This window comes from Saimiri boliviensis, chromosome 6 (assembly GCF_048565385.1).
Source record: "Saimiri boliviensis isolate mSaiBol1 chromosome 6, mSaiBol1.pri, whole genome shotgun sequence".
Lineage (NCBI taxonomy): Eukaryota > Metazoa > Chordata > Mammalia > Primates > Cebidae > Saimiri > Saimiri boliviensis.
The window spans coordinates 116,129,780-116,198,291 of NC_133454.1; the positions used below are offsets into that span (position 1 = coordinate 116,129,780).

The following is a 68,512-nucleotide window of genomic DNA, read 5'->3' on the forward strand; positions in this document are numbered from 1 at the left end:
AAGGGAATGTTTCCAATTTTTGCCCATTCAATACGATATTGGCTGTGAGTTTGTCATAAACAGCTTTGATTATTTTGAGATGTGTTCCTTCGATACCTAGTTTATTGAAAGTTTTTTAGCACTGTTGAAGTTTGGGGCTTTTGAATTTGTCAAAGGCCTTCTCTGCATCTATTGAGATGATCATGTGGTTTTTGTCTTTGGTTCTGTTTATGTGGTGGATTACATTCATAGCCTTCCGTATGTTGAACCAGCCTTGCATCCCCAGGATGAAGCCTACTTGATCGAGATGGATAAGCTTTTTGATGTGCTTTTGCAATTGGTTTGCCAGTATTTTATTGAACATTTTTGCATTGATGTTTATCAGGGATATTGGCCTGAAGTTTTCCTTTTTTGTTGAGTCTCTGCTGGGTTTTGCTATCAGGATAATGTTGGTTTCATAAAATGAGTTGGGAAGGATTCCCTCTTTTTGGATTGTTTGGAATAGTTTCAGAAGGGATGGTCCCACCTTCTCCTTGTATGTCTGGTAGAGTTCAGCTGTGGACCCATCTGGACCTGGGCTTTTTTTGGTTGGTAGGCTCTTAATTGCTGCCTACATTTCAGCCCTTTTAATTTGTGTATTCAAGGTTTCAACTTCTTCCTGGTTTAGGCTTGGGAGGGTGTAAGTGTCCAGGAATTTATCCATTTCTTCCAGGTTTACTGGTTTATGTGCATAGAGTTGTTTGTAGTAATCTCTGATGGTAGTTTGTATTTCTATGGAATCAGTGGTGATATCCCCTTTTTTGTTTTTTTTTTTTTATTGCATCTATTTGATTCTTCTCCCTTTTCTTTTTTAATAATCTGGCTAGAGGTTTATTTATTTTGTTGATCTTTTCAAAAACCCAGATCCTGGACTTACTGATTTTTTTGAAGGTTTTTTTTGGTGTCTCTATCACCTTCAGTTCTGCTCTGATCTTAGTTATTTCTTGTCTTCTGCTAGCTTTTGAGTTTTTTTTTTTTTTTTTATCTTGCTCTTCTAGCTCCTTCAATTTTGATGGTAGGCTGTTGACTGTAGATCTTTCCTGCTTCTCATGTGGTCATTTATTGCTATAGATTTCCCTCTAGGCACCACTTTAAATGTGTCCCAGAGATTCTGGCACATTCTGTCTTTGTTCTCATTGGTTTCAAAGAACATCTTTATTTCTGCCTTTATTTCATTGTTTATCCAGTGGACATTCAGGAGCAGATTGTTTAGTTTCCATGAAGTTGTGCGGTTCTGAGTTAGTTAATTCTGAGTTCTAATTTGATTGCCCTGTGGTCTGAGAGACTGTTTGTTATGATTGCCATTCTTTTGCATTGCTGTGGAGTGATTTACTTCCAATTATGTGGTCAATTTTAGAGTAGTGTGATGTGGTCCTGAGAAGAATGTATATTCTGTGGATTTGGGATGGAGAATTTTGTAGACATCTATTAGGTCTGATTGGTCCAGTTCTGAGTTCAAGTCCTGGACATCCTTGTTAATTTTCTGTCTCGTTGATCTGTCAAATATTGACAGTGGAGTGTTAAAGTTTCTGACTATTATTGTGTGGGAGTCTAAGTCTCTTTGTAGGTTGTTAAGAACTTGATTATGTACCTGGCTGCTCCTGTATTGGGTGCATATATATTTAGGATTGTTAGCTCTTCTTGATTCATTAATCCTTTTAGCATGATGTAATGCCCTTCTTTGTCTCTTTTGATATTTGTTGGTTTAAAGTCCTTTTTATCAGAGACTAGGATTGCAACTCCTGCTTTCTTTTGCTCTCTATTTGCTTGATAAATCTTCCTCTATTCCTTTATTTTTAGCCTATGTGTGTCCTTGCACATGAGATGGGTTTCCTGGATCCAGCACAGTGATAGGTCTTGACTTTTTGTCCAATTTGCCAGTCTGTATCTTTTGATTGGGGCCCTTAGCCCATTTACATTTAAGGTTAATATTGTAATATGTGAATTTGATCCTGCAATTTTGATGCTATCTGGTTGTTTCACCCGTTAGTTGACACATTTTCTTTATTATGTTGATGGTCTTAATCATTTGGTATGTTTTTGGGGTGGGTGATGATCAGCAGAGGCAGGCAGGACTTCAGACTTTCTGGGTCCAGGCTTGCACAGGGAGACCTGACAGTTTTGTCATAAATAGATCTTGTTATTTTGAGATACATTCCATCAATACTTAGTGTATTGACAGTTTTTATTATGAAGGATTGTTGAATTGTGTCAAAGGCCTTTTCTGCATCTATTGAGATAATCATGTGGTTTTTATTATTGGTTGTGTTTATGTGATGGATTCCATTTATTGATTTGTATATATTGAACCAGCTTGTATCCCAGGGATGAATCCAACTTGATTCTTATGGATAAGCTTTCTAATATGCTGCTGGATTTTGTATGCCAGTATTTTATTGAGGATTTTCACATTGATGTTCATCATGGATATTAGCCTAAAATTTTCTTTTTTTTGTTGGGTTTCTGCCTGTTTTAGTATCAGGACAATGCTGGCCTCATAAATGAGTTAGAGAGGATTCCCTCTTTTTCTGTTGTTTGGAATAATATCAGAAGGAATGGTACCAGCTCTCTTTGTGCTTCTGGTAGAATTTGACTGTGAATCTGTCTGGTCCTAGACTTTTTTTAGTTGGTAGGCTGTTAATTGCTGCCTCAATTTCAGAACTTGTTATTGGTCTATTCAGGGATTTGACTTCTTCCTGATTCAGTCTTGAGAGGGTGTATGTGTCCAGAAATTTATCCATTTCTTCTAGATTTTCTAGTTTATTTGCATGGTGGTGTTTATAGTATTCTCTGATGGTAGTTTGTATTTCTGTGGGATTGGTGGTGATATCCCCTTTATCATTTTTTTGTTGCATCTGTTTGATTATTCTCTCTTTTCTTATTTATTGGTCTGTTGGTCTAGATATTTTGTTGATCTTTTAAAAAAACAGCTCCTGGATTCATTGATTTTTTTTTTTTGAAGGGTTTTTTTGGTGTCTCTGTCTCTTTCTGTTCTGCTCTGATAGTTATTTCTCATCTTCTGCTAGCTTCTGAATTTGTTTTCTCTTGCTTCTCTAATTCTTTTAGTTGTGATGTTAGAGTGTTGATTTTAGATCTTTTCTGCTTTCCCTTGTGGGCATTTAGTGTATAAATTTCCCTCTACATACTGCTTTAAATATGTCCCAGAGATTCTGGTACATTGTGTTTTTGTTCTCATTGTATTCAAAGAACATCTTTATTTCTGCCTTCATTTCATTATTTACCCAGTAGTCATTCAGGAGCAAGTTGTGCAGTTTCCATGTAGTTGTTCAGTTTTGAGTGAGTTTCTTAATTCTGAGTTCTAATTTGATTTGACTGTGGTTGAAGAGATGGTTTGGTACAATTTCCATTATTTTGCATTTGCTAAGGAGTGTTTTACTTACAGTTATGTGGTCATTTTTAGAATAGGTGCAATGTGGTGCTTAGAAGGATGCGTATTTTGTTGATTTGGGGTGGAGAGTTCTGTAGATGTCTATTAGGTTTGCTTGGCCCAGAGCTGTGTTCACATCCTGAATATCCTTGTTAATTTTCTGTCTCTTTGATCTGTCTAATCTTGAAAGTAGGGTGTTCAAGTCTCCCACTAATATTGTGTGGGAGTCTAAGTCTCTTTGTAGATCTCTAAGAACTTGCTTTATGTATATGGGTGCTCCTGTATTGGATGCATATATATATATTTAGGATAGTTAGCTCTTTTTGTTGCATTGATCTTTTTACCATTATGTAATACCTTTCTTTGTCTCTTTGGATCTTTGTTGGTTTAAAGTCTATTTTATCAGAGACCAGGATTGCAAACCCTGCTTTTTTTTTTTTTTTTTGGCTTTTCATTTGCTTGGTAAATCTTCTTCCATCCCTTTATTTTGAGCCTATGTGTGTCTTTGCATGTGAGATGGGTCTCCTGAAGACAGCACACCAATGGGTCTTGACTCTTTATCCAATTTGTCAGTCTGTGCCTTGTAATTGGGTCATTTAACTCATTTGCTTTTAAGGTTAATATTGTTATATGTGAATTTGATCCTGTCATTATAATGCTAGCTGGTTATTTTGCCTGTTAGTTGATACAGTTTTTTCATAGTGTCGATGGTCTTTACAATTTGGTATGTTTTTGCAATGGCTGGTACTGGTTATTTCTGTCTATGTTTAGTGCCTTCTGCAGGAGTTCCTGGAAGGCAGGGCTGGTGGTGACAAAATCTCTCAGCATTTTCTTGTTTGTAAAGGATTTTATTTATCCTTTGCTTGTAAAACTTAGCTTGGCTGAATATTTAATTCTGGGTTGAAAATTCTCTTCGTTAAGAATGTTGAATATTGGCCCTCACTCTCTTCTGGCTTGTAGGGTTTCTGCTGAGAGATCCACTATTAGTCTGATGGGCTTCCTTTTGTGGGTTACCCGAACTTTATGGCTAATTTATATATTAGTTCTCCATCTTGGAGTCATAATTTAATCCACAGTATCATTGATCATATCTGATAGTTCATCAGAATTAAAAATATGTTTATGCATCTTTTACCACTTACCAGTAAGGGAGCACAGTGCTTATAGATACGCATTTCAAATTTTTGAAATGATACATATTACATTTGTGATAGATAAATTTTTTTTAAATTTATTTTTATTTTTTTATTATTTATTATTTATTTATTTATTTATTTATTTTTATTTTTTATTGCATTTTAGGTTTTGGGGTACATGTGATGAACATGCAAGATTGTTGATAGGTACACACATGGCAGTGTGCTTTGCTGCCTTCCGTCCCCTCACCTGTGTCTGTCATTTCTCCCCATGCTATCTCTTCCCACCTCCCCACACCCCGCCCCTCCCCCATTTCCCCCCAACGGACCCCAGTGTGTAGTGCTCCCCTCCCTGTGTCCATGTGTTCTCATTGTTCAACACCCACCTATGAGTGAGAATATACGGTGTTTGATTTTCTGCTCTTGTGTCAGTTTGCTGAGAATGATGGTTTCCAGGTTCATCCATGTCCCTACAAAGGACGTGAACTCATCGTTTTTGATGGCCGCGTAATATTCCATGGTGTATATGTACCACATTTTCCCTATCCAGTCTATCATCGTTGGGCATTTGGGTTGGTTCCAGGTCTTTGCTATTGTAAACAGTGCTGCAATGAACATTCGTGTGCACGTGTCCTTGTAGTAGAATGATTTATAATCCTTTGGATATATACCCAGTAATGGGACTGCTGGGTCAAATGGGATTTCTATTTTTAGGTCCTTGAGGAATCGCCACACTGTCTTCCACAATGGTTGAATTAATTTACATTCCCACCAACAGTGTAAAAGTGTTCCTATTTCTCCACATCCTCTCCAGCATCTGTTGTTTCCCGATTTTTTAATGATCGCCATTCTAACTGGTGTGAGATGGTATCTCAATGTGGTTTTGATTTGCATTTCTCTGATGACCAGTGATGATGAGCATTTTTTCATATGTTTGTTGGCCTCCTGTATGTCTTCTTTTGTAAAGTATCTGTTCATATCCTTCGCCCATTTTTGAATGGGCTTGTTTGTTTTTTTCTTGTAGATCTGCTTTAGTTCTTTGTAAATTCTGGATATCAGCCCCTTGTCAGATGGGTAGGCTGCAAAAATTTTTTCCCATTCTGTTGGTTGCCGATTCACTCTACTGACTGTTTCCTTTGCCGTGCAGAAGCTGTGGAGTTTGATTAGGTCCCATTTGTCTATTTTGGCTTTTGTTGCCATTGCTTTTGGCGTTTTGGTCATGAAGTCCTTGCCTACACCTATGTCCTGAATGGTTTTGCCTAGATTTTCTTCTAAGGTTTTTATGGTATTAGGTCTGATGTTTAAGTCTTTAATCCATCTGGAGTTAATTTTGGTGTAAGGTGTTAGGAAGGGGTCCTGTTTCTGCTTTCTGCACATGGCTAGCCAGTTTTCCCAACACCATTTATTAAACAGGGAGTCCTTTCCCCATTGCTTGTTTTTGTCAGGTTTGTCGAAGATCAGATGGTTGTGGGTGTGTTGTATTTCCTGTGAGGCCTCTGTTCTGTTCCATTGGTCTATATCTCTGTTTTGGTACCAGTACCATGCTGTTTTGATTACTGTAGCCTTGTAGTATAGTTTGAAGTTCGGTAGTGTGATGCCTCCCGCTTTGTTCTTTTTGCTTAGAATTGACTTGGCTATGCGGGCTCTCTTTTGGTTCCATATGAAGTTTAAGGTGTTTTTTTCCAGTTCTGTGAAGAAGGTCATTGGTAGCTTGATGGGAATAGCGTTGAATCTGTAAATTACTTTGGGCAGTATGGCCATTTTCACGATGTTGATTCTTCCTAACCATGAACATGGAATGTTTCTCCATCTGTTTGTATCCTCTCTTATTTCGTTGAGCAATGGCTTGTAGTTCTCCTTGAAGAGGTCCTTTACGTTCCTTGTTAGTTGTATTCCTAGGTACTTTATTCTCTTTGTAGCAATTGTGAATGGCAGTTCGTTCTTGATTTGGCTCTCTTGAAGTCTATTACTGGTGTATAGGAATGCTTGTGATTTTTGCACGTTGATTTTGTATCCTGAGACTTTGCTGAAGTTGTTTATCAGTTTCAGGAGATTTTGGGCTGAGATGATGGGGTCTTCCAGATATACAATCATGTCATCTGCAAATAGAGACAATTTGATTTCCTCCTTTCCAATTTGGATACCCTTTATTTCTTTTTCTTGCCTGATTGCTCTGGCTAGAACTTCCAGTACTATATTGAATAGGAGTGGTGAGAGAGGGCATCCTTGTCTAGTGCCAGATTTCAAAGGGAATGCTTCCAGTTTTTGCCCATTCAGTATGATATTGGCTGTTGGTTTGTCGAAAATAGCTTTTATTGTTTTGAGATACATTCCGTCAATACCTAGTTTATTGAGGGTTTTTAGCATAAAGGGTTGTTGAATTTTGTCAAAAGCCTTCTCTGCATCAATCGAGATAATCATGTGGTTTTTGACTTTGGTTCTGTTTATGTGGTGAATTACGTTTATGGACTTGCGTATGTTGAACCAGCCTTGCATCCCCGGGATGAATCCTACTTGATCATGGTGGATGAGCTTTTTGATATGTTGTTACAATCAGTTTGCCAGTATTTTATTGAAGATTTTTGCATCTATGTTCATCATGGATATTGGCCTGAAATTTTCTTTTCTTGTTGAGTCTCTGCCGGGTTTTGGTATCAGGATGATGTTTGCCTTGTAAAATGATTTGGGAAGAATTCCCTCTTTTTGGATTGTCTGGAATAGTTTCAGAAGGAATGGTATCAGCTCCTCTTTGTATGTCTGGTAGAATTCAGCTGTGAAACCGTCTGGACCTGGGCTTTTTTTTGGGTGGTAGGCTCTTTATTGCTGCCTATCTTTGTGGTGTTCTCTGTATTTCCTGGATTTGAATATTGGTCTGCCTTGCTAGGTTGGGGAAGTTTTCCTGGATAATATCCTGAAGAGTATTTTCCAGCTTGGATTCATTCTCTTCATCACATTCAGGTACACCTATCAGACGTAGATTAGGTCTTTTCACATAGTCCCACATTTCCTGAAGATTTTGTTCATTCCTTTTTGTGCTTTTTTCTCTGTTCTTGCCTTCTCTTTTTATTTCATTGAGTTGATCTTCGACCTCTGATATCCTTTCTTCTGCTTGGTCAATTCGGCTGTTGAAGCTTGTGCATGCTTCACGAAGTTCTCGTGTTGCGTTTTTCAGCTCCATCAATTCACTTATACTCCTCTCTATGCTGTCCATTCTCATCAGCAGTTCGTCCAATCTTTTTTCAAGGTTCCTGTTTTCTTTGCGTTGGGTTAGAACATGTTCTTTTAGCTCATTGTAGTTTCTTACTACCCACCTTCTGAAGTCTGATTCTGTCATTTCATCACCCTCCTTCTCCATCCGGTCTGGTTCCCTTGCTGGTGAGGAGTTGTGATCCCTTTTAGGAGGAGAGGTGTTCTGGTTTCGGGAGTTTTCATCCTTTTTACGCTGGTTTCTTCCCATTTTTGTGGGTTTATCCACCTGTTGCCTGTCTCTGTCCCAGGGAGTTGGAGCTTTATGAGTTTCCGTTGCACTACTGCCTTTTTTGATTTTTCTTCAGGTCTGACCCGCCCAGCTAGCAGCACGCCTAGCCACTGCCTGCCCGCAGGGGCTTTGCTGAGCTGCTGTGGGGTCTGCCCAGCTGCCCTGAGCTCTTCCCTGTAGTCCTTTTTATAAGGGCGTAGTTAGAACTGTCTGGGCAATGGTGGCCCCGCCTCTGTTATGGTGGACTCTCTCTGTTGTGGCAGGTTGCCTCAGCAACGGCGGGTTGCCTCGGCAACGGCAGCCTGCCTCCGTAGCCGTGGAGAGTCTCCGTAATGGTGGAAACCCCTCCCCCACGGAGCTGGACAGTCCGGGTTCAGCTGTGCTTGGTTTGAAGGGCTCAACCCAGAGGGTTTCCAATTACTGTTTTTGTTTTCGTTGTTGTTGGGGGTGGAGGGGTGGGACCAACCGAGCCTGATCACCTGGCTCCCTGACTCAAGAGTCTTTTCTTTTAAGTTGAATGACCCCGCGTTCGGGTCACCTGCTGAAAAGGCGCCGGGAACTCCCGTGCAGCGACTCAGGGAGTCGGCTCGAACTGTGGCGCTGGCTCCTGGCGGATTTTTTGCCTAGGAATCTCCTGGCCTGACTCGCTATTTCAGATGAATGGGCAACTCTGCCGTCTCAGGGCTCTGCTCGCCAGCTAAGAGGGCTCTCAGACCAGTGGCTTTTGTACGGAGAACCGCAGCAACAGGGCGTGGTCACAGCAGCCGCGCGGGCGGAATCAGCCCCACAGGGGCCAAAACAGCCGCACCGGCTGGGACTGCGACGCTGGCGACCCCTCTGCCTGGGTATCTCCTGGTCTGTGGGCAATAAGAGTTCATCTGGAAATGCGGCTTCCACTCACCCTCTGCACCTTCACTGGGAGCTGAAGTCCTGAGCTGTTCTTAGGCGGCCATCTTCCCAGCATCCCCGTGATAGATAAATTTAATCCGTTTATTAGGTAAGTTGAAAATAATTAACTTTTAGTGGAGCACATTAATTAATAAAGACCTTAGCTGGTTCCAATTGGTATTTATGGGACTCTATCTAAGGCTCTTATGACACAGTAGATCCAATATTTAACTAAACATGTGATGAGATGAAGGTTTTCAATGAAGCCACTGGTAATCAAAGCAATAAAAATAACAATGGGAATACCTTAAGCACTGCTCCCTTGTTGGCAAAATAAAAATTCTTTATTGCAGAAAAAGTTACTGAATTGATATTGAAATAAAATTAAAGGATTGAATTATAGACTACCAATCATTATGGTTATATTGGATATAGATTTGAGCCTTGATCGAAACCCTTTATTTTAACATAAGATTGCAGACCTTTGATTACCTATCATTCCAAGAATCAGAATTTAGCTTCTTTTCTTAGTCTCTGTGCCTGTGAGCCTCAGGGCTTCTTAGGTTGTTGGACTTTCTAACAGGAAGAATCAGGCCCTCCTCCTGGGAATATGCTTAGAGACGAGAACTTGGGGCTGGTTCCCCTTCATTCTGGCTTAAATATTACTTGCCTTACCTCAGTATTTCATAATGTGACACTCATAATTTATTGTTCGGTTTACTTTAGAATTTTTCTTTTCACATTATAGGCTTTCCACGTTACTTGGCATTTAGCTACTCTTCCTTGGTGAGACAAAAGTCTTTTTCCTCTAGGGATTTTAAGGTGAAAAAAAGTGTTCAGAGAGATTACCTCATTTGAATTTATTCCAAATATTCTAATTAACTAATCTATAATGACCCTACAGTGTCTTTCATTTAAAATACTGATGATTTAAAAGTCATAGATTGTGTCTACACATAAATGAGATAAGTACTGATAGAGTAACCCAAGAGATAGCTGAAGAATTAAATTTCTGCCCAAGGTAGAGTATGTGTTCAGTTGGTATCGACTCCTCTAGGTGTGATGTTTCATGTCATATCCTTCATTTCTTGTAAACAGTTATGAAAGTTCTCAATTTACTGGTATGGGGGATAGATATAGGGACATATTTTTAATAAGGAAAGAAGTGGACTTAGGTGTATGCTTTTTAATGATAGTTGAATAACTGAAAGATTGAAGTTTGGCTTCTGACTGTGAGTAAGCTCTGTCATTGATTTTTCCATGAAGTTAAATTTCAGCATTGTTTTTATTAAGTACAAAGTGTAATAGCTGGGCACATGAAAATTATCATAAATCCTCGATCACACTAAAGTACTTACTGTTGCTCTGCCGTAAGGAAACTTTCATGTAACAAATGTCATTGTTGGCACATTTTTGTTTACTTGTGTCACAAATAAGGGACTTGTCCCGGTTAATTTCCACTAATCAGGTCAATTTTTACACAGTCATGCAAAAGTAGTGTCTTTGTTTTTCTTTGAAGAAATCTTCCAGCAGGTAAGAACATTTAAGTACATTTCTACATCATGTTTAAGCATCTTTATAGTTTGGTCATCTGCTTAGGATAGTGCCATACTTCTCTAATGACTGAGATAATGAGCAGGCTGTGTGGAACTGAGGAAAGTGTGGCCTCTAGGAACAATTTCTATATCCATGGATTAGCTACCCATATCCATGTGTTTTGTGATCACACATACATGACTAAGATATCTACATGAACATTTAGTGAAAGAAACATTGCTTTTCTGGACCATGATGTGAGTATTTAAAACCACTGACGAGCAACATTCATTGAAAATTCCTGTGACATGTTGAAATGTAGCTAATGTCTTAAATACCATATGGTTTTGTTGAACGAATTCTAATTGGGAAAGTTGAGGTAGCAAACATGAAAATCTTTCAGTATACAAAACATATATTTGGTTTTAATATAAAGCCTATTTTTTTCCTTTTCTATTTGCCGAATAAGAAGAAAAAAACATTCCATATTACACATATAATAAACCAATTGATTTATAATCATTATATTTAAAGGATGTTATATTTTATATGATTTATTAATAAAGGTATACAATCACTTTGGGAATATTTGATTATAGAGTTTAAAATTGCAGATCATGTCAAGTGTGTTAGAATGTGAAGGAACCAATGCCTGTTATGTTCTGGAAGCATAATATGGGTTTTTGCTTATAAATCTAAAAACAATCCCAGCAAACCTACTAGAAATATATGTGCTTAGGAAAGTACCTAGTCTACTGTCATTTAAATAGATTTATAAAATTGTGACTGTGAAATATAATATTGTAGAGCTTTTTTTAATGGGATTTTATCTTTAGAAAATACCATGTTCTTAGAAAATTATGTTAAATTATTTTTGTCTAGAAATATGTTAACTTAGCATTTTACATTGAAAGCCTAGTAATGCTATCTTTCAGTTTTGAAAGTATTTTATATTTAATGACTTAAATTATAGAGGATAGTTTACATACCAAATTTTAAAAAAGTGAACATTTAAATTGCCAAAAAATTATTCTGTGGAAATCTGGTTTTGATGACGGAAGACGGAAAAGGCAGTAAATCTTGTAGCAAGTAAGGTGTGGAAAAATAACAGAATTGGCCTTGTGTTCTTTAGCAGGTGTGTCTCTATCAATCCATAGTTTCAACATTGGCAGAATTCTGGAATCGGCTAGAAGTGGTGATGTGAATGGGACATGTGGAAGGTTCATCACAGCTGGCTTTTAGAGACAGCTCAAACTCTCTCTGCACACGTCCTATTCCATTGCCAGAGTTATGTAAATGAAACCATCCTGTCTACATTTAAGGTTTAGCATTTCTGCAGTTTTCCTAAGCAGTGAGTAATCAGAAAGTTTGGGTTTGTATCTCTACTTGCCTCATTGTTGTCTGTAATTTAAATTTTTCCTTAACTGTCAGATCTAGAGACTTTAAGAAACAGTGTGTTTGTTTTTCTTTTATTATTATTTTTTATTAACAAGATACTGTCTGCGTTTGTTATGACCATCCCTAAAAGCCTCCTGAGTCACCCCAGGAACTCACAGGAGGTTGCACTTCCAGTATTTCTTTGCTAAAAGGAATCTCTCTGAAGAAGATTTTAAAAGAATACTGGCCTCACTTAATTATCTCATTAATCTCCTTATAGCTTGTGAATACTCAGTTATTAACTACAATTTGTCTGTTTTTGATTTTAGCCTTCTTTTCATTTCTTGAGCTATCCCTGATGGTAGGTCCAACTTTTTCACCATAATTCTGCTTGCTTCTCATCAAGATACATTTCCTGACAGGTAAAATTACTACCCATATAATTAGATCATTATTTTCTAAGGCATACAATTTTATTTTGTGCCCCCAAAAGGCTTTCCTGAATTATAAGTATTTTATCCTTTTTTTCCCTGGAGTATGTTTATAAATATTTTCAAATTGACAAAGCTCTGCATGATTTGTTCTGATTCTATGATCACAGTGACATTCAAGAATACTAATAATGGCTATCATTTATCAAGTCCTTCCCAGGTGCCAGCCAGTATTCTAAGTACTTAACTTAGTTTTAATAAAATAACAACTCTAAGGGGTAAGGACTATTGGGATAGCTATCCTGAAAATGATGATAGTAAGGGACAGAGAGGTTTAGTAAGTGGACAGAAATCTCATAAAAAGTACAGAAGCTGAAGTTGTAGCTGAAACAGTGTGGATCCAGTGTCCACATTATTCATCACATGCTACACTTTCTTTCTAAGGATGTCTTGGATCTTAAATAGGTACATACTAGGTGAGAACCTTATAGCTCACTATAATCATGAAACCCCCATGTCCCACTGACTACCATTTTTCATGTAAGAGTCATGAGCTTGGAAATGTTTATTTAATTCTAAATTTATAAAAAATGAAAAAAAATTGTCAGCAGAATACCATAAAGGAGAGGTACACTAACAGTTCTGTAGATAGTTGCTGAGAAAGGATTCTGAATTTCTCAAATTTAATCGTATTATTTTCCAGTGAATGAGCTGAGACAGATTTGTAAATACATTTAGAAAATGACTCAAATCCATGTATTATTCTTACACTAAACTTGGAATTTCCCTTAGAATTTAATTCTTTTTGGAATCTGGTAACTAAGATTCTATTTTTGAGTACTCTTAGTATCTAAATAGTGTTATAAACGAAACCATGTCCCACTGTTCTGTACCTCTTTCTACAGTGTCTATTTTCTCCTCTTTCACTCCCTAGCTTATCCCAAGAATTCAGAAAAAAATACTCATGGCACGTTTGGTAGTGGGTGATAGTCATGAGTTAGTTCACATTAATTGCTGAAAATTAGGATATTGTATGTAATTGTGGTAAAAATTGGAATATAGACAAGGATAAAATGGAGAGAATCACAGCTCTTAAGGTGGGCAGAGAATCAGACCAAGTAATTGCTACAGGGAACAGTGTAATAAATAATATCGTAGCTATTTATACAGTTCAGAGTGCTATATTTTGTCATTTAATGAAAGACTAATGAAGACCGAATATTCTTCCAGGCATGAAAGAATGAAGGTCTCACAGTAGAAGGCCAGAGTACTGAGTGAAATACTTCAGAAGATGTTATTCTTGGTGCTACACAGATCATATCATAAACGTACCACAAATACAAATACAAAAGACTAAATCTATGTCAATTTATTTATTTAGAGTTTATGTCCACCACCAGAGAGTAAGCTTCTTGAGACCAAGACCCCATTGCCTATTCATCATAGCTGACTTCTCTGCCATAAAAAGTTTTAAATAAGAAGTTATGAAATGTATAAATGGGTGTTGGGATTTTAACACATCTTCTGTATAGAATACTCACTAAACTTAGAGGTAGAAACCTTTACCTGTAGCTGAAACTAAAATCTATGAGGAGAAACACAATCATCAAGGGAAGATGGTCTCTTTGGATGAGAAACTCAATAGAGACTTACTTAATGTTTATTGTGTGTAAGTATCTATTCAGGATACAGTGAAGATGAGCTCTGTCACACAATGGATGTAATCATATTCCTGTTCACTGTTTCATTACAGGTCCTGTTCTCCTGAGCTCTCACCTCTGACACAAGCCTGAAAGAAGAGTAAATGAGACAGAACAATATTACAGAATTTGTCCTCCTGGGCTTTTCTCAGGATCCTAATGTGCAACATGCTTTATTTGCCATATTTTTACTCACATACACTGTGACAATGGTGGGGAACCTGCTCATTGTCGTGACTATTATTGCCAGCCCTTCCTTGGGCTCCCCAATGTACTTCTTCCTTGCCTGTCTCTCATTTGTAGATGCCGTATATTCCACCACAATTTCTCCCACATTGATTGTGGATTTACTCTGTGATAAAAAGACTATTTCCTTCCCAGCTTGCATGGGCCAGCTATTTATAGACCATTTTTTTGGTGGTACTGAGATCAGCCTCCTGGTGGGGATGGCTTGTGACCGCTATGTGGCCATCTGTAAGCCGCTGCACTATTTGACCATAATGAGTCGACAGGTTTGCATCCTTCTGCTGGTGCTGGCCATGATTGGAGGTTTTGTGCATTCTGTGTTTCAAGTTGGTGTTGTGTACAGTCTCCCTTTCTGTGGCCCCAATGTCATTGACCACTTTTACTGTGACATGTACCCATTGTTGGAACTGGCGTGCACTGACACCTACTTTATAGGCCTCACTGTGGTTTTCAATGGTGGAGCAATCTGTATGATCATCTTTACCCTTCTACTAATCTCCTATGGAGTCATCCTAAACTCCCTTAAAACTTACAGTCAGGAAGGGAGGCACAAAGCCCTGTCAACCTGCAGCTCCCACATTGCTGTAGTTGTCTTGTTTTTCGTTCCCTGTATTTTCATATATGTTAGACCTGTTTCAAACTTTCCTATTGATAAATTCATAACTGTGTTTTATACAGTTATCTCACCCATGATGAATCCTTTTATATACACACTGAGAAATTCAGAGATGAAAAATGCTATAGAAAAACTCTTGTGTAAAAGTTAACTACAGTTAGAATAAAGTGTTCCTCCTCATGTAGATGAGGAAGTGTGTAGATAAAGTCTTCCAAGGGAAATTTTCAGACTTCTCAGGGTAATTCAAGGACACCAAAATAGGAAGACAGGATTGGGATGCTTCCAGCTCAATTAAGAACTCATCCCATCATGGCATCTGTTTGAAGTTCAAGATCTCAACCTCTGTATTCACTGAGAATGAATGGGGCTGCCTGAGTGGAGCTTTCATTGTGCACATTTTAAATTATGTTTTTTCTCTATTACACATATATTGAGACAGCATATTTCTTCCATATTCCCAGCATGGAATGGGGAAAGGGAGGAATAGTAATTAAAATAGATGTTCATGTTCAGACGGGAAGGCTATTGCTGCTTTGTTCTGTGTAATTAAAAACTTTGTGCAATATGCAAGCACCATATTCACAAACATTTTTGAAACTGGCCCTCGTCAGAGTTGAGGTGAAACTCTATGTGCATTCAGATAATACTCTTAAGAATCTTAGAATTATGTTTGTCTAGTTTAAAGTACTTATGAGACACATCGTTACATTTTTCTTAAGTCTTTTAATAATGTCTTAACATCCACAAGTTTGAAATGACGTTTATTTTGATGACTTTTTACTTTTAGCATTCTTAGCTCTTTGCAGAGTCTGGAAAGGAAAACCATTTTTAACTTTGCAAAAGCAAGTTCTGGCTGTTTAATGTTTCTTGTAAATTCTTTCTGAAAATGTAACAATCTTTAAAGTATCTTTTTACATCTGTCTCATAAGATAACACCGCTATAAGCTGTGTATCTTATCAATGAATCCAGGAGCTGGTTTTTTGAAAAGATGAACAAAAATAGATAGACTACCAGACTAATAAAGAAGAAAAGAGAGAAGAGTAAAATAGATGCAATTAAAAAAAATGATAAAAGGGATATCACCACAGAGCCCACAGAAATACAAACTACTGTCAGAGAATTCTATAAAGAACTCTATGGAAATAAACTAGAAAATCTAGACAAAATGGATAGATTCCTGGACGCACACACCCTCCCAAGACTGAATGAGGAAGAAGTCAAATCTGTGAATTTACCAATAACAAGTTCTTACATTGAGGCAGTAATTGATAGCCCACAAACCAAAAAAAGTCCAGGACAAGACAGATCACAGCCAAATTCTACCAGAAGCACAAAGAGAGCTGATACGATTCCTTCTGAAACTATTCAAACAATAGAAAAAGAGGGAGTCCTCCCTAACTAGTTTTATGAGGACAGCATCAACCTGATACCAAAAACTGGAAGAACCATAACAAAAAAGAAAAATTTTAGGCCAATATCCCTGAGGAACATTGATGGGAAAATCCTCAATAAAATACTGGCAAACCAAATCCAGCAGTCTGTCCAAAAGCTTATCCACCACAATCAAGTTGGCTTCATCCCTGGATTCAAGCCTAGTTCAATATACGCAAATCAATAAATGTAATCCATCACATAAACAGAACCAATGATAAAAACCACGATTGTCTCAATAGATGCAGAGAAGACCTTTGACACAATTCAACAGCACTTCATGCTAAAACCTCTCAATAAATTAGGTATTGATGGAATGTATCTCATATGAAAATCTGCTGAAATTCTCCCTTGGAATAGTAGAACCTTGGTCCAAGAAGGTAAAACTAAGTTCTCTGAATGACCATACGTACAAGCAGCATGATCTTAAGTGCATAAGCATTTGGTTCTCAATCTCAGAGCAATGTCTGAATATTTCCTGACTCCTGTGCTGTAACTTCACCATTTGGTCAGACAGCCAGCCTCTGAAGAATGAATGACCAAGAAATCCAGCAACAGAGAATGCTATTATGGAAGCCTTATTAGGATATAAGGCAAGATTAAACTGGGTGCTATAGTTCCCCCGCCTACAAAACGTAGTTTTTTACTATTTTCAAAAAGGAACAGAAATCCTTTGTCTCAGGATTTTCAAGTGACAACTTGTATATATGGGATGAATGACGTATAATGATTAGAAAATAATAACATATCCAAGTCAACCAAAACCAGTAATGTGATAAAGAATAAGGTGCTAGAACAAGAACAGAAACACTGCTTTAAATAGTCTGAAAGAGTATTTGCCAGGGTCAAATAACCACAACAGAGCTTGTAGTGTTATTACAAAGAACCAATAGCCATAGCTCCTAGTGATGTCAAATGGGTTTTCCTTGATTCTACTTTTAATTACATTTTGAGATTAACTTAACCTGTGATCCAAACCACAAATGAAAACACCATCATGCTATGGAAACCATACACGGTCTACCAATTTGATTCCACATATCTCACTGAATCAAAGCACAAGTTTTCTCATGGCCAGTGGCATAAATGAGCTAAGAAGTACATCACATAGGCAGGGATGGTGGCTCACGCCTGTAATCCCAGCACTTTGGGAGTCGAGGGGGGGCAGATCACCTGAGGTAAGAAGTTCGAGACCAGCCTGAAGAACATGGCATAACCCCATCTCTACTAAAAATTCAAAAGTTAGCCAAGTGTGGTGGTGCATGATTCTTGGGAGGCTGAGGCAGGAGAATCGCTTGAACTCAGGAGGCAGAGGTTGCAGTGAGCTAAGATTGTGCCACTACACTCCAGCCTCAGCAAAAATCTGTCTTGGAAAAAAAAAGTATATTACATGGACATATTATACCCCTTACAACTCATGTAATACTGGCTTAATCAAAAGATGAATTTATATATGTAATAGCTAAATGGAAAAATCATGTTAGATAGGAAAGGGGCACAGAGATGTGTGGTAACACCTAGAATGCACACTATTATTCTTTACACATGACATTATCTTGTCTCCAGAGAATAAAACTGTTTCTCTCATAGGTGACATGAAGTCAGTTAATACTAGAAAAAGACAATGAACCCCTTCTCACTTGAATGGGAGAATTAAACTGAAGTTACTTAATGCGATGTCTAAGAATTGTATTATTTGTAGGAAAGGTACAATACAGTAAATGCTTCTCTTGATACAATTGCATGAGAACAAATTAGAACTATAAAATGGTGAAGATGATAAAAGATAAAGGAAAGAAATAGCCCATTTGGAAAACAACATCTAAATGCGCTATCATATAACCCCTAATTTTGCAATGTAGACATTAATGCTGAGACATGGACCTTCTTGAGTTTCAACAGAAAGCTGAAACGTTTACTACATCACTCTACTGTGGCAGAAAGTGAACTTCAAACTCTTTTCCAACAGCCCTTGTGCTGGCAAATTGCTGGAATTTCTTCTCACTCTTTCTTTTTTTTTCCATTTTTTAAAATTGCATTTTAGGTTTTGGGGTACATGTGATGAACATGCAAGATTGTTGCATAGGTACACACTTGGCAGTGTGCTTTGCTGCCTTCCGTCCCCTCACCTGCATCTGTCATTTCTCCCCATGCTATCTCTTCCCACCTCCCCACCCCCCGCCTCTCCCCCATTTCCCTCCAACGGACCCCAGTGTGTAGTGCTCCCCTCCCTGTGTCCATGTGTTCTCATTGTTCAACACCCGCCTATGAGCGAGAATATACAGTGTTTGATTTTCTGCTCTTGTGTCAGTTTGCTGAGAATGATGGTTTCCAGGTTCATCCATGTCCCTACAAAGGACGTGAACTCATCGTTTTTGATGGCTGCATAATATTCCATGGTGTATATGTACCACATTTTCCCTATCCAGTCTATCATCGTTGGGCATTTGGGTTGGTTCCAGATCTTTGCTATTGTAAACAGTGCTGCAATGAACATTCGTGTGCACGTGTCCTTGTAGTAGAATGATTTATAATCCTTTGGATATATACCCAGTAATGGGATTGCTGGGTCAAATGGGATTTCTATTTTTAGGTCCTTGAGGAATCGCCACACTGTCTTCCACAATGGTTGAATTAATTTACATTCCCACCAACAGTGTAAAAGTGTTCCTATTTCTCCACATCCTCTCCAGCATCTGTTGTTTCCCGATTTTTTAATGATCGCCATTCTAACTGGTGTGAGATGGTATCTCAATGTGGTTTTGATTTGCATTTCTCTGATGACCAGTGATGATGAGCATTTTTTCATATGTTTGTTGGCCTCCTGTATGTCTTCTTTTGTAAAATATCTGTTCATATCCTTTGCCCAGTTTTGAATGGGCTTGTTTGTTTTTTCTTGTAGATCTGCTTTAGTTCTTTGTAAATTCTGGATATCAGCCCCTTGTCAGATGGGTAGGCTGCAAAATTTTTTTCCCATTCTGTTGGTTGCCGATTCACTCTACTGACTGTTTCTTTTGCCGTGCAGAAGCTGTGGAGTTTGATTAGGTCCCATTTGTCTATTTTGGCTTTTGTTGCCATTGCTTTTGGCGTTTTGGTCATGAAGTCCTTGCCTACACCTATGTCCTGAATGGTTTTGCCTAGATTTTCTTCACTCTTTCAATCTTTTTCCTATTTTGTGTTGAGGGGAGAGCTAAATATAGTCTCAACCTGACTTTTGCAGTTCAGTAATGAGCTCACTACTTGAGGGATGAGAAACGTCATAACCAGCAGACCTGTTTTATAAGAAATGCAAGAAAAAAAAGTTACTCAGGTTGAAAAAAACAATATTATATGAAAAATAATAGTTTATAGTAAAGAATTCAGAAAGTAGATATAATACATAGGGAATAAATAGAGATTATTTTCCTTTCTCTTATTTAATAGTTGTTCAAACAAAATAACATATTCAGAAGTTAATAACATGCAGCAGTAAAATACAGAAAAAAACTTCGAAGTGCTGTGGAATGTTAAGTGGAATGACACTTTCAAATGAGTTTTCATTTCTATTGAGAAATAGTCCTGCCAGGAGCCAGTTTGGATGTGGATCCTTCCTCAGCTGAGCCTTCATGTGAGACTGTAGCCCCAGCCAGATGATGATTACAGATTCGTAAGATACCCTGAAGCACTGAAACCTGCTAAGCCATCTTTAGTTTCCTGACCTACAGAAATTGAGAAATAACAAGTACATAGTGTTTTGAGCCTAAATTTTAGAGTAAGTTTTGTATGGGAATAAGTAGCTCACATATCTAGAAAAATCTTCAACTATTTGAAAATTGGAAATAATTTTTTGATAACCTATGAATCAAAGTAAAAGTTATAATAGAAATAAGCAAATATTTAGAACTCAACACTAAATAAAACATATCAAAATGTGTGAGATAAAATAGTACTGAGAAGGAAATTTATAGCTATAAGTGTTATTTTAAAAATAAATGTTTAAGCATCCATCTGAGCTTTCACCTTAAGAAGAGTAAATTAAATCCAAGGTAAGTATAAGAAAGGACATAATGAATATAAGATCAAAAATCAGTAATATGGGAAACATGAAATAGAGAAAGTCAAAATAGTCCAAAGTTATTACCTTTATAATAAAATTGATAAACTTCTAGCAAGAATGATCAAAAAGAAAAGAATTAGAAATTCAAATTGCCAGTATCAGACATTTAAAAAAAATCTTAAAATAATAGATCCTTTAGACTTTAAAGGAATAGCAAAGGATTATTTAAAAAAAAACATTATTTTAATTAATTTGACAGCTTCAATAAAAGTGTAAAATGTAGGGAAAAAACAACCTTCTGAATATGACCCCAAAACAAATTGAAAAGCTAAACACACCTATATCCCTCCAAGTAATGAACTATTCTTGTTTGTATATAATATGAGAGTGTCTCAAAAAATGCTAAAGAATCTCCAGAGATGACAAGAAATACGTGGCAAATTTAGCACGTTTATAGAACTGAAATGCCAAATTAAAAATTCAGTTGCACTTATATATACTAACTATAATAATAATTGAAATGTTTTAAGTTAAAAACCTGTGAAAGCATCTGAACACATAAATGCTTAAGAGCAGATGAGTAAGATCCATATGCTAATTACAAAACTTTCCAAACATAAACATTTAAAAAAAATTTTTGCTTATCTCTTTATTTTGATCTTGTGTCTATCAATCTTATTGAAATCTATATCAACTAATAAATTCTCTGTAGATTCTCTTATACTTTCTATGCAAATTGTAATACCATTCATCTTTTCTATTATTTTTAACTGCATTTTAGGTTTTGGGGTACATATGAAGAACACACAAGATTGTTGCATAGGTACACACATTTAAAACACCTAGTAGACATATTGTATTCAAGAATTAGAAAACCCACCATTGTTAAGATGATAATGCAGTCCAAGATGATTTATAGATTCAACTCAATCTGAATAAAACTCCCAGTATGTGCCTTTCAGATGTAGACAACTGTTCTGCACACTGCTCTGCAAAGTGACTTTCCCACTTCCCCCACAAGGGTTATCATCTGTTTCTCTAACATTTCAAATCTGGGATGGTCATATAAACACCTGAACAACAGAAGATGATGCAAGTGACATTGTGCCAGTTCTGGACGTAGCCCTTCACTGGCCTGCCATCTTCCACTTTCTACCATGGGGATCTCTTAGTGCCCTGTAAAAAGCCTGACTATCCTGTTGGAGACCTTATGGTCCTTCATCTAAATGGAGAGGAGGAAGGACTCAGTGGATCTCTTCCAGTCATCACCTCCAAGATGCTGTAAATGTCAAGTAAGCTTTCCTGTACCCTACAGATGCCCCAGCTATCAGCTGAATAACACTGAGTGACTTCAGTCCATGCCACATGAAGCAGAAGAAATACTCAGCCAACCACTGCCTGAATTCCTGGCCCATACAATTTGAAGATAAAATAAGATGGTGATTGTTTTAAGTCACAAAAACTGTGGAGCCTTGTACAGCGCGGGAAGAGATGACCAGAATAAAGAGTGGCACCTGTAAGTGTGGTGCTTCCATAGCAACAATTTAAAGCATGTGGCATAGGCTTTAATATCAGATGCTAGTTGACACTTAGAAGGGTCTCCTGGACAGTGTAAGTGATGACTGAAAAGACAGAAGTAACTAGGGAAAAAGAAGTGACTCCTTATCTAGTGCCAGAAAGGGGTGGTGATACTGCCACATGAAATAATGTGGAAAACAGAAAATGTACTTAAGTAAACAGGGGATCCAGCTAAAATTTTCAAGTACAATATTGAAAGTTCAACCTGTTTCTTATAAAAGTGTGTGCTATCATAAAGCATAGGTAAAAATATGAGATGAAAGAGTATCTTGAATTTTCTAGCAGAATGTACAAGAAAAATAATAACCCAAGCTTGCTGTTTTCAAAAATCGAACTGGTTTTCCTTTCCAGTCTGTCCAAAGATCTAAAGACTCTCAGTGCAAGTAAGCTCATCTAGCTTCTGACATTAAAGCCAATGTCACAAGCTTTAAATGTGAGAATAGACATCATCTCAAAATTGTCAATGGAGATTCTTTGAGAAGACTTCAGAAAGATTTTAAAGTATGTCTCATAAACGCTACCAATTAAACAATAATAATCCTAAGACTCTTATGGGAATTATCTTACTGCACACACAGACCCAGCTTTTCAGGATATCATTTATGGCTATTATAATTCTTTCTTTTTTTATTGCATTTTAGGTTTGGGGGTACATGTGAAGAACATGCAAGATTGTTGCATAGGAATTATTTCTTAATTTTAGAGAAAAGAGACTCCAAATGCAAGGTTCTGCTCTCTAGTTTTCTTTTCTTTTTTGAGACAAGGTCTTGCCATTTTGACCAAGCTGGACTCAGAACTCTTGGGCTTAAGGAATTTTCCCATCTCAGTCTTAAAAATAGCTGGGACTACATAACATGCTGATTGGTTTGGCTGTGTCCTCACCCAAATCTCGTCTTGAATTGTAATCCCCATAATCCCCATGTGTTTTCAGAGCCACCAGGTGTTCTCTCCCATGCTGTTCTCATGATTGTGAGTGAGTTCTCATGAGTGCTGATGATTTTACAAGGGTCTGGCATTTCCCGGGCCGGCACTCATTCTCTCTCCTGCTGCCACCTGAAGAAGCAGGCTTGTTAATTTCTTGAGGCCTCCCCAGCCATTGGAACTGTGAGTCAAACCTCTTTTCTTTGTAAATTACCTAGTCTTGAGTGTTTCCTTATACCAATGTGAAAATGAACTGATGTATATGCATTTCTCCTTCTAAAAAATAAATATATATTGTATCTATATTTAACTTTTTTATTTGGTAATAGGTATGGAGTGCAGAGAATTATGGACTATGGAACATTTTTGGCAATTTCACTTTAGTTGATATTTTTGATGTATTTTTTACTATTGGAGTAAATAAATTCAGATTCTGGGCCGTTCTAATCATCATCTGATCTAACACTTTTATGTCATTCAGAAAAGTGGAAAGCATTAGTAGTTATTTGACTTCAGCTAGAAGGAGCATAGAGAATTATGGCTATTTTTATATTTATTCTCCATCTTGGAATCATAATTTAATCCACAGTAACAGCAATCATATCTGATAGTTCTTCAGAATTAAAGATATGTTTGTGTAACTTTTACCACTTACCAGTAAGAGAGCAAAGTGCTTATAGACAAGCTCTTCAAATTTTTTCAAATGATACGCATTACATTTGGGGTGGATGAATTTAATCCATTTATTAGGTAAGATGAAAATGAAGCCCATTTTAGTGGGGCCTGTTAATTGATAAAGACCTTAACTAGTTCAGATAGATGTTTATGGGACTCTTTATTTAAGGCTCTTATGACACAGAAGATACAGTATTTAACTAATGAAGGTGTTCAATGAAGCCAATGATAAGCCAAGCAGTGAAAATAACAATGGAAACCCTTAACCACTGCTCCCTTTTTGGCAATAATAATAATAATTTATTATAGAAATAATTATGGAATTGATATTGGAATACAATTCAAGAATTGAATTAATGTACTACAGATCATTATGGTTATATTTCACATGGGTTTAAGCCTTGATCAAAAGCCCATATCTAACCTAAAACTGCAGACAATGATTACCCACCATTCCAAGAATCAGAATTCAACTTCTGTTCTTAGTCTCTGTGCCGCTGAGACTGAGGGCTTGCTGGGTTGGACTTTCTAACAGGAAGCATCAGGCCCTCCTTGCTGGGAATAGGCTTACGGAAGAGAACTTGGGGTTGACTCCCCCTTCATTCTGGCTTAAATATTACTTGGCTCACCTCAGTATTTCCTAATGTGAAACTCATAACTTATTGTTCAATTTACTTTAGAATTTTTCTTTTCCCATTATAGGCTTTTCACATTACTTGGCATTTAACTACTCTTCCTTGGTGAGACACAAGTCTTTTTCCTCTAGGGATTTTCTAAGGGGAAAAAAGTGTTCAGAGAGATTACTTCATTTGAATTTGTTCCAGATATTCTAATTAACTAATCTGTAATGACTTCACTGTCTCTTTCATTTAAAATAGTGATGATGTAAAAGTCATAGATTGTGCCTACAGATAAATGAGATAATTATTTTTCTGACAGAGTAAGCCAAGAGATATCTGAAGAATTAAATTTCTGCCCAAGGTAGAGTATGTCTTCAGTTGGTGTGGAGTCCTTTAGGTGTGATGTTTCTTGTCATATCCTCCATTTCTTGTAAAAATTAGTGAAAGTTCTGTTTACTGGGATGAGGTGGGGGAGATACAGGGACATGTTTTTAATTAGGAAAGAAGTGGACTTAGGTTTATGCTATTTATATGACATTTGAATGATCAAAAGACTGAAGAGTTTGGCTCCTGCCTGTAAGTAAGCTCTGACACTGGTTTTTCCATGAAGTTGAATTTCAGCATTGTCCTTGTTAGGTACAAAGATTAATAGCTGGGCATATGAAAGTTATCACAAATCCTTAATCACAGTGAAGTCCTTAGGGTTACTTTGGCATAATTGAGGAAAGTTTCACCTAACAAATTTTAGTGTTGGCACATTTTTGTTTACTTGTGTCACAAATAAGAGTCTTGTCCAGGTAATTTTCACTAATCGGGTCAATTTTTACATAGTCATGCAAAGATGGACTCTTTGTTTTTCTATGAAGAAATTTTCCAATAGATAAGAATATTTAGTTATTTTTCTACATTGTGTTTAAGCACCTTTACATTTTGGTCATCTGCTCTGGATATGTGATACTTCTCTATGACTGAGATAATGAGAAGGCTGTGTGGAACTGTGGAAACGGTAGCCTCTAGGAACTATTTCTGTATCCACGGATCAACTCCCCATTTCCATGTGTTTTATGATCACACATACATGCCTGAGGTATCTACATTAATGTTTAGTGAAAGAAGCATTGCTTTTCTGGGCCGTGATGTGGGTATTTGAAAGCACTGACAAGAGATATTCATGTGATATGTTGAAATGTAGCTAGGGTCTTAAATACCACATGGTTTTGCTGAAGGAATTCTAATTGGGAAAGTAGAGCTAGCAAACATAAAAATTTTTCAGAATATGTAATACATATTTGGTTTTAATATATAACCTTATTTGTTTTCCATAAACTAATTTGTTTTCTCTTTTTATTTGCCAAATCAGATAAAAAACATGTTCCATATTACATGTAAAATAAACCAACTGATTTAATCATAACATTCACTTATGGGATGTTATATTTTATATTATTTGTTAATAAAGGTATACAATCACTTTCAGATATTTTGTTTATAGAGTTTAAAATTGCAGATCATGTCAAGTGTCTTAGAATGTGAAGGAACCAATATCTGTTATGTTCTGGAAGCATAATATGGGTTTTTACTTATGAATCTAAAAATAATCCCAGCAAAGCTACTAGTAGGCATATATGCTCAGGAAGTTATCTGGTCTACTGCCATTTAAATGGATTCATAAAACTGTGACTGTGAAGTATAATATTATAGAGGTTTTTTTTTTTATGGCATTTTATCGTTTGAAAACGCCATGTTCTTAGGGAACTATGTTAAATCATTTTGTTTCTAGAAAAAAGTTAACAACAATTTTTTAAAACCTTGTAATACTATCTTTCAGTTTTGAAAGTATTATATTTTTAATTGCTTAAATTCTAGAGGATAGTTTACATACCCTATTTTTTACAAGTAAACATTTAAATTGCCAAACGAATTATCCTGTTGAAATCTAGTTTTGATGATGGAGAGGGAAAAGTCAGTAAACCTTGCAGCAAGTAAGGTGTGAAAAAATAACAGAATTGGATACAGACTACATTATTCCCTTGTGTTCTTCAGCAGGTGTGTCTCTATCAATCCATAGCCTCAACAGTGACAGAACTCGAATCAGCTGGAAGTGGTAACGTGAATGAGACATGTGGAATGTTCATCACAGCTGGCTTCTAGACACAGCTCAAACTCTCTCTGCACACTTCCTGTTCCACTGCCAGATGTATGTAAGAATAATCCTGTCTATACTTGAGGTTTAGTATTCTGCAGTTTTCCTCAGCAGTGAATAATCAGAAAGTTTGGTTTTGTATCTCTACTTGTCCCAGTGTTCTCTGTAATCTGTTTGTTCTTAACTGTCAGATGTAGAGACTTTGAGGAATAATGCATTTTTTTTTGAATTTTTTTTAAACTAGGATCTTGTCTATATTTGTTATGGCTATCCCAAAAAGCCTCCTGAGTCACCCCAGGAACCCACAGGAGGTTGCACTTCCAGTATTTCTTCACTAAAATGGATCTTTCTGAAGAAGACTTTAAAAGAATGCTAGCCTCCCTTAATTATCTCATTAATCTTATAGCCTGTGAATACTCATTTATTAACTACAATTTCTGTTTCTGATTTTAGTCTTATTTTCTTTTTCTGAGCTCTCCCCAATGGTGGGTTCAACTTTTTTGCTATATTCCTGCTTGATTTATCTCATCAAGATACATTCCATCACAGGTAAAATTACCACTCATATAATTAAATTATTATTTTCTAAGGCATACAGTTTTATTGTGTGCTCCCAAAAGGCTTTCCTGAATTATAGGTATCTTATCCTTTTTTTTCCCTGGAGCATGTTTATAGAACTTTTTAAATTGACAAAGATCTGCATGATTTGTTCAGAGTCTACGTTCACTAGTCACAGATATCGTTTATTCAGCCCTTACCAGGTGCCACTTGTAAAGTATTCTAGGCTTTACAACTCTAAGATGTAAGAACTATTAAGATCCCTATTCTAAAATGGTGAAAGTGAGAGATAGAGAGCTTTAGTAAATGGCCGAAAATCTCACAGGAAGTAGAGAAGCTGAGGCTGTAGCTGAAGCAGTGTGACTTCAGTGTCCACATTATTCACCACATGCTACACTTGCTCCACGGATGTCTTGGATCTTAAATAGGTACATATTGGGTGACCGTGTAGTCACTGAAATCATGAAACCCCATGTCCCACTGACTACCATTTTCCTTGTAAGAGTCATAAGCTTGGAAATTTTTATTTAATTATAAATTTATAAAACATGAAGAAAATTATCAGCAGAATACCATAAAGGAGAGGCACTCTAATAGTTCTGTAGATAGTTGACTAGAAAGAATTCTGAATTTCTCAAATTTAGTCTCATTGTTTTCAAATGAGCAAACTGAGACAGACTTGTAAATGCATTTGGAAAATGACTCAAAGCCATACCTTCTTACACTGAACTTGGAATTTCTCTTAGAGTATGCTTCTTTTTGGAATGTGGTGACTAAGATTCTATTTTTGTGTATTCTTGGTTTCTAAATAGTGTTATGAATAAAACCAGGTCCCACTGTTCTGTACCTCTTTCTACAGTGTCTATTTTCTCCTCCCTCACTACCTAGCTCATCTGAAGAATTCAGAAAAAAATACACATGACATATTTGATAGTTGGTGATAGTCATGAGTTAGTTCACTTGAGTTCAAATCGATTGCTGAAAATTAGAGTTTAAATCAAACTTTAGTTCAAATTGATTGCTGAAAATTAGAATATTGTGTGTAAGTGTTATCAAAATTGTGGTATAGGCAAGGATAAAATGCAGAGAATCACAGCTCCTTATAAAGTGGACAGAGAGACCAAGTAATTGCTACAAGGAACAATGTAATAAATAATATCATAGCTATTTATACAGTTCAGAGTCCTGTCTTTTGGCATTTAATGAAAGACCAATGAAGACTGAACATTTTTCTAGGCATGAAGGAATGAAGGTCTAAAAGTAAACGGCAAGTGTACTGAGTGAGATATTTCAGAAGATGTTATTCTTGGTGCTACACAGATCATATTATCAAGATACTACAAATACAAAGGACTAAATCTATGTCCATTTATTTATTTAAAGCTTATTAGCACCACCAGAAAGTAAGTTTCCTGAGACCAAGAACCATTGCCTATTTATCGTGGCTGACTTCTGTGCCAAGAAAAATATTTTAAATAAGAAGTTACGAAATGTATGAATGGCTGTTGGGACTTTAACTCTCCTTCTGTATAGAATGTTCACTAAAACTTAGAGGTAGAAGCCTTTACCTGTGGCTGAAGCTATAATCTTTGAGGAGAAATAGAATTTCCAAGGAAAGATGGGCTCTTTGGATTAGGAACTTAAGAGACTTACTAAATGTTTTTTTTAATTTCTTATTATATTTTAAGTTCTGGGGTACATGTGCAGATCGTGCAAGACTGTTGCATAGGAGACTTACTAAGTGTTTATTGTGTATAAATCACCATTCAGGATACAACGGTGAAGATGAGCTCTGTCACACAGTGGGTGTAATCATATTTCCTGTTCACTGTTTCATCACAGGTCCTGTTCTCCTGAGCTCTCACCTCTGATGCAAGCCTGAAAGAAGAGTAAATGAGACAGAAGAACAATATTACAGAATTTGTCCTCCTGGGCTTGTCTCAAGATCCTGATGTGCAAAAAGCATTATTTGTCATATTTTTACTCACATATACTGTGACAATGGTGGGGAACCTGCTCATTGTGGTGACTATTACTGCCAGCCCTTCCTTGGGCTCCCCAATGTACTTCTTCCTTGCCTGCCTGTCATGTATAGATGCTGTGTATTCCACCACCATTTCTCCCATATTGATTTTAGACTTACTCTGTCATAAAAAGACTATTTCCTTCCGAGCTTGCATGGGCCAGCTCTTTGTAGAGCACTTGTTTGGTGGTACTGAGGTCTTCCTCCTGGTGGAGATGGCCTATGATCGCTATGTGGCCATCTGTAAGCCGCTGCACTATTTGACCATCATGAATCGACAGGTTTGCATCCTTCTGTTGGTGGTGGCCATGACTGGAGGTTTTATGCATTCTGTGTTTCAAATTGTTGTTGTGTACAGTCTCCCTTTCTGTGGCGCCAATGTTATTGACCACTTTTTCTGTGACATGTACCCGTTGTTGGAACTGGCATGCACTGACACCTACTTTATAGGCCTTGCTGTGGTTTTCAATGGTGGAGCAATCTGTATGGTCATCTTCACCCTTCTACTAATCTCCTATGGAGTCATCCTAAACTCCCTTAAAACTTACAGTCAGGAAGGGAGGCGCAAAGCCCTGTCTACCTGCAGCTCCCACATCACTGTGGTTGTCCTGTTTTTTGCTCCCTGTATTTTCATATATGTTAGACCTGTTTCAAACTTTCCTATTGATAAATTCATAACTGTGTTTTATACAGTTATCACACCCATGTTGAATCCTTTTATATACACATTGAGAAATTCAGAGATGAGAAATGCTATAGAAAAACTTGTGTAAAAGTTAACTATAGTTAGAATAAGAGTGTTCCTCCTCATGTAGATAAGGAGGTATGTAGACAAGGTCTTCTCAGTGAAATTTTCAGTCTTTTAAGGGTAATTCAAGGATCTTAAAGTGGTAAGTCAGGATTGAGATGCTCCCAGCTTACTTGAGAATCATCCCATCATGGCATCTGTTTGAATTTCAAGATCTCAATCTCTATATCCAGACTGAGAGTGGATGGGGCTGCTTGGCCTAAGGTGCACATTTTAAATTATGGTTTTTCTCTGTTACACATGAATTGAGACAGGGTATTTCTTTGATATGCCCAGTGCAGAATAGAGAGAGGGAGGAATAGGTATAATTAAAATAGATGCTCCTGTTGAAAAGGGAAGACAATGGTGCTTCCTCATGTGTATTTTATTTAAAGACTTTGTGGAATACATAAGCACCATATTCACAAATATCTTTGAAATTGGCCCTTCTCACACTTGAGCTGAAATTCTATGTGCAGTCTGATAATACTCTTAATGATCTTAGAATTACATTTGTCTAGTTTGGAGTACTTATGAGACACATCATTACATTTCTCTGAAGTCTTTTCAAAGTGTCTTAACATCCACAACTTTGAATTTATGTTTATTTTGATAACATTTCTTACTTTTTAGAAATTAAGAATACTTAGCTCTTTGCAGACTAGAAAGAAAAATCAGTTTTATCTTTGAAACCAGCAAATTTTGTCTCTTTTATGTTTCTTGTAAATTCTCTCTGAAAATGTAACAGTTAATCTTATTATTTTTAAAATCTATGACTTATTATAAAACACAATGCTATAAGAAACAGCCATAACTTTCAATATTCTATTTTGAAATTTTATCCAAATCTACCTACTCACTTAAGTACATTTAAAAAATTTTTAAATTTCTATGTTACTCTAGGTGACAGAATTACTGAAGTTTTTTTAGCACTACACAGTGACTCACTCTTTTTACAGCCTCTGGAATTGTTATGTTTGTATTTTTAGCCTTTAATTACAATATTTTGGAGACCCCTATTTTTGGGTGTGGAAGCCAATTCCATATGGTTTAAATTGTTGTTACAGAAATACCATAAATCTTGAGGTACCACTTTTTATTCCAGTCCTGTCTTCATGTATTGTGCATGGATCCACAGTTTCTGTGGTTTCCAGCAACCATCATTTTATTTTGGTTCCAAAATTTTGTGAGTCAGGAATTGAGGCAATTGTTGGCTAGGTATTTATTCTGTTTAATGTGGCAAGTACAGAAGTCACTGTCTTATTCAGCTAATACATGAGTTTTATGTAAGACACAGGATAACTTAATTCACATTTATAGCATAGTGGAAGGGATAATAGTAAGAGATGCACTGGGTCCCTTTTCCTATCCCTGTAGATGAAGGACTACAAGATCACTCCATGGTATAGTCAGGCTTTTCACATGGTGCTTAGAGATCCCAGTGGTAGAAAGATCGGTCTTGCCAGTTAAGGGCTATGTCCAGAACTGTCACAATGTCACTTGCATCATATTCTGTTCATCAAGAGTGGTCACATGATCAACCGGCTTTGAGGTTTTACAAAAACCTCAAGAAGATAACCCTTGATAGGGAAGTGGCAAAGTCCCTTTGCAGACCAGCATACAGAACAATTCTCCACATCTCAAAAAGAGCATATTGGGGTTTTATTCATTTTAAGTTGAATCTATAAACCATATTGTAATAGCAACATTGGGTTTTCTAATTCCTGAACACAGTATGTCTGTTAGATATTTTAAATATTTGTTTTTCAAGAATTTTGTAGTTTTGATTAGTGTAGGGATCTTCCTCCTCTATTCTGAAGTATTTATGTTTTCAGTTTTCATCACAGGTTTTCAATTGTTAAAAATTTTCAATTGTCATTGTTGCTAGTATGTATAAAGAAAATAGAATTTTTTATTGGACACTTAGGTCCTGTAAACTTGCTAAATTTAATTCTTATTCCTACATAGCAATGTCTGTAGATTCTTTAGGGTTTTCTCAAAAACTATAATGTTATCTACAAGTAAGGATAGCTCATTACTTTGAAAGATGTAGGACTGTTTCAGTTTCTCTTTGTATCATTTTAGGAAGGTTGTGCTTTCCCTACATTTTGCCTAATTCATCTAAGCTGTCAAGATAATTGAAATAATACATTCCATAACCAATATTTTTCTAACCTTTTAAAATCTAAAGGATCTATGGGATGATGATTTGTTTTTATTATTTTTGATATTGGTAATTTGAATTTCTCTTCATTTTCTCTTGATCACTCTTGCTAACAGTTATCAATTTCATTATAAAAGTACCCATTTTTGGCTATTTTTATTTTCTCTATTATATGTTTTCCATTTTATTGGGTTTTGACCTTATTTTTATGTTGTTTTATTTACTTCCCTTGGCTTTTAGTTACTCTTGTTGGTCTGGCTTCATAAGGTAAAGGCTCAGATGGCTGCTTTTAAATGCTTATTTTAAATGTAAACATTTATGACTATACATGTTTCTTTAAGTACTGTTTTGATCACAACTCACACATTTTGATATGTTTTTATTATTGCTTAGTTGTAAATATTTGCTTATTTCCATTATACCTTTTTCCTGGATTCATAGGTTCACTAAATACTTGTTGGCATGTTTCCCAGTATTTGAAGCACATTCTAGATCTATTTATGAATTATTTATTCATAGCAAATTATTTCAAAACTTAGTGATTCACACACTATGTACTCATTCTCAATTTCAGTAGGTCAGGAAACCAAGGATGGTTTAGTAGGTTCCCATGCCTTCAAGTCTCTCACAAAGCTGTAATGAAGGTGCTCTTTGGGGCTACCATCTCTTATGAAAGCTTGCCTGAGGAAGGATCCACTTACACACTGGGTGTTGGTATTAGCAGTTATTTAAATTCAGCTGAATTTAAATTCATAGACAGTTAGGTCCTATGTTTATATTTGTTGTTTATCTTGGAGTCATTTATACCACAGTACCTTTGTTCATATCTGATAGTTCTTCAGAATTAAAGATATGTTTGTGCATCTTTCAGCACTTACCAGTAAGACAGCACAGCACTTACAGACATGCTCTTCAAATTTTTGCAGTAATACATATCATCTTAGGGGTAGATGAATTTAATACATTTATTAGGTAAGTTGAAAATGATCATTTTTTAATGGAGCCCATTTGTTGATAAAAGACCTTAGATAGTTCAGATATGTGTTTATGAAACTCTGTATCTAAGGCTCTTATGACACAAAGACCCAACATTTAACTAAACAGAAGATGAGATGAAGGTGGTCAGTGGAGCCAATGGTAAACCCAGTTACAGAAATAACAATATTTAAATATTTAAATATTAAATACTGCTCCCTTGTTAGAAAATAAAAATTTATTTATTGTGGAAACAGTGATTGAATTGATATTGGAATAAAATTAAAATATTGAATTTATGGATGTATTAGTTCGTTTTCAAGTTGCTGGGTAGAAAAAAAGTTTAGTTGGATTTGGGTAGAAAAAAAGTTTTAGTTGGACTTTCAGTCCAATTCCACATTGCATTCCAAATTCCACATGGCTTGGGAGGCCTCAGAATCATGGTAGGAGGTGAAAGGCACTTCTTACATGGTGATGACGAGAGAAAATGAGAAAGATATAATTCAGGTTGAAATTTTGGTGGAGACACAGCCAAACGGTATCAGTGGACTATAGATCATTATGGATATATCTGACATAGATTGAGGTCTTGATCAAAAGCCTGTGCATGAACCAAAAACTGCAACACTATGATTACCTATTTTTCTAGGAATCAGAATATTAACTTCGGTTCTTAGGCTCTCTGCCTCTGAACTTCAGGACTTCTTGGGCACAGACTTTCTAACAGGAAGGGTAAGGCCCTTCTTACCAGAAATATTTTTAGAGAAGAGAATCTAGAGCTGGTTCTCCTCTCATTCTGGCTATTACTTGCCTTACCTAAACATTTCATAACATGAAACTCAAAATTTATTATTCAATTTGCTTTAGAATTTTTATTTTCACATTTCAGGCATTTCACATTACTTGTCATTTAGCTACTCTTCTTAGCAAGAGCCAAGTCTTTTTTCTCTAGGGATTTTCTAAGAAAAAAGTTTAAAGGGAGGTTACTTCATTTGAATTTGTTCCAAATATTCTAATTAACTAGTCTATAATGACCTTATTGTCTCTTTCTAAAAATTGTTGGTGTAAAAGTCATAGACTGTGTCTACATATATAAATGGAAGAATTATTTTCCTGATAGAACAACCCTGGAGATATCAAAAAAGTGAAATTTATGCCCAAGGTAGAGTATGCTTTTAGTTGGTATCTAGTCCTCTAGATGTAATGTTTTCTTCTCATATCTACCACTGCTTGCAAAAATGTGTGAAAGGTCTCAGTGTCCTGGGATGAGATTGGGGAAATATAGAGACATGCTTTTACTTAAGAGAGATGTGGTCTTAGGGATATACTAGTTGAATAACTGAAAGCATGAAGGGTTTGGCTTTTAGTTGTGAGAAAGCTCTGTGTTTTTTTCATGAAGTTAAATCTCAGCATTGTCTTTGTTAGGTACAAAGCTTAATACCTGGGCCTGTGAATGTTATCATAAATCTTCAATCACAATAAAGCACTTCTGGTTGCTTCACCATAATTGAGAAAACTTTCAAATAACACATTTTAGCGTTGATACTTGTGAAACATAATAGGGGCTTCTCCAGGTTAATTTCTGCTAATTAGGTCAACTTTTACATAATCATGCAGAGATAGTCTCTTTGTTTTTGTATGAAGAAATGTTCTAGCAGGAGAGAATGTTCGATTACCTTTGCACAGTAAATATTGATATTATGTTAAAGCATCTTTATATTTTGGTCATCTGCTTTGGTACTATACTTCTCCGAAGACTGAAATAGTGGGAAAACTTTGTGGAACTATGGAAACTCTAGCCACAGAGAACTAATTCTGTATCAATTGATCATCCATGTACATTCCTGTGTTTTATGATCATACATAGATGCATGAGGTATCTATGGCAATCCTCAGTGCAAGAAGCATTGCTTTTGTGGACCAAGATGTGAGTATTTGAAACCATTGACAAGAGATATTCTTTGTAAATTCCTGTGATATGTTGAAATGTAGCTAACATCTTAAAAACCAGTGGTTTTGTTGGATAAATTCTAACCGGAAAAACTAAGCTAGCAAGCATGAAAATTTATCAGAATATACAATGAATATTTGGTTTTAATATATAGTCTAATTTGTTGTCTTTTTTCCATTTTCCAAATAAGAAAAGAAACATGTTCCATATTACATGTATAATAAATAAACCAATACATGTATAATCTTAGTTTATGGCTTGTTATATTTTACACGATATATTAATAAAGGTGTATAATTACTTTTAAATATATTTGATTAGATAATTTAAAACTCCGGGTCATGGCAAGTGTGTTAGAGTACAAATGAACAAATGCCTGTTATGTTTTAGAAGCATAATATGGGATTTTACTTATGACTCTACCAATTATCCCAGGAAACATACTAGTAGATATATATGCTCAGGAAGGTACCTAGTCTACTGTCATTTAAATAGATTTATAAAACTGTGACTGTGAAATATAATTTTTTTTTTTCTTTTTGAGACGGAGTTTCGCTCTTGTTACCCAGGCTGGAGTGCAATGGCGCGATCTCGGCTCACCGCAACCTCCGCCTCCTGGGTTCAGGCAATTCTCCTGCCTCAGCCTCCTGAGTAGCTGGGATTACAGGTACACACCACCATGCCCAGCTAATTTTTTGTATTTTTAGTGGAGACGGGGTTTCACCATGTTGACCAGGATGGTCTCGATCTCTCGACCTCGTGATCCACCCGCCTCGGCCTCCCAAAGTGCTGGGATTACAAGCTTGAGCCACCGCGCCCGGCTGAAATATAATATTATAGAGTTTTTTTTTATTATGGAATTTTATCTTTTGAATATGGCATGTTCTTAACAATGTATATTAAATAATTTTTTTTCTAGAAAAATGTTAACTTAGAAGTTTACATTGAAAACCTATTAATACTGTTTCTGCATTTAAAATATTGTTTTTTAAATGATTTAATCTAGAATGGATAGTTTACATACCCTATTTTTTACAAGTAAGCATTCAAATTGCCAGATAGAATTATCCTTTTGAAATCTAGTGTTGTTGATGAAAGGGGGAGAAGGCACTAAACTTTGCAGCAAGTGAGGTGTGAAAAAATAACGGAATTGGCTGTAGACTACATTATTCCCCTGAGTTCTTCAGCAGGTGTGTCTCTATCAGTCTATGGCTCCAACAATGACAGAACTTGAATCAGCTGAAAGTGGTACATGAAGGAGACACATGGAATGTTCATCACAGCTGATGTTTAGAGGAAGCCAAACTCTCCCTGCGCACATCCTCTTCCACTGCCAGATCTCTGAAAATGCAATCATCTTGTCTACTTTTGAGGTGTAGTAATTCTGCAGTTTTCCTACCAGTGAATTATCAGAAAGTTTGGGTTTGTGTCTCTGCTGGTCCCATTGTTCTCTGTAATTTAAGTTTGTCCTTAACCATCAGATCTTGAGACTTTGAGCAATCAATGTGTTTTGTTTTCTTCTGAGTTTTCTTTTTTCTTTTCTCTTTGTTTTTGCTTAATAGGATCTGGGCTGTGTTTGTTTGGCTATGCCAAGAAGCCTCTTAACTCTCCACAGACCCACTGGAGGCTGTGCTTCCATTATTTCCTTACAAAAAAAATCTTTCTGAAGAAAATTTTCAGGAGAATACTTGCCTCAATTATCACATTAACCTTAACCTTCTTATTACCTATGTGTATTATCTTATTTATTATAATTACTCTGTTTTCTAATTTGACTTCTTTTTCTTTTATTTTCTGCCATTTAGTCTCCCTCTGATGAGGGGTCAAACTTTTCTGCTGTAATTCTACCTGATCTTGTCAGGTACCTTCTATCACAGATAAAAATCAATATTCTTACATAATTAAATGGATAATTCCTAAGATGGGCAACTATATTGTGTGCCTCAAAAGTTTTTCCTGACTTATAGGTGTCTTCTTGTACTTTTCTGGGACTATGTCTATAAATCTTTTCAAACTGACAAACATCCAGATGATGAGTTCTGATCCAATGTTTGCAGTGAAGCATTCAGGAACACGAGTAATAGCTACCATTTATTGAGGTTTTACCAGATTCCAGCCAATGTTCTAGACACTTTACTATATATTAAAACCAAATATGCCAGTTTTATAATAGATTTAAGACCCAAAAGTTCTTAAATCAAAGTGAGGCATAGAGAGGTTTAGTAGGTGGCCCAGAGTCACATAGTAAGTGGTAAAGCTGGGGTTGTAGCTGAGGCAGTGTGGCTCCAAAGTCCACATTCTTCACCACATGCTACACTTTCTCTCCAAACATGTCTTGAATTTTAAAGAGGCACATATTGTATGAGAAATTTGTAGTTATTATTTACTCACTTTAACCATGAAACATCTACAACTGAATACTATTTTTCATGTAACAGTCATGAGCTTGGAAATTGCTATTTAATTATAAATATGTGAAAAATGAAAAAAAATCAGCAGAATAAAACAAAGGAGAGGTGCACTAACAGTTTTGGAGATGGTGACTAGAAAGGATTCTGAGTTCATCTAATGTAATGACACTGTTTTCCAGTAAGAAAACAGAGACATATTCATAAATGCATCCAGGTAATGACTCAAATTCATGCTGCCTTACATTGATCTTGCCATTTCTCTTCTACTATGCATTTTTTTAATCTAGACACTTTATTTTTGAGTACCCTCAGTATCTAAATAGTGTTATAAATAAAACCATATCCCACTGTTCTGTACCTCTTTGTACAGTGTCTGTTTTCTCCTCTCTCACCATCTAGTTCACCCCAAGAATTCAGAAAAAATACTCACTACTAATGTGGCAATTGGTGATAGTCATGAGTTAGTTTGCTTGAGTTCAAAATTGGTTGCTGAAAATCAGGATATTGTTGTACGTATAATAAACAATTATGAAACAGGCAAGGATATGATCTAGAGACTTACAGCTCTTCATAAGGTGAAGAGAGGGTCAGACCAAGTAATTGCTGGGGGGAAGAATGTGATAAATAATATTTTACTATTTATTCAGGTCCATGTCCAGTCTTTTGACATTTAGTTAGTTATTCATAAAGACTGAACAGCCTTTGAGGCATGAAGGACCAAATATCTAATCATAGAATTTCATAGTACTGAGATATTTCAGAGCATGTTATTTTTGATGCTACACCGATCATAAAGACACCACCACAACTCCAGACTCAAATGATTGAATCTATGACAATTTAATTATTTAGAGTTTATTACCATCACCAGAAAGTAAGTTTCTTGAGGTCAAGAATCCATTGCCTATTCACCATAGCTAACTGTTGTGCCAAGAAGTATGTTTTAAATAAGGAGTTATGAAATGTATGAATGGCTGTGGGCACTTTAACTCTTCTTCTGTACATAGCATTCACTAAAACGTAGCGGCAGAATGTGTTACCTGTAGGCTCAAACCAGAATCTTTGAGGTGATGAGGAACTCAGTAGAGACTTACTAAATGTTTATTGTGCATAAATCACTATTGAGGACATAAAGATGAAGATGTGCTCTGTGACATCATGGATGTATTCATGCTCCTGTTCACTGTTTCTTACAGGTCCTCCCCACCTGAGCTCTCAACTCTGATATAAGCCTTAGAGAAGAGTAAATGGGACTGAGTAACAACGTTACAGAATATGTCCTCCTGGGCCTCACTCAGGATCCTGATGTGCAAAAAGCATTATTTGTCGTGTTTTTACTCACATACACTGTGACAATGGTGGGGAACCTGCTCATTGTGGTGACTATTATTGCCAGCCCTTCCTTGGGCTCCCCAATGTACTTCTTCCTTGCCTGCCTGTCATGTATAGATGCTGTGTATTCCACCACCATTTCTCCCATATTGATTGTAGACTTACTCTGTGATAAAAAGACTATTTCCTTCCAAGCTTGCATGGGCCAGCTCTTTGTAGAGCACTTGTTTGGTGGTACTGAGGTCTTCCTTCTGGTGGAGATGGCCTGTGACCGCTATGTGGCCATCTGTAAGCTGCTGCACTATTTGACCATCATGAATCAACAAGTTTGCATCCTTCTGTTGGTGGTGGCCATGACTGGCGGTTTTGTGCATTCTGTGTTTCAAATTGTTGTTGTGTACAGTCTCCCCTTCTGTGGCCCCAATGTCATTGACCACTTTGTCTGTGACATGTACCCATTATTGGAACTGGCATGCACTGACACCTACTTTATAGGCCTCACTGTGGCTTTCAATGGTGGAGCAATCTGTATGGTCATCTTCACCCTTCTGCTAATCTCCTATGGAGTCATCCTAAACTCCCTTAAAACTTACGGTCAGGAAGGGAGGCGCAAAGCCCTGTCTACCTGCAGCTCCCACATTACTGTGGTGGTCCTGTTTTTTGTTCCCTGTATTTTCATGTATGTTAGACCTGTTTTAAACTTTCCTATTGATAAATTCATAACTGTGTTTTATACAGTTATCACACCCATGTTGAATCCTTTTATATACACACTGAGGAATTTAGAGATGAGAATTGCTATGAAAAAACTCAGCTCATGCCTCTAATCCCAGCACTTTGGGAGGCTGAGGCCAGCAGATCCTGAGGTCAGGAATTCGAGACCAACCTGGCCCATATAGTGAAACCCTGTCTCTACTAAAAATACAAAAATTAGCTGAGCCTAGTGGTGTGTACCTGTAGTCCCAGCTACTCAGGAGGCTGAGGCATTCCAGTGTTCTATCTAGACAATATCTTCTAGGTGATGGGAAATGTGGTAATAGCTGTGAATTCTATGGTGGTGAGTAATTTGCTTTACTCCGTTTACTAGAAAATGTATCCCTTAGAAATGACAATGATTGTGGTACCAGGGCAATGGATAATGGATTACTTCACCTGAATAATAATAAGATTAAAGTACTGGGACAATCATATGACCAGAATATATAATATAATGCAATGAAGTAAGCTGTCACAGGATTGTTGACTGGTTTCCCTTGCTATTTGCATCATGTTAGGGAGTCAGTGATGGATATTGCTGATGACATTTTAGACCTTGAGCACTGACAGTAGCCAGAGCAGTCATGGTGAAAGGCAGATTTTGTTCTTCTTTGAGTCCTTGTAAAGTATTCATTGCTGCCATGGGCACTACAAACGTGACTGGGGAAAAAAAAAAGCCCAACTGACATCTAAATTATAGTTCATGTTGCTGATCAGATTTCTGTAGGCATCCTCTGCAGTAGATTCTCTTTGATAGGCATTTATGTGGGAAACTCACTGTTGCATTTTTGCCCATTCTGGGATATTCATACTACTACAACTGCTTTGTAATCTTTTTTTCCATTTTTAAATTTCCAATTTTCTCAATATATTATCAAATCTGTTATCCATGTTCCCAAATCTTTGGGGATGCATAACTCAAAAAAAGTCTCTTCACACATGAAGTGGACAACCACACTTAATCCCCAAAATACTGCTCACTGGGACGCTTTGCTTCACTTCGGTGCTTCAGTACTGCCTTCCAGGAAGAGTACTGTGCAGCATCTGTCCCGTTTCACCTGCTTTTGCCATACCGAGCAGATTGGTAACATCTTCTGTTGTCTTTCAAGCATAGTTTGTTCTTCTTGTTTCTAGTGTTATTGAAGTATATTTTACAAATATTATATGTACTTAAAGTGTATAATATGGTGTTTTATAAATGTATACATTGTGAAGTGATTACCGCTATGAAGCTAGTTAATGTATCTATTATCTCACACAGTTACTTTCATTTGTGGTAAGAACATTTAAGGTATATTCTCTTAGCAAATTTCATGTGTCCAGTATCTAATTACTAATTATGATCAGCATGCTGTACCTGAGCTCTTCAGAATTTATCATAATGCATAACTGAAGCTTTGTACCCTTTTAGCAACATCTCATTTTCTTCAGTCCCAGTCCCTGGCAACCACCATTCTAGTCTCTGGCTTTTATGAGTTTGACTTGTTTTAGATTGCACATGTAAATGAGATCATGTGGCATTTATGTGTAGCAGAGAAAAGGGAACTCATGTTCATTGTTGTTGGAAATGTAAATTGCTACGGCCATTGTAGGAAAGTCTAGGTTCCTCAAAAAATAAAAATAAAAATATGATCTAGCAATGTGACTTTTTGTAATATATGTAAAGGAAATGAAATCAGTATCTTGAAGGATGTCTACACTTCCATGTATAGTGCAGCATTATTCACAATAGTCAACATATGAAAACAAAAGTCTAACAAAGATGAGTGGGTAAAGATAATATGTATTCTATATAGAATGATATTTATGTATCTATATACCTAGTATTATATTATTATAGTCATCATGCTGTACCTTATATTACCAGAATTTATGCATTCCGTATAACTCAACATTGGTACCTATATATAATACAATATTATAAAAATAATATATAATACAATATTATTCAACCTTAAAAAAGAAGAAAATCCTGCCATTTTTGGACAATGTGTATGGACCTGGAGGATTTCAAGATTTTATTTCACTTTCAATTAATGAATAATAATGTATATTTATAGGGTATAATATGATGCTTTTAAGTCACTTGCTACAGTATCATAGATGAACCTGGGGCATATTATGCTAAGTGAAATGTGTTATTGAAAGAAAGTTTTGTGCATTAATTTTTTAGTCTTTATTATTTTCTATCATACAACTAAGATTTAGGCTACTTTTACAAACTTTGGTAGGTTTTATATATATACGTATATATATATATATATATTTTTTTTTTCTTTTTTTAATTGCATTTTAGGTTTTGGGGTACATGTGAAAACATGCATTAAGCTCAGAATATTTTCTAATTTCCATTGTAATTTATTTTACCAATAAGGTAAAATTGTGTAAAAAAGTGATTTACTTAACTTTCAAATGCAGAAATTTCTGGAGAATTTTATTTTATTTTATTTTTATGTTTTTATTTTTCCATAAGTTATTGGGGGACAGGTGGTATTTGGTTACATGAGTAAGTTCTTTAATGGTGATTAGTGAGATTCTGGTACACCCATCACTGGAGCAGTATACACTGCCCCGTATTTGTAGTCTTTTATCCCTTGCCCTCTTCCCACTCTTCCAAGTCCCCAAAGCCCATGGTATCATACTTATGCCTTTGCATCCTCATATCTTAGCTGCCACATATTGGTGAGAACATACAGTGTTACAATGTTTGGTTTTCTGTTTCTGAGATACTTCACTTAGAACAATGGTCTCTAATCTCATCCTTGTCACTGCAAATGCAGTTCCTTTTTATGGCTGCATAGTATTCCATTATATATACATACCAGAGTTTCTTTATCCACTTGTTGATTTATGGACGTTTGATAAAATCTGTGATTTTGCAATTGCAAATTGTGCTGCTATAAACATGTGTGTGCAAGCATCTTTTTTTGTATAATGACTTCATTTCCTCTGGGATAGATACCCAATGGTGGGATTGGTTCAAATGGTAGATCTATCTTTAGTTCTTTATGGAATCTTACCACTGGTTTCCATCGTGGCTGTATTAGTTTACATTCCCACTAACAGCATAGAAGTGTTCCCTATTCACTGTATGCATGCAAACATCAACTGTTTTTGATTTTTTGATGATGGCCACTCTTGCAGGAGTGAGGTGGTATACACTGTGGTTTTGATTTGCATTTCCCTGATCATTAGAGATGTTGAGCATTTTGTCATGTTTGTTGGTCATTTATATATCTTCTTTGGAGAATGGCCTATTTACATCCTTAGCTCGTTTTATTTATTTATTTATTGCTTTATTGTTATACTTAAAGTTTTGGGGTACATGTGCAGAATGTGCAGGTTTGTTACATAGGTATACATGTGCCATGCTGGTTTGCTGCATCCATCATCCCATCATCCACATTAGTTATTTTTCCTCATTCTATTCTCTGCTTACCCCACACCTGCTGACAGGTCCTGGTGTGTGATTCTCCACTCCCTATGTCCATGAGTTTTCATTGTTCAACACTCACTTATGAGTGGGAAAATGCAGTGTTTGGTTTTCTATTCTTGTGTCAGTTTGCTGAGAATGATGATTTCTAGCTTCATCCATATCCCTGCAAAGGACATCAACTCATCCTTTTTTATGGCTGCATGGTATTTCATGGTGTATATGTGCCACATTTTCTTTATCCAGTCTATCATTGATGGGCATTTGGGTTGGTTCCAAGTCTTTGCTATAGTAACAGTGCTACAATAAACATGAGTGTGCATGTGACTTTATAAAAGAATAATTTACAATTCTTTGGGTATATACCCAGTAATGGGATTACTGGGTTAAATGGTATTTCTAGTTCTAGATCTTTGAGGAATCTCCACACTGTTTTACAAAATGGTTTAACTAATTTACACTCCCACCAAAATGTAAAAGCCTTCCTGTTTCTCCACATCCTCTCCAGCATCTGTTGTCTCCTGCTTTTTTAATGATTGCCATTCTAACTATGTGAGATGGTATCTCAATGTGGTTTTGATTTGCATTTCTCTAATGACCAGTGATGATAAGCTTTTTAAAATATGTTTGTTGGTTGCATAAATGCCTTTTTTTGTAAAGTGTCCGTTCATATCCTTCACTCACTTTTTGATGGGGTTGTTTGTTTATTTCTTGTAAATTTGTTTAAGTTCTTTGTAGATTCCAGATATTAGCCCTTTGTCAGATGGGTACATTGCAAAAATTTTCTCCCATTCTGTTGGGTACCAGTTCACTCTCATGATAGCTTTTTGCTGTGCAGAAGCTGTTGAGTTTAACTAGATCCCATTTGTCTAATTTGGCCTTTGTTGGCATTGCTTTTAGTGTTTTAGTCATGAGGTCCTTGCCTATGCCTATGTCCTGAATGATATTACCTCAGTTTTCTTCTAGAGTTTTTATGGTCTTAGGTCTTATGTTTAAATCTTTAATCCATCTGGAGTTAATTTTTGTATAAGGTGTAAGGAAGGAATCCAGTTTTGACTTTCTGCATATGGCTAGTTTTCCCAACACCTTTTTAAAATAGGGAATCCTTTCTCCATTGCTTGTTTGTGTCATGTTTGTCAAAGATCAGATGCTTGTAGATGTGTGGTGTTGCCTCTGAGGCCTCTGTTCTGTTCCATTAGTCCATATCTCTATTTTGATACCAGTACCATGTTGTCCTAGACACTTATATTCTCCCAAGACTAAATCAGGTAGAAGTCAAATCCCTGAATAGACCAATAACAAGGTTTGAAGTTGAGGCAGCAATTAATAGCCTACCAACCAAAAAAAGTCCAGGACCAGATGGACTCACAGCCAAATTCTATCAGAGCTACAAAGAGGAGCTGGTACCATTCCCAACTGAAAAAGGAAATTTCAGACTATGATAAATTATCAGTCCATGATGAACATTGATGAGAAACTCCTCAATAAAATACTGGCAAACCGAATCCAACAGCACATCAAAAATCTTATCCTTCATGATCAAGTCAGCTTCATCCCAGGGATGCAAGGCTGGTTCAACATATGCAAGTCAATAAACGTAATCCATCACATAAATAGAACAGAAGACAAAAACCACAGGATTATGTCAATAGATGCAAAGATGGCCTTCGACAAAATTCAACAGCTGTTTATGCTAAAAACTCTGAGTAACTAGGTATCAATGGAACATATCTCAAAGTAATGAGAGCTATTTATGACAGGCCCACAGCCAATATCATACTAAAAGGGCAAAAACTGGAATTATTCTCTTTGAAACCAGCACAAGACAAGGATGCCCTCTCACCACTCCTATCCAGCATAGTATTGGAAATTCTAGCCAAGACAATAAGGCAAGTGAAAGAAATGAAGGGTATTAAATTAGTAAATGAGGAAGTCAAATTGTCTCTATTTGCAGATGACATGATTGTATATTTAGAAGACCCAGTTGTCTCAGTCCAAAATCTTTTTAAGCTGATAAGCAACTTAAGCAAAGTTTTAGGATACAAAATCAATGTAGAATAATCATAAGCATTCCTATACACCAATAACAAACAAATAGGCAAATAATGAGTGAACTCTCATTCACGGTTGCTATAAAGAGAATAAAGTACCTAGAAATAAAACAAAGGACATGAAGGATATCTTCAAGGAAAACTGTTGCAGTTGGTATGTAGAAGAGCTACTGATATGTGTACATTAATCTTGTATCCAGAAACCTTGCTGAATTCTTTTATCAGTTCTAGAAGATTTCTGGAGAAGTCCTTAGAGTTTTCAAGGTAAATAATAATATCATCAGCCAGAGTCCAGGGCCCTTTTTTTGTTGGTTATTTTAAAATTACCATTTCATTACTGCAGCCTTGTATAGTTTGAAGTCAGGTAGCGTGATGCCTCTGGCTTTGTTCTTTTTGCTTAGGATTGTCTTGGCCAAGCGGGCTCTCTTTTGGTTACATATGAAGTTTAAGGTGTTTTTTTCCAGTTCTGTGAAGAAGGTCATTGGTAGCTTGATGGGGATAGTGTTGAATCTATAGATTACTTTGGGCAGTATGGCCATTTTCACAATATTGATTCTTCCTAACCATAAGCATGGAATGTTTTTCCATCTGTTTGTGTTCTCTCTTATTTCCTTGAGCAGTGACTTTTAGTTCTCCTTGAAGAGGTCCTTTTCATCCTTTGTTAGTTGTATTCTTAGGTATTTTATTCTCTTTATAGCAATTGTGAATGGGAGTTCACTCATGATTTGGCTTTCTGTTAGTCTGTTCTTGGTATATAGGAATGCTTGTGATTTCTTCACATTGATTTTGTATCCTGAGATTTTGCTGAAGTTGCTTTTCAGTTTCAGGAGATTTTGTACTGAGATGAATGGGTCTTCTGAATATATAATCATGTTGCCTGCAAATAGAGACAGTTTGACTTCCTCCTTTCCTAACTGAATATCTTTCTTTTTTTTTTCTTGCCTAATTGCTCTGGCTAGAACTTCCAGTACTATATTGAATAGTAGTGGTGAGAGAGGGCATCCTTGTCTAGTGCCAGATTTCAAAGTGAATGCTTCCAGTTTTTGCCCATTCACTATGATATTGGCTGTAGGTTTGTCCTATACTACAAGGCTACAGTACTCAAAGCAGCATGGTACTGGTACCAAAATAGAGATATAGACCAATGGAACAGAACAGAGGCCTCGGAGGCAACGCCACACATCTATAACCATCTGATCTTTGACAAACCAGACAAAAGTCAAGTAATGGGGAAAGTATTCCCTGTTCAATAAATGGTGTTGGGAAAACTGGCTAGCCATGTGCAGAAAGCTGAAACTGGATCCCTTCCTGACACCTTACCCTAAAATTAACTCCAGATGGGTTAAGTACTTAAACATAAGATCTCACACCATTAAAAACCCTAGAAGAAAACCTAGACAAAACAATTCGGGACATAGGCATAAGCAAGGGCTTCATGACTAAAACACCAAAATCATTGGCAACGAAAGTAAAAATAGACAAATGGGATCTAATTAAGCTCCAGAGCTTCTGTCACGCAAAAGAAACAATCATTAACGTGAACCAGCAACCAACAGAATGGAAAAAATTTTTTGCAACCTACGCATCTGACAAAGGGCTAATATCCAGAATCTACAAAGAACGACAACAGATTTACAAGAAAAAAACAAACCCATTCAAAAGTGGGTGAAGGATATGAACAGATACTTTTCTAAAGAAGGCATATATGAAGTCAAAAACATGAAAAAATGCTCATCATCACTGGTCATTAGAGAAGTACAAATCAAAACTACATTGAGATATCACCTCACACCAGTTAGAATGGCGATCATTAAAAAATCTGGAGACAACAGATGCTGGAGAGGATGTGGAAAAATAGGAACACTTTTACACTGTTGGTGGGAGTGTAAATTAGTTCAACCATTGTGGAAGACAAGTGTGGCTGTTCCTCAAGGTCAAATTCCATTTGACCCAGCAATCCAATTACTGAATACATATCCAAAGGATTATAAGTCATTCTGTTATAAAGACACATGCACCTGTATGTTCACTGTGGCACTGTTTACAATAGCAAAGACCTTGAAGCAACCCAAACGCCCATTGATGATAGACTGGACAAGAAAAATGTGGCACATATACACTGTGGAATACTATGCAGCCATAAAAAACGATGAGTTCATGTCCTTTGTAGGGTCATGGATGAATCTGGAAACCATCATTCTCAGCAAACTGACACAAGAACAGAAAATCACACACTGCATGTTCTCACTCACAGGTGGGTGTTGAACAATGAGAGCACATGGACACAGGGAGGGGAGCATCATACACTGGGGTCTCTTATGGGGGCCAGGGGAGGGACAGCAGGGGATGTGAAGGTTGAGGAAGGATAACATGGGGAGAAATGCCAGATATAGGTGATGGGGATGGAGGCAGAAAACCACATTGCCATGTATGCACCTTTGCAATAAGCCTGCATTATCTGCACATGTACCCTAGGACCTAAAGTACAATAAAAAATTACCATTTCAATGATGCTGCTTGTTATTGGTCTGTTCAGCATATCTGATTCTTCCAATTTAAGCTAGGAGGGTTGCATTTTTCCAGAAATTTTCTCCATCTCTTCTAGGTTTTCTAGTTTATGTGCATAAAGATTTTCATAATAGACTTGAATGGTCTTTTGTATTTCACTGGTGTCAGTTGTAATATTTTCTGTTTTGCTTGTTAGTAAGGTTATTTTGATTTTCTTTCTTTTCTTGGTTAATCTTGTTAATTGTCTATCAACTTTATTTATCTTTTCAAATAACTAGCTTTTTGTTTCATTTATCTTCTGCATTGTTTTGTTTTTTCTGTTTGTTTCAATTTCAGTTATCTCTGCTCTGATCTTGATTATTTCCTTCTTCTGCTGGGTTTGGGTTTTATTCCTATTTCTCTAATTCCTTGAGATGTGACCTTAGAGTGTCAATTTGTGCTCTTTCAGTCTTTTTAATGTAGGCATTTAGTGCTATAAACTTTCCTCTTACTACTGCCTTTGTTGCATCCCAGAGGTGTAGATAGGTTATGTAATTATTGTTGTTCAGTTCAAAGAATTTTTGAAGTTTCATCTTGATTTTGTTTTTGAGCCAATGCTCATTCAGGAGCTGGTTGTTTAATTTCAATGTATTTGCATGTTTTTGAAGGCTCCTCATGGAGTTGATTTCCAGTTTTGTTCCAGAGAAAGTGCTTGATATAATTTCAATTTTCCTAATTATATTGAGGCTCATTTTATGGCCTATTATATGGTCTATCTTCAAGAAAGTTCCATGCACTGTTGAATAGAATGCGTATTTTGTGGTTATTGAAATGTTATAGAATGCGTATTTTGTGGTTATTGAAATTTTGTGGTTTATATGAAATGTTCTGTATATATCTGTTAAGTCCATTTGTTCCCAGGTATAGTATAAATCCATTGTTTCTTTGTTGACTTTTTGTCTTGTTGACTTGTCTAGTGCTGTTAGTGGAATATTGAAGTCTTCCACTACTATTGTGTTGCCACCTATCTCATTTCTTAGGTCTATTAGTAATTGTTTTGTAGATTTGGGAGCTCTAGTGTTAGGTGCATATATGTTTAGTTAGCATTGTGATATTTTCCTGTTATACAAAGCCTTTTACTATTGTATAATGTCCTTCTTTGCCTCTTTTAACTGCTATTGCTTTAAAGTTTGTTTTGTCTGATATAAGAATAGCTACCTGTGCTCACTTTTGGTGTCAAATTGCAGGAAATGCTTTTTTCTACCCCTTTACTTTTATTTATGTGAATCCTTATGTGCTAGGTGAGTCTCCTGAAGGCAGAAGATGGTTGGTGAGTTCTTATCCATTTGGCAGTTTTGTATCTTTTAAGTGAAGCATTTAGGCCAGTTACATTCAATGTTAGTATTGAAATGAGAGGTACCATTGTGTTCAAAGAACACAGTGAGAGGTATCATTGTGTTCTTTGTTGCCTGTGTACTTTGGTTCTTCTTCTTATTATTATTATTATCAATGAGTCATTTTATTTTAAAAATTTATTTATATACTTTAAGTTCTGGAGGACATATGCAGATTGTGCAGGTTTGTTACATAGGTATACATGGTGATGGCCTGATGCATCCATCGCCCTGTCATCTACATTAGGTGTTTATCCTAATGCTATCCCTCCACAGTCCCCTCACCCCCTGCTATTCCTCCCCTACCCCCCCATCACCTCCCAGGCTCCGGTGTGTGATGTTCCCTTCCCTGTGTCCATGTGTTCTCATTGTTCAGCACCCATTTGTGAGTGAGAACATGTCGTGTTTGGTTTTCTGTTCTTATGTCAGGTTGCTGAGAATGATGGTTTCCAGTTTCACCCACGTCCCTGCAAAGGACATGAACTCATCATTTTTTATAGCTGCATGGTATTCCATGGTATATATGTGCCACTTTTTTTCTATCCAGTCTATCATTGATGGGCATTTGGGTTGGTTCCAAGTCTTTGCTATTATGAACAGTGCTGCAATAAACATATGTGTGCATGTGACTTCATGTGGAACCAAAAAAGAGCCTGCATAGCCAAGACAATCCTTAAAAAAAAAAAAGCTGGAGGCATCACGATACCTGACTTCAAGCTATACTACAAGACTACTGTAATCAAAACAGCATGGTACTGGTACCAAAACAGAGATGTAGACCATTGGAACAAAACAGAGGCCTCAGAAAGAACGTCACACAACTACAACCATCTGAACTTTGACAAACCTGTACTTTGGTTTTTTTGCTTTTGCTTTTTAACTTGCATTTTTATTTTATAGGCCCTGTGTGATTTATGCTTTACAGAGTTTCTGTTTCATTGTGTTTCCAGGATTTGTTCCAGGATTCTAAGCTCCTTTTAGCAGTTCTTGTAGTGGTGGCTCAGTAATGGTGAATTCTTAAGTTTGTCTGAAAAAGGCTATCTTTCCTTGGTACATGATGCATAGTTTTGCTGGATACAAAATTTTAGGCTGATAATTGTTTTGTTTGAGGAGGCTGAAGATAGGGCCCCAATTCCTTCTAGCTTGTAGGTGTCTGCTGAGAAATCTGCTGTTAATCTGATAGATTCCTGGATGGGTTACCTGGTACTTCTATCTCACTGCTCTTAAGATTCAAATTTTAGAAGTGATCCATATTACATTTGGGGTAGATGAATTTAATCCATTTATGAGGTAACTTGAGAATGACAAACTTTAATTGGAGCCTGTTATATGATAAACTCCTTAGCTGGTTCAGGTAAGTATTGATGGCAGTCTTTATCTAAGGCTTTTATGACAAAGAAGATCCAATATTTAACTAAACACGTGTTGAGATGAAGGTGTTCAGTGGAGCCAATGGTAAGCCAAGTCATGGAAATAACAATGGAAGCCCTTAAACACTGCTCCCTTTTTGGCAAAGGCAAATTTCTTTATTGTAGAAACAGTTACTAAATTGATAACTGGAATAAAATTAAAGGATTGAATGAATGGACTACAAATCATTATGGTTATATGTAATATAGATTCAAGCCTTGATCGAAGGCCTGTACTCTAACCTAAAACTGCAGAACTATGATTGCCTATCTTTCCAAGAATCAGAGTGTCAACTTCCGTTCTTAGGCTCTCTGCTTCTGAGCCTCAGGGCTTCTTGGGCATGGACTTTCTATCTTTTTTTTTTTTAATGTATTTTATTGCACTTTAAGTTCTGGGATACATGTGCAGAACATGTAGAATTGTTGCATAGATATGCACATGGCAATGTAGTTTTCTGCCTCCATCCCCATCACCTATATCTGGCATTTCTCCCCATTTTATCCCTCCCCAACTCCCTACCCCCCACTGTCCCTCCCCTAGTCCCCCCAACAGACCCCAGTATGCAATGCTACTCTCCCTGTGCCCATGTGTTCTCACTGTTCAACACCCACCTATGAGTGAGAACATGCAGTGTTTGATTTTCTGTTCTTGTGTCAGTTTGCTGAGAATGATGGTTTCCAGATTCATCCATAAAGGACATGAACTCATCACTTTTTATGGCTGCATAGTATTCCATGTTGTATATGTGCCCCATTTCCCTTGTCCAGTCTATCATCAGTGGGCGTTTGGGTTGGTTCCAGGTCTTTGCTATTGTAAACAGTGCCACAATGAACATACGTGTGCATGTGTCTTTATAATAGAACAATTTATAATTCTTCGGGTATATACCCAGTAATGGAATTGCTGGGTCAAATGGTATTTCTATTTCTAGGTCCTTAAGGAATCACCCCACTGTCTTCCACAATGGTTGAACTAATTTACACTCTCACCAACAGTGAAAAAGTGTTCCTATTTCTTCATATCCTCTCCAGCATCTATTGTCTCCAGATAATTTAATAATCGCCATTCTAACTGGAGTGAGGTGGTATCTCAGTGTGGTTTTGATTTGCATTTGTCTAATGACCAGTGATGATGAGCATGTTTTCATACCTTTGTTGGTCTCATATATGTTTTCTTTTGAAGTGTCTATTCAAATCCTTCACACACTTTTGAATGGGTTTGTTTTTTTCTTGTAAGTCTATTTTAGTTAGGGCATGGACTTTCTAACAGGAAGGGTCAGGCCCTCGTCCTGGGAATATGCTTAGGGAAGAGAACTTGGGGATGGTTCCCCTTCATTCTGGCTTAAATATTAATTGCCTTACCTCAGTATTTCATAATGTGAAACTCATAATTTATTGTTCAATTTACTTTAGAATTTTTCTTTTCACATTGTAGGCTTTTCACAGTACTTGGCATTTAACTACTCTTCCTTGGTGAGACACAAGTCTTTTCCCTCTAGGGATTTTCTAAGGGGAAAAAAGGTGTTCAGAGAGATTACTTCATTTGAATTTATTCCAAATATTCGAATTAACTAATTTATAATCGCCTTACTTTCACTATTATTTAAAATAGTGATGATGTAAAAGTCATAAATTGTGTCTAAACATAAATGGGATAATTATTTTCCTTATAGAATAACCCAAGAGATACCTGGAGAGTTAAATTTCTGCCCAGGATAGAGCATGTCTTCAGTTGGTATTGAGTCCTCTAGGTGTGATGTTTCTTGTCATATCCTCCATTTCTTGTAAAAATCTGTGAAAGTTCTCGATTTATTGGGATGAAGTAGGAGAGACATAGGGAGATGTTTTTAATTAGGAAGGAAGTGGACTTAGGGGTATGCTTTATAAATGATATTTAAATGACTGAAAAACTGAAGAGTTTGGTTTCTGCCTGTGACAATGCTGTCATTGATTTTTCCATGAAGCTAAATTTCAGCATTGCCTTTGTTAACAGGTACAAACATTAATAGCTGGGCACATGAATGTTGTCATAAATTCTTGATCACAGTAAAGTACTTCTGCTTGCTTAATCATAATTGAAGAAACTTTATCGTAACAAATTTTAGTGTTAGTACGTTTTTGTTTACTTGTGTGACAAAATTAGAGTCTTGTCAATGGTAATTTCCACTAATTAGGTCAATTTTTACATCGTAATGCAACAATAGTATCTTTGTTTTTCTATGAGGAAAATTTCCAGCAGGTGAGACTATTTAACTATCTTTGTACATGATATTTAAGCATCTTTATATTTTGGTTATCTGCTTTGGATAGTGCCATACTTCTGTAACAACTGAGATAGTGAGAAGCCTGTGTGGAATTGTGGAAATTGTAGCCACTAGAAACTAATTTCCTATCTGTGGATCAGCCATTTATATTCATCTGCTCTATACACATAGATGCATGATGTATCTACCTTAACGCTCAGTGACAGAAGCATTGCTTTTCTGGATCATGATGTGAGTATTTGAAACCACTGACAAGAGCTGTTCATTAAAAATTCTTGTGATATGTTGAAGTCTAGCTAATGTCTTAAATATTATTTGATGTTGTTGAAGGAATCTAGTTGGGAAAGTTAAGCTAGAAAACATTAATATTTTTCAGAATATGGAATATATATTTGGTTTTAATATATAGCCCAATTTTTTTCCTTTTCTACTTGCCAAATAAGAAGAAAACTATGTCCCATATCATATGGATAATAAACCAATAGATTTGTAATTATAGTCTTAGTTTTTCATGTTATATTTTATATGATACATTAATGAAGGTATACGATTACTTTTGGATATATTTGATTAGAGAGTTATATTTTTACGATGTATTAATAAAGATGTGCAATTACTTCCAGGTATATTTGATTAGAGAGTTTACAATTGCAGATCATGTCAAATGTGTTAGAGTGTGAAGGAACCGATGCCTGTTATGTTCTAGAAACAACATATGGGTTTTTACTTTTGAATCTAAAGGTATACCAGCAAACATACTAGTAGATATATATGCTGAGAAAAGTGCCTAGTTCACTGTAATTTAGATAGATTTATTAAACTGTGACTGTGAAATACAATATTATAGAGGTTCTTTGTTATTATGGCATTTTATCTTTTAAAAATGTCATGTTCTTAGGAAACTGTGTTAAATCATGCTTTTTCCAGAAAAACATTAACTTAGCAGCATTGAAAGCCTAGTAATCGTATTTTCCAGTTTCTAAAGTATTCCATTTTTAATTACATGAACGATAGAGGATAGTTTACATACTCTATTATTTTTTTACAAGCAAATATTTAAATTGCCAAAATGATTATCCTGTTGAAATCTAGTTTTGTTGATGGAAAGGGAAAAGTCACTAACCCTTGAAGCAAGTAAGATGTGAAAAAATAACAGAATTAGCTATAGAATACATTATTCACTTGTGTGCTTCAGCAGGTACATTTCTCTTAGTCTTTAGTTTCAATAATGCCAGAACTCTGGCATCAGCTGGAAATGGTAATGTGAAGGAGACACGTGGAATGTTCATCACAGCTGGCTTCTAGAGACCGCTCAAACTCTCTGCACATGTCCTCTTTCACTGCCAGATCTATATAAATGGAACAATTCTGTTTACGTTTGAGGTTTAGTATTTCTGCTGTTTTTCTCAGCAGTGAATAATCAGAAAGCCCTGTCCCATTGTTCTCTGTAAATAGTTTGTTCTTGACCATCAGATCTAGAGACTTAGAAAAAAAAATATATATATTTTTAAATTTTCTTTTCTTTCTTTTTCTTTTCTTTTACTAAGATCTGGTCTGTGTTTGTTTTAGCTCAAAAAATCTCCTGAGTCACCCAGAGATCCACAGGGGGGTGCATTTTCAGTCTTTCCTCACTAAACTGAATCTTTTGGAAGAGGATTTTAAAAGAACAGTAACCTCACTTAATTATCCCATTAACCTTCTCATTGCTGTGGATACTCATTTGTTAACTAAAATTTCCCTGCTTTTGATTTTAGCCTTCTTTTCATTTCCTGAGCTCTCCCAGTGGTGGGTCCAACTTTTTAGTATGATTCTGCTTGCTTCGCATTAAGATACATTCCATCACAGGTAAAATTAACACTCATATAATTAAATCATTATTTTATAAGACATAAAATGTTATTGTTTGCTCACAAAAGACTTTCCTGAATTGTAGATATCTTACCCTTTTTTCCTGGTCTATGTCTATAAATCTTTTTAAGTTGACAGAGATATGCATGATTTGTTCTGATTCTATGTTCACAGTGAAGCATTTGAGAACACTAGTAATAGCTGTCATTTATTGAGCCCTTAAGTGATGCCAGTCAGTGTTTTAGGCACTTTACTTTGTTTTAACAAAACAACTACTCAAACAGGTAAGGGCTATTGGGATGCCCATTCTAAAAATGATGCAAATAAGTGACAGAGAGCTTTAGTACATGGCCCAACATGTCATAAAAAATGGTGAAGCTGAGGTTGTAGCTGCAGCAGTGTGGCTCCAGTGTCCACATTATTCACCACATGCTACATTTTCTCTCTAAGGGTGTCTTGGATTTTAAATAGGTACATACTGAGTGAGAAACTTAAAGTCACTATTTACTCACTGTAATCATGAAACCCCATGTCCCACTGAGTATCATTTTTCATGTAAGAGTCATAAGCTTGTAAACTTTTATTGAAGTATAAATTTATGAAAAATGAAAAATTGTCAGCAGAATACCATAAAGGAGAGGTGCTCTAATAGTTCTGTAGATAGTTGATTAGAAAGGATTCTGAATTTCTCAAATTTAATCTTACTGTTTTCCAGTGAGCAAACTGAGACAGATTTGTAAATGCATTCAGTAAATGACTCAAAGCCATGCTTTCTTACACTGAGCTTGGAATTTCTCTTAGAATATGCTTTTTTTTGGAATCTGATATTATTCTTTATTTTTGAGTACTCTTGATATCTAAATAGTGTTATGAATAAAACCATGTCCCACTGTTCTTTACCTCTTTCTACAGTGTCTATTTTCTCCTCTCTCACTATCTAGCTCATGCCAAGAATTCAGAAAAAAATACGGAATATTTGGTAGTTGGTATTAGTCATGGGTTAGTTCAATTGAGTTCAAATTAATTGCTAAAAATCAGAAAATTGTATGTAAGTGATATAAAAATTGGGGTACAGGGAAGGACAAAATACAGAGACTCACAGCTCCTTATAAGGTGGACAGAGAGTCAGACCAATTAATTGTTACTGGGAACAATGTAATAAATAATATCATAGCTATTTATTCAGTTCAGAGTTTTGTCTTTTGGCATTTGATGAAATACTAATGAAAACTGACCATCCTTTGAGGCATGAAGGAATGAAAGTCAATCAGTAGACAGTCAGCGTACTGAGTGAGATATTTCAGATGTTATTCTTGGTGCTACGCAGATCATATTATAAAGACATCACAAGTACAAACACAAGGGACTAAATCTATGTCAATTTATTTATTTAGAATTTATGTCCACCACCAGACAGTAAGTTTCTTTAGACCAAGAACCTGTTACCTATTTATCATAGCTGACTTCTGTGTCAAGAAAAATGCTTTAAATAAGAAGTTGTAAAATGTATGAATGGCTGTTGGGACTTTAACTCTCCTTCTGTATAGAATATTCACTAAAACTTAGAGGTAGAATACTTTACCTGTGGTGGAAACTAAAGTATTTGAGGAGAAATAGAACTGTCAGGAGAAGATGGGCTCTATGGATGCGGAACTCAATAGAGGCTTACTAAATGTTTATTGTGTGTAAATCACTAGGGAGGATACAACAGTGAAGATGAGCTCTGTCACACAGTGGGTGTAATCATATTTCCTGTTTACTGTTTCATCACAGGTCCTGTTCTCCTGAGCTCTCACCTCTGATACAAGCCTGAAGAAAGAGTAAATGAGACAGAAGAACAATATTACAGAATTTGTCCTCCTGGGCTTTTCTCAGGATCCTAATGTGCAAAAAGCATTATTTGTCATATTTTTACTCACATACATTGTGACAATGGTGGGGAACCTGCTCATTGTGGTGACTATTATTGCCAGCCCTTCCTTGGGCTCCCCAATGTACTTCTTCCTTGCCTGCCTGTCATGTATAGATGCTGTGTATTCCACCACCATTTCTCCCATATTGATTGTAGACTTACTCTGTGATAAAAAGACTGTTTCCTTCAGAGCTTGCATGGGCCAGCTTTTTGTAGACTTATTTTGTAGACTTTTGTACTTATTTGGTGGTACTGAGGTCTTCCTTCTGGTGGAGATGGCCTATGATCGCTATGTGGCCATCTGTAAGCCGCTGCACTATTTGACCATCATGAATCGACAGGTTTGCATCCTTCTGTCGGTGTTGGCCATGACTGGAGGTTTTGTGCATTCTGTGTTTCAAATTGTTGTTGTGTACAGTCTCCCTTTCTGTGGCCCCAATGTTATTGACCACTTTTTCTGTGACATGTACCCGTTATTGGAACTGGCATGCACTGACACCTACTTTATAGGCCTTGCTGTGGTTTTCAATGGTGGAGCAATGGGTATGATCATCTTCACTCTTCTACTAATCTCCTATGGAGTCATCCTAAATTCCCTTAAAACGTACAATCAGGAAGGGAGGCATAAAGCCCTGTCTACCTGCAGCTCCCACATCACAGTGGTTATCCTGTTTTTCGTTCCCTGTATTTTCATATATGTTAGACCTGTTTCAAACTTTCCTATTGATAAATTCATGACTGTCTTTTATACAGTTATCACACCCATGTTGAATCCTTTTATATACACACTGAGAAATTCAGAGATGAGAAATGCTATAGAAAAACTCTTGTGTAAAAGTTAAGTATAGTTAGAATAAGAGTGTTCCTCCTCATGTAGATAAGAAGGTATGTAGACAAGGTCTTCTCGGTGAAATTTTCAGACTTCTAAGGGAAATTCAAGGATCCCAAAGTGGACGACAGGATTTAGATGCTCCCAGCTCAATTAAGAAGTCATCCCATCATGGCATCTCTTTGACATTCAAGAGCTCATCCTCTATATCCAGACTGAGAGTGGATGGGGTTGCTGGGGTGCAGGTCCTATTGTGCACGTTTTAAATTATGGTGTTTTTCCATTACATATCAATTGAGACAGGATATTTCTTCTGTATGCCCAGTGCAGAATGGAGAAAGGGAGGGATAAGTAATTAAAATAGATGCTCCTGTTCAATAGGGAAGGCTATGGTGCTTCCTTTTGTGTAATGTATTTGAAGACTTTGTGGAATATACAAGCACCATATTTGCAAATATCTTTGAAACAGGCTTTTTTCAGATTTGAGCTGAAACTCTGTGTGCAGTCAGATAATACTCTTAAGAATCTTAGAGTTATGTTTGTCTTGTTTAAAGTACTTATGAGACACACTATGAAATGTTTCTGAAGTCTTTTCATAGTGTCTTAGCATCCACAAATTTGAAATGACTTTTATGTGATGATCTTTCTTCCTTTCAGAGAATTTAGCTTTTGCAGAGTCTGGAAAAGGAAACCATTTTTATCTTTTATACCAGCAAGTTCTGGCTGTTTTATGTTTCTTGTAAATTATCTGAAAATGTAACAGTTAACATTTTAAGTAATTAAAAAAAAATCTATGACTTAGATACAATGCTATGAGAAACAGCTGTAAGTCTCAATATTCTATTTAAATTTTAACCAAATCCACCTATTCACTTATGCATATTTAAAACTTTCTACTTTATTATAGGTGACAGAATTACTAAAATTTTTCAGCATCGGATAACAACTCACTTTTTTCGCAACATCCAGAATAGTTATGTCTGTATTTTCAGCCCTTCCTTATAATATCCTGGAGGCCCCGATTTTTGGGTACTAACGCCAATTCCATACACTTTTAGATTGTTGTAGAAACATCACAACTTTGGGGTGCCACTTTTCATTCTGGTCTTGTCATCATGTATGGTGCATGGATCCATGGTTTCTGTGATGTTAAACAACCATCATTTTATGTTATCTCAAAATTTTGTGAGACAGGAATTCAGGCAATTGGGGGCTGTTTCTTCTGTTTTGTGTGGCAAGGACTGAAGTCACTGTTTTATTCAGCTGATAACTGAGTTTTATGTAAGATACAGGACACTTTATAAATTCATAGCTTAGGATCTTGCAGTAGTTTTAGAGTATTTTGAATTATATCTCTTTAAGTATTTTGCCTACCTGATTCTTTTTCTCTTCTTTTTCTGGAATTGTAATTAATTAAAAGTATGTCAGAATTTTGCACTGTGTCCTTTATATCTCTTTTATACTAGTTTCTTCATTTGCATTTTTCACTCTCTGCTTTCGTCTGCATATTTTCTTCTAATATTTCTGGCAATGTACTGATTCTCTAATTTTTTGTCTCTAATTTGCTGTTAAAGCCAACCATTGAGTTTTAAATTTGTTATTATATATGTTAGTTTTTAGGTTTTCAGTTTACTTGGTTTATTTTATAATCTAGCTTGTGTTTTAATATTTGTACATACTAAGCTAATTTAAAAATGCTTATTTTTAATTATCTGGATCGCCTACATTTGTTTTTATTGCACTTGCCTTTCAATCAGGCTCTGTCTTCTATGCTTTGTTAATTGTTTGAGTACCTGATTTTGCATATGAAAAGTTAAGAAAGCAATTCAAGATTTTTTTCCCTAAGAGGGAATTTCTTGTATTTCTTTTCAAGGGTTGAGACTGGAGAAGTAAAAAAAAAAAAAAAAAAAAAAATCCCAGATAGTCTTAATGCAATCGAGAAATTAGATAATGCAAGCTGGACTTCAGTTCCTTTGAGGACTGCCCCATTCTCTGTGCATTCCTACTCTAAGAGTGAAACCCCCTGTGGTCTCAAAGGAAAGCCTTGTTGCTGATAAAGAACTCTTTTCCTCGGTAGACCTTCAATGTTACATGCTGTCCTTTAGGGTAAATCATCTACAGAAAGTTTCACTCAGCTCTTCAGGCTTTCATTTATGGCTTTTAGAATTATTTCATACTTTTAGAGAAAAGACACTCCAAATACAGGTTTCTGCTCTCTAGCTTTCTTTTTCTTTATTGAGACAGGGTCTTTCTATGTTGCCGAAGCTGGACTCCCAACTTCTGGGCTCAAGGGATTCTCCCACCTCAGTCTTAAAAATAGCAGGGACTACATAATATGCTGATATAGTTTGGCTGTGTTCCTGCCCAAATCTCATCTTGAATTGTAATCCCCATAATTCCCATGTGTTGTGGGAGGAATCAGGTGGGAGGTTATTGAATCACGGGGGCAGTTTTCCCCATGCTGTTCTAATAATTGTGAGTGAGTTCTCATGAGTCTGATGGTTTTATAAGTGTCTGGCATTTCCCCTGATGACACTTATTCTGTCTCCTGCTGCTGTGTGAAGAGCCATGATTGTAAATTTCTTGAGGTCTCCCAAGCCATGTGGACTGTGAGTCAATTAAAACTCTTTTCTCTATAAATTTCCCAGTCTCAGGTATTTCCTTATACCAATGTGAGAATGGACTAATACACATGCATTTCTCCTTTTAAACACATAAATGTATATTATATCCATATTTAACTTTCTAGTTTGGTAATAGGTATGGAATACAGGGAATTACTATGGACTATGGCATATTTTTGGGAATTTCTACATTAGGTGATATTTTGATGTATTTTTTATTATTGGAGCAAATAAATTCTGACTCTGGGTTCTTGTAGCCATTATCTGATCTAACACTTTTGCATCACTCAGACAAGTGGAAAGCATTAATAGTTATTTGAATTCAGCTAGACGGGACATAGAGAATTATGGCTTATTTTTATATTAGTTCTCCATCTTGGAGTCATAATTTAATCCACAGTATCTTTAATCATATCTGATGGTTTTTCAGAAGTAAAGATATGTTTGTGCATCCTTTAGCACTTATCAGTAAGAGAGCACAGTGCTTATAGACATGCTATTCAAATTTTAGAAGTGGTACATGTTACATTTGTGGTATATGAATTTAATCTATTTATTAGGTAAGTTGAAAATGATCAACATTTAGTGGAGCCCATTACATGATAATGACCTTAGTTGTCTCAGAAAGGTATTTATGTGACTCTTTATCTAAGGCTCTTATGACACTGAAGATCCAATATTTACCTAAACATATGATGAGATGAAGGTGTTCAATGAAGCCAATGATAAGACAAGTCATGGAAATAGCAATGGAAGCCCTTAAGCACTGTTCCTTGGTTGGCAAATACAGATTTCTTTATTGTAGAAACAGTTATTGAATTGATATTGGAATAATATTAAAGGATTGAATGAATCCCATAGATCATTATGGTTATATCTGACAGATTCAGGACTTGATCTAAAGCTTGTATTCTAACCTAAAACTGCAGAGCTATGATTACCTATTTTTCCAAGAATCAGAGTGTCAACTTCCATCATTAGGCTCTCTGCCTCTGAGCCTCAGGGTTTCTTGGACATGGGCTTTCTAACAGGAAGGGTAAAACCTTTCCTGCTTGGAATATGGTTAGGGAAGAGAAATTGAGGCTGGTTACCCCTTCATTCTGGCTTAAATATTACTTGCTATAGCTCAGCCTTTCATAATGTGAAATTCATGATGTATTTTTCAATTACTTTAGAATTTTTCTTTTCACATCATAGGCTTTTCACATTACCTGGCATTTAATGACTCTTTCTTGGTGAGACACAAGTCTTTTTCCTCTAGAGATTTTCTAACATGGTGGAGGGAAAGTGTTCAGAGAGATTGCTCTATTTTGATTTATTCCAAATATTTGATTAGCCTATAATGACCTTGCTGTCTCTTTTATTTAAAATACTGATGATATAAAAGTCATAGATTGTCTCTACACATAAATGAGATAAGTATTTTTCTGATAGAATAACTCAAGAGATATCTGAACTTTCTGCTCAAGGTTGAGTATGTCTTCAGTTGGTATTGAGTCCTCTAGGTGTGATGTTTTCTTGTCATATCCCCCCTTTCTTGTAAAAATTTGTGAAAGTTACTGGGATGAGGTTGGAGAGGTATAGGGAGATTTTTTTAATAGGAAATAAATGGATTTAGGGGTATGCCATTTGAATGATATTCGAATGACTGAAAGACTGAAGAGTATGACTTCTGCCTGTGAGTAAGCTCTGTCATTGGTTTTTCTATGAAGTTAAGTTTTAGCATTGTCCTTGTTAGGTACAAAGCATAATAGCTGGACACATGAAAGTTATCATAAATCCTCAGATCACAGCAAAGTACTTGTGGTTGCTTTCCCGTAATTGAGGAAACTTTCACACAACAAATTTTAGTGTTGGTACCTTTTTGTTTACTCGTGTCACAAAATAAGGGGCTTGTGCAGGTTAATTTTCACTAATTAGGTCGAGTTTTACAGAGTCATGCAAAGACGGTCTTCTTGTTTTTCTATGAAGAAATTTTCCAGCAGGTGAGAGTATTCAACTATGTTTGTACATTATGTTTAAGCATCTTTATAGTTTGGTCATCTGCTTTGAAGAGTGCCATACTTCTCTACTGACTGAGATAATGAGAAGCCTGTGTGGAACTGTGGAAACTGTGGCCACTAGGAGCTGTTTCTATATCTGTGGATCAGCCATCCATATCCATGTGTTCCATGATCACACATAGATGCATGAAGTATCTACAATAACATTCAGTGAAAGCAGCATTTTTAAAAAAAATTTATTTTATTATTATTATTTATTGTACTTTAGGTTCTGGGGTATATGTGCAGATCATGCAGGATTGTTGCATAGGTACACACATGGCAATGTGATTTGCTGCCTCCATCCCCCCATCACCTACATCTGGCATTTCTCCCCATGTTATCCCTCCCTGACCTCCCCACCTGCCCTGCTGTCCCTCCCTTGCCCCCAACAACAGACCCCAGTGTGTGATGCTCCCCTCCCTGTGTCCATGTGTTCTTATTGTTCAACACCCACCTGTGAGTGAGAACACATGGTGTTTGATTTTCTGTTCTTGTGTCAGTTTGCTGAGAATGACGGTTTCCAGATTCATCCATGTCCCTACAAAGGACACGAACTCATTGTTTCTTATGGCTGCATACAAGGAGAAGCATTGGTTTTTTGAACCAAAATGTGACTATTTGAAATCACTGACAAGAGATATTCTTTGAAATTCCAGGGATAAATGTATCACAGGAAATGTAGCTAGTGTCTTAAATAACATGCGGTTTTGTTGAAGGAATTCTAATTGGGAAAATAAAGCTAGCAAACATAAAAATCTTTTATGTTTGCAATCTTTTATGTTGCAATCTTAGTTTATGGCATATTTTATATGATTTATTAATGAATGTGTACAGTCATTTCAGATATATTTGATTGGAGAGTTTAAAATTGCAGTAAATGCTTACTGAGTATAAATGACTGTTGGAGATATAATGATGTAGATGTGCTCTGAATATGCAATGTATATTTGGTTTTAGTATATAGCCTAATTGTTTTTCCTTTTCTATTTCCCAGATAAGAAGAAAAACATGTTTCATATTACAGGCATAATAAACCAATAGATTTATAATCATAATCTTAGTTTATGGCATATTTTATATGATTTATTAATGAAGGTGTACAGTCATTTTCAGATAAATTTGATTGGAGAGTTTAAAATTGCAGATCATGTCAGGTGTGTTAGAGTGTGGAGGAACCAATGCCTGTTACGTTCTGGAAGCATAATATGGGTTTTTACTTATAAATCTAAAAACAGTCCCAGCAAACATACTAGTAGATAAATACCCTCAGGAAAGTACCTTGTCTACTGTTATTTAAATGGATTTATAAAACTGTGACTGTGAAATATAATATTATAGAGATTTTTCATTATGGAACTTTATCTTTTGGAAATATCATGTTCTTAGAAATCTATGTTAAATCATTGTTTTTCTGGAAAAATGTTAACTTCACAGTTCACATTCAAGGCCTAGTAATGGTATCTTTCAGTTTCTAAAGTATTCTGTCTTAATTACTTACAGAGGATAGTTTACATACTCTATTATTTTACAAGTAAATATTTAAATTGTCAAAAGAATTGTCCTGTTGAAATCTAGTTTTGACGATGGAAGAAGGAAAAGTCACTAAACCTTGCAGCAAGTAAGGGATGAAAAAATAACAGAACCGGCTACAGACTACACTATTCTCTTATGTTCTTTAGCAGGTGTGTCTCTATCAGTCTATAGCTTCAACAATGACAGGACTCCGGAATCAGCTGGAAGTGGTAATGTGAATGAGACCTGTGGAATGTTCATCACAGCTGGCTTCTAGAGACAGCTCAAATTCTGCAAATGTCCTCTTCCACTGCCAGTATATGTCAATAGAATCATCCTGTCTACACTTGAGTTTTAGTAATTCTGCAGTTTTCCTCAGCAGTGAATAATCGGAAAGTCTGGATTTGTATCTCTACTTCTCTACTTATCCCACTGTTTTCTGTCATTGGCTTGTCCTTAACCATTAGATCTAGAGACTTTGAGAAACAATGTGCTTTTCTTTCTTTTGAATTTTCTTTTCTTTCTTCCGTTTTTTTTTTTTTTTTTTTGAACTAGGATCTGGTCTGTTTTTGTTATGTCATAGTACTGTGAGATATTTCAGAAGATGATAATTTTGTTGCTGCACAGGTCATATTGTAAAGATACCATAACTACTACAAATGTGAAGGAATGAATCTATGTTAATTTAGTTATTTCAAGTTTATAACTTATAACAAGTTTATAAGTGTAAGTTTCTTGAGAGAGGAAAGCTGTTCCCTGTCCACCAAAGCTGATCGCTGTGCAAAAAAGTAACGTATTTTAAATATGAAGTTATTAAAGTATGATTGATGGTTGCACCTTTAATTATTTTTCTGTATAGAATACCCACTAAGACTTGGAGACAGATCATTTACCTGTTGGCTGAAAACGAATTCTTCTGAGCGATATAGACTTTTCAAGGGAAGGTCTATTGGACTTTTTGGACGAGGAACACAATAGAGACTTAGTAAATGCTTATTGAGTATAAATGACTGTTGGAGATATAACGATGTAGATGTGCTCTGTGACGTAATAGATGTATTTACATTCCTGTTCACTATTTCTTTGCAGGTCCTGCTCTCCTTAGCTCTTAGTTCTGATATAAGCTTGGAAGAAGAGTAAATGAGACAGAGTAACAGTGTTACAGAATTTGTCCTCCTGGGGCTCACTCAGGATCCTGATGTGCAAAAAGCTTTATTTGCCATGCTTTTACTCATATACATTGTGACAATGGTGGGAAATCTCCTCATTGTGGCGACTACTCTCGGCAGCCCCTCCTTGGGCTCCCCAATGTACTCCTTCCTTGCCTACTTGTCACTTCTGGATGCCATATATTCCACTGCCATGTCACCCAAATTGATGATGGACCTACCCTGTGATAAAAACAGCATTTCCTTCTCAGCTTGCATGGGTCAGCTCTTCATAGAACACTTACTTGGTGGTGCAGAGGTCTTCCTTCTGGTGATGATGGCCTTTGATCGCTATGTGGCCATCACTAAGCCACTGCACTATTTGAACATCATGAGTCGACAGGTTTGCATCTTTCTCTTGGTGATGGCTGTGGTTGGAGGTTTTGTGCACTCTGTGGTTCAAATTGTTATTGTGTACAGTCTACCATTCTGTGGCCCCAACGTTATTGACCATTTTGTCTGTGACATGTACCCGTTACTGGAACTGGCGTGCACTGACACCAACTTTATAGGCCTCACTGTGGTTGCCAATGGTGGAACAATCTGTATGGTCATCTTTACCTTTCTGCTAATTTCCTACGGAGTCATCCTAAACTCCCTTAAAACTTACAGTCAGGAAGGGAGGCGCAAAGCCCTGTCTACCTGCAGCTCCCACGTCACCGTGGTTATCCTCTTTTTTGTTCCCTGTATTTTCATGTATGTTAGACCAGTTTCCAACTTTCTATTTGATAAATTCATGACTGTGTTTTATACAATTATCACACCCATGTTAAATCCTTTAATGTATACGTTGAGAAATTCAGAGATGAAAAATGCTATGAAAAAACTCTGGTGTAAAAAGTTAAATATAGTTAGAATAAGAGTTTCTCCCACACTGAGCATGTTTGTTACTAGTTCTAAAGCAACAAATAGCCAGTCAATTCAATCTGGGTAATGTAGTCATTCAACAGATTCTGTAGGGATGCTTCTCTCTATCTACATAAAGCCATCAGAAAAATAGAATAAATTATCCACTGAGACTAGAATTAATCTAATAGAGAAATTCTGGAGAATGAATAAAAGTCACAGATAGTGGCCTTGGTACAAGTAAAAATAAAACCAAGCTTACCTTGTAGCTTAATTTTTCTGTTAATATTGAAATAGGACTTAGAAAAAAATGGTTTATTCTTTTCAAAAGAGAAAACACAAGCCACTTCCTTCCGTAGATATACTTTTACCCAAATTCATGAGAAAACAATTTGGCTAATACTTAGAACAAATTTCTGGGGCCAAGAGAGTGGTTTTTAAATCTTATTGTTTATTATGCTATCAGTAAAAAGCTTTCTGTATTATTAATTTTGTTTTAAGATTACTTTCATTCCTCAGGTCATGTCTATGCATTTCCAGTTCAGGATATTTGGATGACAGACGATATTGTCTTTAATTAAAAACATTATTAGTAAACAATTTCGTTAGCTGGAATGTAGATGATGATGAAAACAGAATCTAGTTCTTTACTGCAGAAAAAAAAAATACTTTTCTTTAGTTTTGAGAACTGTACTAATCCAAGTTGTAAACATATTTTTATGATTTTCTTCACTATTTCTCATGTGAATTTTTGCCATTCTTTGAAGAAAAGGCAAAGCTTCTTATTTTGTATTCATAATGCTGAAAATATGAATAAGGAAATGTGTTATTTTGTGTAAGCAACGTGTTTTCTAAATGTTGTGTTTAATTTAAATTGCTTATAGACTTAAACATGATTTGTTGTGGTATAGGCAACATTTTGGTTTTCAATTTCATGTTACAAAACAAGTTTTTCTCAGTTTGCAGTTGCCTTAGGACATCAGAAAACAAGAAGAGTGAATTGCTTTAATTGCAATATAGAACATTATACTTTGTATGATTTAGGTTTTTAAAATAAATTTCATTATGTATGTTGAAAATATACAACATGATGTTATGGGATACACATAAAGAGTAAAATTACTGTGAGGCAAATTAATATATGTATCATCTAAAACACTCACTTTTTGTGGAAAAGCAGCTAACGTTTACTCATGTAGCATAAATACCAAATAGAGTACAATTTTGTTACCTACAGTCCTCACGTTGTACCTTAGTCAGAGGATATAAAATAACAGAAGCAGAAAGGAACAATGAACACGTCTAGAGATCTAATGTACAAAAATTTACTTTTCTGAATAAAAAATGTTATAACTTTTATTACTTAAAAATTGTATAATTTGGATGAATACCAAATGATATGTGAAATTCATAATATTATCAATGTTATTGAAACCACCTGGGTGTACCACCCTGATGCCATTCCTCAGCTTCTCGCCAGAGATAAACCCAATGCTAAACATTTTGTTAATCATAGTTAAAATAGTTTAACTACATATGTACTTTTTCTTAAAAGATATTGTTTAGATTTTTATATTCCTTGCCTTTATTAAAATTATATTGCCTGTAGTTTTCTAAATTTTACTTTCTTCCACAATGTAAATGTTTTAAGATTTGATTATATTATGGTATGCTGCTTTAGTCTCTTTTTGCTTGGTGTATATTATTCCATGTATCAATATACCACAATGTATGCATCAATTCAATCAGAGGCCATTTACATTGTTTTTAGTTTTTTTTTTTGTTAATGTTGCACAATATGCTGCTATGGACAGCCTGAAAAAATATTTTTTGTTAAGTATAATGCTTATATACCTTTACAAATTATTGCATTTTTTCTAATGTTATATTACTAATCAGCTCATCAACCAGTTAAGTTACTCCTACCAATAGTGCATAAAAGTTTCATTGCTTTACATCCTTACAGCACCTCAGTATAATGAGACGTTTGATATTTTTGCTAATGTAATAGCTTTAAGACTGAATACATTGTGGTTTTTCATTTGCAATCTTTATTGCTATTGAAGTTGAGTATATTCTTAATGTGTTTATTGGATCTCTGTTTTTTATTTTCTCTAATTTTCCTTAGATCACTAAAAAGTCCAGAAAAAAACATGCTTTAGAGGATGTGGAGAAATAGGAACACTTTTATACTGTTGGTGGGAATGTAAATTAGTTCAACCATTGTGGAAAACAGTGTAGTGATTCCTCAAGGATCTAGAACTAGAAATACCATTTGACCTGGCAATCCCATTACTAGGCATATACACAGAGGATTATAAATCATTCTGCTATAAGGACACATGCACATGTATGTTTATCGTAGCACTATTCACAATAACAAAGCCTTAGAAATGACCCAAATGCTCGTCAATGATAGACTGCATAAAGAAAACGTGGCACATATACACCATGGAATACTATGCAGCCATAAAGAAGGGTGAGTTCATGTCCTTTGTAGGGACATGGATGAAGTTGGGAATCATCATTCTCAGCAAACTAACACAAGAATAGAAAACCAAACACAACATGTTCTCACTCATAAGTGGGATTTGAATGATGAGAACACATGGACACAGGGAGGGGAACATCATGCATTGGGACCTGTCAGGGGGTGAGGGTTGGGGGGCTAGAAGAGGGATAGTATTAGGAAAAATACCTAATGTAGATGATGGGTTGATGGGTGCAGCAAACCACCATGGAATATGTAAACCTAAGTAGCAAACCTGCATGTTCTGTACATGTATCCCGGAACTTAAAGTATAATAAAAAAATTAAAAAATATATATATACATAGTAATAGGATCACTGGATCATATGATAGTTTTAATTTCTGAGAATCCTTCATGCTGTTTTCTGTAATAGCTGAACTAATCTACATTACTAGCAACAGTATGCAAGGGTTCCCTGTTCTCCACATCCTCACCAACACTTGTTACTTGTTAACTTTTGTCTTTTTGATACAGCCAGTCTAACAGGTATGAGGTAACATTTAATTGTGGTTTTAATTTGCATTCCTCTGATGATTAGTGATTTTGAGCATTTATTTATATACATTTTAGGTCTTGTTTAGAGAAATGCTTATTCAGATCTGATATGGTTTGGCTGTGTCCCTACTCAAATCTCATCTTGAATTCTCCCATGTTGTGGGAGGGACCTAGTGGGAGGTAACTGATTCACAGGGATAAGTCTTTCTCCTGCTGTTTTATGATAGTGAATGAGTCTCATGAAATCTGATGGTATTATAAAGAGGAGTTTCCCTGCACAATCTCTCAGAGATCTTGTCTGCTGCCTTTCATATAATACCTGACTTTTTCCTCCTTGCCTTCTGCTGTGATTGTGAGGCCTCCACAGTTATGTGGGACTCTAAGTCCATTAAATTTCTTTTGTAAATTGTCCAATCTTTGGTATTTCTTTATCAGCAGTGTGAAAACA

General features: G+C 36.1%; 5 protein-coding genes across 5 annotated transcripts; all 5 read left to right on the forward strand.

The window, feature by feature from the left end:
- Window positions 1–14,056: 14,056 nt before the first annotated feature.
- Window positions 14,057–17,210, forward strand: LOC101040500 (olfactory receptor 4A5-like). The gene is made up of 2 exons (XM_003920432.2): window positions 14,057–14,960; window positions 17,140–17,210. Exons 1-2 carry the CDS (start codon window positions 14,057–14,059, stop codon window positions 17,208–17,210), a joined length of 975 nt encoding a protein of 324 aa, XP_003920481.2.
- An 11,460-nt stretch (window positions 17,211–28,670) lies between these two features.
- LOC101040815 (olfactory receptor 4A8-like) lies at window positions 28,671–29,573 on the forward strand. The gene has a single exon (XM_039471239.1). The coding sequence runs from the start codon at window positions 28,671–28,673 to the stop codon at window positions 29,571–29,573; it is 903 nt and encodes a 300-aa protein (XP_039327173.1).
- An 8,721-nt stretch (window positions 29,574–38,294) lies between these two features.
- On the forward strand, window positions 38,295–39,247 carry LOC101041144 (olfactory receptor 4A5-like). The gene has a single exon (XM_003920433.4). It carries the CDS (start codon window positions 38,336–38,338, stop codon window positions 39,245–39,247), a length of 912 nt encoding a protein of 303 aa, XP_003920482.2. The 5' UTR covers window positions 38,295–38,335.
- Window positions 39,248–55,886: 16,639 nt separating this feature from the next.
- LOC101041463 (olfactory receptor 4A8-like) lies at window positions 55,887–56,816 on the forward strand. The gene has a single exon (XM_039471275.1). The coding sequence runs from the start codon at window positions 55,887–55,889 to the stop codon at window positions 56,814–56,816; it is 930 nt and encodes a 309-aa protein (XP_039327209.1).
- Window positions 56,817–64,124: 7,308 nt separating this feature from the next.
- Window positions 64,125–65,126, forward strand: LOC101034880 (olfactory receptor 4A16-like). Its single transcript, XM_003920081.4, has one exon. It carries the CDS (start codon window positions 64,125–64,127, stop codon window positions 65,124–65,126), a length of 1,002 nt encoding a protein of 333 aa, XP_003920130.2.
- Window positions 65,127–68,512: the final 3,386 nt, after the last annotated feature.

Coding starts and splice junctions, on each gene's coding strand:
- LOC101041144 (XM_003920433.4), top strand. CDS start 38,336: ATGGGACTGAGTAACAACGTTACAGAATATGTCCTCCTGGGCCTCACT.
- LOC101034880 (XM_003920081.4), top strand. CDS start 64,125: ATGAGACAGAGTAACAGTGTTACAGAATTTGTCCTCCTGGGGCTCACT.
- LOC101040815 (XM_039471239.1), top strand. CDS start 28,671: ATGAGACAGAAGAACAATATTACAGAATTTGTCCTCCTGGGCTTGTCT.
- LOC101040500 (XM_003920432.2), top strand. CDS start 14,057: ATGAGACAGAACAATATTACAGAATTTGTCCTCCTGGGCTTTTCTCAG. Junction 14,961..17,139: donor AGAAAAACTCTTGTGTAAAA/GTTAACTACAGT, acceptor AAGAACCAATAG/CCATAGCTCCTAGTGATGTC.
- LOC101041463 (XM_039471275.1), top strand. CDS start 55,887: ATGAGACAGAAGAACAATATTACAGAATTTGTCCTCCTGGGCTTTTCT.